The following is a 72,089-nucleotide window of genomic DNA, read 5'->3' as shown; positions in this document are numbered from 1 at the left end:
AAATGAAGAATATTTCAAGCGCGTACCATTGTGTTCTAGTCACAGGACATTTTAAAGCACTTACAGGTCAGAGTTACAGTGTTTACAAATTGAACCCACCCCTTAAAAAGTGATGTAAAATTTTCTAAACATATGGAATATTATTTTACCAAAGATGTCTAAAAGTGTTGATTGGCACAAAAATAAAATCTAAATCAGGTTTACTAAAGACGTCTTAACGTGTGTATTGGCACAAAAATGACCCTTATTTCTAGTTTATAAAAGACGTCATAAAGTGTTGATTGGCACATAAATGATCCCTAATTCTAGTTTATCAAAGACGTCATAAAGTGTTAATTGGCACATAAATGATCCCTAATTCTAGTTTATCAAAGACGCATTAAAGTGTTGATTTGCACATAAATATCCCTAATTCTAGTTTATCAAAGAAGTCTAAAGTGTTGATTGGCACATAAATGATCCCTATTTCTAGTTTACTAAAGACGCATTAAAGTGTTGATTGGCACAGAAATGACCCCCAACTCCAGTTTACAAAAGACGTCTTAAAGTGTTGATTGGCACAAAAATGATCCCTAATTCTAGTTTATCAAAGACTTCTTAAAGTGTTGATTGGCACATAAATGATCCCTAATTCTAGTTTACTAAAGACATCCAAAGTGTTGCTTGGCACATGAATGATTCCTAATTCTAGTTTATCAAAGACTTCTTAAAGTGTTGATTGGCACATACATTATCCCTAATTCATGTTTAAAAAAGACGTCTTAAAGTTTTGATTGGTACAGAAATGATCCCTAAATCCAGTTTACTAAAGACGTCATAAAGTGTTGTTTGGCACAAAAATGATCCCTAATTCTAGTTTATGAAAGACGTCTTAAATGGTCGATTGGCACATACACTATCCCTAATTCATGTTTACAAATGACGTCTTAAAGTGTTGATTGTCACATACATTATCCCTAATTCATGTTTACGAAAGACGTCTTAGTGTTGATTGGCACAGAAATGATACCAAATTCTAGTTTACTAAAGACGTCTTTGTATTGATTAAATGATCCATAATTCTAGTTTATGAAAGACGTCTAAAAGTGTTGATTGGCACAAAATGATCCCTAATTCTAGTTCACCAAAGCTGTTTTAAACTGTTGATTGGCACATACATTATCCATAATTCATATTTACAAAAGACGTCTTAAAGTGTTGATTGGCACTTAAGTGACCCCTCACTTAGGTAATCTAAGTATGATTTAAAGTGTTGATTGGCACATTATTATCCCTCCGTTAGGTTATCTAATTATGTCTTAAAGTGTTGATTGGCACATACATTATCCCTAATTCTCGTTTGCAATAGACGTCTTATAGTGTTGATTGGCACATAAGTGACCCCCTCACTTAGGTAATCTAAGTATGATTTAAGGTGTTGATTGGCACATTATTATCCCTCCCTTAGGTTATCTAATTATGTCATAAAATGTTCATTGGCACATACATAATCCGTAATTCTTGTTTATCAAAGACGCCTTAAAGTGTTGATTGGCACATACATTATTCCTCACCTAGTTTATCTAATGTTGTCGAAAAATGTGATTGGTACAATAATGACCCCTAATAATAGATTGGCACACGAATGACCCCTAATTCTAGTTTACTAAACACGTCTTAATGTAGTTGATTGGCACATACATTATCCCAATTTCCTGTTTACAAAAGACGTCTTAAAGTGTTGATTGGCACATAAATGATCCCTAGTTCTAGTTTATGAAAGACGTCTTAAAGTGTTGATTGGCACAGAAATGACCCTAATTCTAGTTTACAAAAGACGTCTTAAAGTGGTGATTGGCACATACATTATCCCTAATTCATGTTTACAAAAGACGTCTTAAAGTGTTGATTGGCACATGAATGATCACTAATTAAGGATATAAAAGACGTCTTGAAGTGTTGATTGGCACATAAATAACCTCTAGTTGACAATTACGTTTTTGCAATAATAATTACATTTTACCTACATATTTTCATTTGGATAAGGCAATCTTTGAAACAATATTTCATATGTTTAGATTTTAATAAACCTTTTAAAATAATTGAATAGAACACCCCCTCCACTGTAACCTGGCCGACTAGTGGTTCAGATCGTCACTTCAAATGTCTTATGTGCAATGACTAACATGGTTACAAAATGAAGAATATTTCAAGCGCGTACCATTGTGTTCTAGTCACAGGACATTTTAAAGCACTTACAGGTCAGAGTTACAGTGTTTACAAATTGAACCCACCCCTTAAAAAGTGATGTAAAATTTTCTAAACATATGGAATATTATTTTACCAAAGATGTCTAAAAGTGTTGATTGGCACAAAAATAAAATCTAAATCAGGTTTACTAAAGATGTCTAAAAGTGTTGATTGGCACAAAAATGACCCTTATTTCTAGTATATCAAAGACGTCATAAAGTGTTGATTGGCACATAAATGATCCCTAATTCTAGTTTATCAAAGACGTCATAAAGTGTTAATTGGCACATAAATGATCCCTAATTCTAGTTTTTCAAAGACGTCTAAAGTGTTGATTGGCACATAAATGATCCCTATTTCTAGTTTACTAAAGACGCATTAAAGTGTTGATTGGCACAGAAATGACCCCTAACTCCAGTTTACAAAAGACGTCTTAAAGTGTTGATTGGCACATAAATGATCCCTAATTCTAGTTTACTAAAGACGTCTAAAGTGTTGATTGGCACATGAATTATTCGTAATTCTAGTTTATCAAAGACATCTTAAAGTGTTGATTGGCACATAAATGATCCCTAATTCCATTTTACTAAAGACGTCTTAAAGTGTTGATTGGCACATAAATGATCCCTAATTCTATTTTATCAAAGACCTCCAAAGTGTTGATTGGCACAAAAATAATCCCTAATTCTTGTTTATCAAAGATGTCTTAAATGGTCGATTGGCACATACATTATCCCTAATTCATGTTTACGAAAGACGTCTTAAAGTGTTGATTGGCACAGAAATGATACCAAAGTCTAGTTTACTAAAGACGTCTTTGTATTGATTAAATGATCCCTAATTCTAGTTTATCAAAGATGCATTAAAGTGTTGATTGGCACATAAATGATCCCTAATTCATGTTTACTAAAGACGTCATAAAGTGTTGATTGGCACATTAATGATCCCTAATTCTAGTTTATCAAAGACGTCTTAAATGGTCGATTGGCACATAAATGATCTCTAGTTCTAGTTTATGAAAGACGTCTTAAAGTGTTGATTGGCACAGAAATGACCCTAATTCTAGTTTACAAAAAGACGTTTTAAAGTGGTGATTGGCACATACATTATCCCTAATTCATGTTTACAAAAGACGTCTTAAAGTGTTGATTGGCACAAAAATAATCCCTAATTCTTGTTTATCAAAGATGTCTTAAATGGTCGATTGGCACATACATTATCCCTAATTCATGTTTACGAAAGACGTCTTAAAGTGTTGATTGGCACAGAAATGATACCAAAGTCTAGTTTACTAAAGACGTCTTTGTATTGATTAAATGATCCCTAATTCTAGTTTATCAAAGATGCATTAAAGTGTTGATTGGCACATAAATGATCCCTAATTCATGTTTACTAAAGACGTCATAAAGTGTTGATTGGCACATTAATGATCCCTAATTCTAGTTTATCAAAGACGTCTTAAATGGTCGATTGGCACATAAATGATCTCTAGTTCTAGTTTATGAAAGACGTCTTAAAGTGTTGATTGGCACAGAAATGACCCTAATTCTAGTTTACAAAAAGACGTCTTAAAGTGGTGATTGGCACATACATTATCCCTAATTCATGTTTACAAAAGACGTCTTAAAGTGTTGATTGGCACATAAATGATCCCTATTTCTAGTTTACTAAAGACGCATTAAAGTGTTGATTGGCACAGAAATGACCCCTAACTCCAGTTTACAAAAGACGTCTTAAAGTGTTGATTGGTACATAAATGATCCCTAATTCTAGTTTACTAAAGACGTCTAAAGTGTTGATTGGCACATAAATTATCCCTAATTCTAGTTTATCAAAGACGTCTTAAAGTGTTGATTGGCACATAAATGATCCCTAATTCTATTTTATCAAAGACCTCCAAAGTGTTGATTGGCACAAAAATAATCCCTAATTCTAGTTTATCAAACATGTCTTAAATGGTCGATTGGCACATACAATATCCAAAATTCATGTTTACGAAAGACGTCTTAAAGTGTTGATTGGCACAGAAATGATACCAAATTCTAGTTTACTAAAGACATCTTTGTATTGATTAAATGATCCCTAATTCTAGTTTATGAAAGACGTCTAAAAGTGTTGATTGGCACAAAATGATCCCTAATTCTAGTTCATCAAAGCTGTCTTAAACTGTTGATTGGCACATACATTATCCATAATTCATATTTACAAAAGACGTCTTAAAGTGTTGATTGGCACATAAGTGACCCCTCACTTAGGTAATCTAAGTATGATTTAAAGTGTTGATTGGCACATTATTATCCCTCCGTTAGGTTATCTAATTATGTCTTAAAGTGTTGATTGGCACATACATTATCCCTAATTCTCGTTTGCAATAGACGTCTTATAGTGTTGATTGGCACATAAGTGACCCCCTCACTTAGGTAATCTAAGTATGATTTAAGGTGTTGATTGGCACATTATTATCCCTCCCTTAGGTTATCTAATTATGTCATAAAATGTTCATTGGCACATACATAATCCGTAATTCTTGTTTATCAAACACGCCTTAAAGTGTTGTTTGGCACATACATTATTCCTCACTTAGTTTATGTAATGATGTCGAAAAATGTGATTGGTACAATAATGACCCCTAATAATAGATTGGCACACGAATGACACCTAATTCTAGTTTACTAAACACGTCTTAATGTAGTGGATTGGCACATACATTATCCCAATTTCCTGTTTACAAAAGACGTCTTAAAGTGTTGATTGGCACAGAAATGATACCAAATTCTAGTTTACTAAAGACGTCTTTGTATTGATTAAATGATCCCTAATTCTAGTTTACTAAAGACGTCTTAAAGTGTTGATTGGCACAAAATGATCCCTAATTCTAGTTCATCAAAGCTGTCTTAAACTGTTGATTGGCACATACATTATCCATAATTCATATTTACAAAAGACGTCTTAAAGTGTTGATTGGCACATAAGTGACCCCTCACTTAGGTAATCTAAGTATGATTTAAAGTGTTGATTGGCACATTATTATCCCTCCGTTAGGTTATCTAATTATGTCATAAAATGTTGACTGGCACATACATAATCCGTAATTCTTGTTTATCAAACACGCCTTAAAGTGTTGTTTGGCACATACATTATTCCTCACTTAGTTTATGTAATGATGTCGAAAAATGTGATTGGTACAATAATGACCCCTAATAATAGATTGGCACACGAATGACCACTAATTCTAGTTTACTAAACACGTCTTAATGTAGTGGATTGGCACAGAAATGACCCCTAATTCTAGTTTACAAAAGACGTCTTAAAGTGTTGATTGGCACATGAATGATCACTAGTTTAGGATATAAAAGACGTCTTGAAGTGTTGATTGGCACATAAATAACCTCTAGTTGACAATTACGTTTTTGCAATAATAATTACATTTTACCTACATATTTTCATTTGGATAAGGCAATCTTTGAAACAATATTTCATATGTTTAGATTTTAATAAACCTTTTAAAATAATTGAATAGAACACCCCCTCCACTGTAACCTGGCCGACTAGTGGTTCAGATCGTCACTTCAAATGTCTTATGTGCAATGACTAACATGGTTACAAAATGAAGAATATTTCAAGCGCGTACCATTGTGTTCTAGTCACAGGACATTTTAAAGCACTTACAGGTCAGAGTTACAGTGTTTACAAATTGAACCCACCCCTTAAAAAGTGATGTAAAATTTTCTAAACATATGGAATATTATTTTACCAAAGATGTCTAAAAGTGTTGATTGGCACAAAAATAAAATCTAAATCAGGTTTACTAAAGATGTCTTAACGTGTGTATTGGCACAAAAATGACCCTTATTTCTAGTATATCAAAGACGTCATAAAGTGTTGATTGGCACATAAATGATCCCTAATTCTAATTTATCAAAGACGTCATAAAGTGCTAATTGGCACATAAATGATCCCTAATTCTAGTTTTTCAAAGACGTCTAAAGTGTTGATTGGCACATAAATGATCCCTATTTCTAGTTTACTAAAGACGCATTAAAGTGTTGATTGGCACAGAAATGACCCCTAACTCCAGTTTACAAAAGACGTCTTAAAGTGTTGATTGGCACATAAATGATCCCTAATTCTAGTTTACTAAAGACGTCTAAAGTGTTGATTGGCACATGAATTATTCGTAATTCTAGTTTATCAAAGACATCTTAAAGTGTTGATTGGCACATAAATGATCCCTAATTCCATTTTACTAAAGACGTCTTAAAGTGTTGATTGGCACATAAATGATCCCTAATTCTATTTTATCAAAGACCTCCAAAGTGTTGATTGACACAAAAATAATCCCTAATTCTTGTTTATCAAAGATGTCTTAAATGGTCGATTGGCACATACATTATCCCTAATTCATGTTTACGAAAGACGTCTTAAAGTGTTGATTGGCACAGAAATGATACCAAAGTCTAGTTTACTAAAGACGTCTTTGTATTGATTAAATGATCCCTAATTCTAGTTTATCAAAGATGCATTAAAGTGTTGATTGGCACATAAATGATCCCTAATTCATGTTTACTAAAGACGTCATAAAGTGTTGATTGGCACATTAATGATCCCTAATTCTAGTTTATCAAAGACGTCTTAAATGGTCGATTGGCACATAAATGATCTCTAGTTCTAGTTTATGAAAGACGTCTTAAAGTGTTGATTGGCACAGAAATGACCCTAATTCTAGTTTACAAAAAGACGTTTTAAAGTGGTGATTGGCACATACATTATCCCTAATTCATGTTTACAAAAGACGTCTTAAAGTGTTGATTGGCACAAAAATAATCCCTAATTCTTGTTTATCAAAGATGTCTTAAATGGTCGATTGGCACATACATTATCCCTAATTCATGTTTACGAAAGACGTCTTAAAGTGTTGATTGGCACAGAAATGATACCAAAGTCTAGTTTACTAAAGACGTCTTTGTATTGATTAAATGATCCCTAATTCTAGTTTATCAAAGATGCATTAAAGTGTTGATTGGCACATAAATGATCCCTAATTCATGTTTACTAAAGACGTCATAAAGTGTTGATTGGCACATTAATGATCCCTAATTCTAGTTTATCAAAGACGTCTTAAATGGTCGATTGGCACATAAATGATCTCTAGTTCTAGTTTATGAAAGACGTCTTAAAGTGTTGATTGGCACAGAAATGACCCTAATTCTAGTTTACAAAAAGACGTCTTAAAGTGGTGATTGGCACATACATTATCCCTAATTCATGTTTACAAAAGACGTCTTAAAGTGTTGATTGGCACATAAATGATCCCTATTTCTAGTTTACTAAAGACGCATTAAAGTGTTGATTGGCACAGAAATGACCCCTAACTCCAGTTTACAAAAGACGTCTTAAAGTGTTGATTGGTACATAAATGATCCCTAATTCTAGTTTACTAAAGACGTCTAAAGTGTTGATTGGCACATAAATGATCCCTAATTCTAGTTTATCAAAGACGTCTTAAAGTGTTGATTGGCACATAAATGATCCCTAATTCTATTTTATCAAAGACCTCCAAAGTGTTGATTGGCACAAAAATAATCCCTAATTCTAGTTTATCAAACATGTCTTAAATGGTCGATTGGCACATACAATATCCAAAATTCATGTTTACGAAAGACGTCTTAAAGTGTTGATTGGCACAGAAATGATACCAAATTCTAGTTTACTAAAGACATCTTTGTATTGATTAAATGATCCCTAATTCTAGTTTATGAAAGACGTCTAAAAGTGTTGATTGGCACAAAATGATCCCTAATTCTAGTTCATCAAAGCTGTCTTAAACTGTTGATTGGCACATACATTATCCATAATTCATATTTACAAAAGACGTCTTAAAGTGTTGATTGGCACATAAGTGACCCCTCACTTAGGTAATCTAAGTATGATTTAAAGTGTTGATTGGCACATTATTATCCCTCCCTTAGGTTATCTAATTATGTCTTAAAGTGTTGATTGGCACATACATTATCCCTAATTCTCGTTTACAATAGACGTCTTATAGTGTTGATTGGCACATAAGTGACCCCTCACTTAGGTAATCTAAGTATGATTTAAAGTGTTGATTGGCACATTATTATCCCTCCGTTAGGTTATCTAATTATGTCATAAAATGTTGATTGGCACATACATAATCCGTAATTCTTGTTTATCAAACACGCCTTAAAGTGTTGTTTGGCACATACATTATTCCTCACTTAGTTTATGTAATGATGTCGAAAAATGTGATTGGTACAATAATGACCCCTAATAATAGATTGGCACACGAATGACACCTAATTCTAGTTTACTAAACACGTCTTAATGTAGTGGATTGGCACATACATTATCCCAATTTCCTGTTTACAAAAGACGTCTTAAAGTGTTGATTGGCACAGAAATGATACCAAATTCTAGTTTACTAAAGACGTCTTTGTATTGATTAAATGATCCCTAATTCTAGTTTATGAAAGACGTCTAAAAGTGTTGATTGGCACATAAATGACCCCTAACTCTAGTTTACTAAAGACGTCTTAAAGTGTTGATTGGCACAAAATGATCCCTAATTCTAGTTCATCAAAGCTGTCTTAAACTGTTGATTGGCACATACATTATCCATAATTCATATTTACAAAAGACGTCTTAAAGTGTTGATTGGCACATAAGTGACCCCTCACTTAGGTAATCTAAGTATGATTTAAAGTGTTGATTGGCACATTATTATCCCTCCCTTAGGTTATCTAATTATGTCTTAAAGTGTTGATTGGCACATACATTATCCCTAATTCTCGTTTACAATAGACGTCTTATAGTGTTGATTGGCACATAAGTGACCCCTCACTTAGGTAATCTAAGTATGATTTAAAGTGTTGATTGGCACATTATTATCCCTCCGTTAGGTTATCTAATTATGTCATAAAATGTTGACTGGCACATACATAATCCGTAATTCTTGTTTATCAAACACGCCTTAAAGTGTTGTTTGGCACATACATTATTCCTCACTTAGTTTATGTAATGATGTCGAAAAATGTGATTGGTACAATAATGACCCCTAATAATAGATTGGCACACGAATGACCACTAATTCTAGTTTACTAAACACGTCTTAATGTAGTGGATTGGCACAGAAATGACCCCTAATTCTAGTTTACAAAAGACGTCTTAAAGTGTTGATTGGCACATGAATGATCACTAGTTAAGGATATAAAAGACGTCTTGAAGTGTTGATTGGCACATAAATAACCTCTAGTTGACAATTACGTTTTTGCAATAATAATTACATTTTACCTACATATTTTCATTTGGATAAGGCAATCTTTGAAACAATATTTCATATGTTTAGATTGTAATAAACCTTTTAAAATAATTGAATAGAACACCCCCCTCCACTGTAACCTTGTCGACTAGTGGTTCAGATCGTCACTTCAAATGTCTTATGTGCAATGACTAACATGGTTACAAAATGAAGAATATTTCAAGCGCGTACCATTGTGTTCTAGTCACAGGACATTTTAAAGCACTTACAGGTCAAAGTTAGTGTTTACAAATTGAACCCACCCCTTAAAAAGTGATGTAAAATTTTCTAAACATTTGAAATATTATTTTACCAAAGATGTCTAAAAGTGTTGATTGGCACAAAAATAAAATCTAAATCAGGTTTGCTAAAGACGTCTTAACGTGTGTATTGGCACAAAAATGACCCCTATTTCTAGTTTATCAAAGACGTCATAAAGTATTGATTGGCACATAAATGACCCCTAACTCCAGTTTACTAAAGACGTCTTATGGTGTTGATTGGCACATACGTTATTCCTCTCTTAGGTAATCTAATTATGATTTAAAGTGTTGATTGGCACATACATTATTCCTTACTTAGGTTATCTAATAATGTCTTAAAGTATTGATTGGCACAATAATGACTCCAAATTATAGACTGCCAGTGAAGTCTCAAAGTGTTGATTGTCACATTAATGACCCCTAACTCATGTTTTCAAAAAATGTCTTAGTGTTCATTGGCACATTCATGACATTTAGGTAATGTTTACCTAATACGCAGTGTAGAATTTATTAGCACATTCATGACCACTAATTGTTTTTAAAAAGACTTGTTATACTTTTATTTTACACATTATTGAGCGATAAATTACCTGTAATGGTGCATTAGTTTGTAACATAATTTATTTACTTGTCATCCTTGAGTTTGTCGGCCTGTTTTTAAAATCGGGTAACATAACATTTTAACATGCTGTTCTCCTAATTAGATTAATATGTGTACAATTAATCTATCAGTAATTTAATCTAAATAATCTTAATTTTTTTTTTACGATTTTGAAGACGTTACTTTTTGTGTGCTGTTATTGGATAATGGATTACTATATTTGATAATGATTTTCACAGCGTTTACTCAAACTATGTTAACTTGAAATAAATGTTTTGTATCAGTGAACGAACAAAACGATGTAGCAGTGAACAAAACCTACAAGTTTTGTTTTTAGGTTCAATAAAAATGGTGTAACAATTCAAATAATTTCTGTCTTTATTTAGCAAAATAATTAAAAAAAAAATAAACCGGTAGTGATCTCCCCTAAACTTTCTCGAATATTCTTATATAAAACAACAGGGGATGGTAACTGGGGATATAGTTATGATTTTTAATCCATTTTAAATACTTAAACTTTTAAAAATAGAATAGAATCTCATAGAAAAAAAGAATTGGAAATTACTCAAAAAATTTAACAGAAGGTAGAGAATTAGATCTTTTACTTACATGTGAAATTTCATTTATCTATCTGAAAATCCGATCCTGAATAACACACGTGTGTCTTGATCGCCACCGAAAACCTGGGTTTCGATCGAACCCAGGTTAAGAACCACTGATGTAGACCTAAATTAGTTTACGACAGGAAATCCCATTCCCCCCCCCCCCCATTATTATTTGGGAAACGACCAAAAATGTTGGATCCTACATATGGGGTAGTCACACCCACTCTGCCAGAAATTAACTGTGTGCGTCTTTGCGTGTCCATGACTTAGTGTGTCAAGCACTTTCCGACTCAATTCACATGTGCGTAATTTTTACTTTCTCGTATATACGTAGTATAGAGAAAGTATTGTAATCGTGCAAAAAAAAAATCGAGATTTTTACAAATCTCGACGTTTTACACCTCACTGATACGGAAAAACATAATTTTGCAATCTTGTCCGTATGTCTGTGTGTGTGTGTGTCTGTGTGTCTGTCTGTCCGTGTGTAAACACGATAACTTGAGTACCGTTACAGCTAGGTTGATGAAATTTCATATATAAGTATTTTATCAAAATCGTAGATCCGTATCAACTTTTGAGCGATTTCCGATAACCGGAATAGGTACTTTTTCTACTTTGAATTTTTCAAAAGCCTATAACTTGAGCACTATTTCAGATAGATAAATGAAATTTCACATTTAAGTAAAAGATCTAATTTTCTACCTTCTGTCAAATTTTGAGTAATTTCCGTTAACCGGAAGTACTAATTTACGCTATTTCCGATTTCTCAAAAAACGCATGAAAATTTATAAAGTACTAATAATATTGCGCACTATTATGCACATTTTTTGTGTGTTCGCTTGGTGCGCAATTCTTTTTTTCTATGAGATTCTATTCTATTTTTAAAAGTTTAAGTAATTAAAAATCATGTCTATATTCCAAGTTATATAAGAATATTCGAGAAAGTTTAGGGGAGATCACTCCCGGTTTATTTTTTTATTATTTTTACGGTCCTAAATCTAAAAAAGCACACTTTTATTCCATGTCAACAACATTACGGAAGGATTCTTGTCAACTCGCTGGTGTCCATTGGAGCATGAAATCTAGATGCGGGCATTTGTGTGCCGTGTCCTACATTTTGCTTAGTGTGATGCCCTACACTTTGTTTAATGTTGTGCCCTTAACTGTATAGGACCTATAGGACTGTATAGTCGTATAGTTAGTCGTGTATTGGACCTATAGTTTAGGTCTAACCAGTGGCGTAGTGAGGTCGGGTGTCACCCGGTGCGGCACTTAATGGTGTCACCCCTCCCCCCCCCCCCAGAGGCATAGAGACCCTTCCCAGGGACAAACTTTCAAATTTTCGATTTGCACCCCCCCCCCCCTCAAACTTTCGATTTGCACCCCCCCTCGAGTTTTTCTCTATATATTTTGCTATTTTTTGCCTTGGTGTCACCCCCCTAAATGGTGTCACCCGGTGCGGTCCGCACCCCCCGCCCCCCCCCCCCCCCCCCCTCGCTACGCCCCTGGGTCTAACGTTGGGTGTTATCTACGTCCCAGTTCAGCAGTAGAAAAAGGGTGTTCTGTATAACGGCGCACATATTTTCTGGCACTGTCGCACCGATTTTCACGACGCGAAAGCGGATTTGGTTGTCCCGAGGTGAAACAGGAAGGAGGAAGTGGTTTGTTTTGTCATGTAGCATTTTGCTTTCGTTCTTAAGGTAATGTGTTGTATACGTTTTCTATATTCATTTATACTATGGTGTAGATTTAAAACGTTTAAGTTAAATTATTCAGGTAGTATAAGTCTTAAAAAAAAACACTCAATGATTGACAATTACTTTGATTAAATTAATGTGAGGTTCGTACTAATTACATTTAACATTAGCTTTATGTTTATGACTAGACTAGATCTAGTTTCTAAATCTTAGTTTCTGTTCGTGTGGGTGTTGGTATTGATGGATTGTAGAATTTTTTATCCCAAGGGCACATTAGGGACGGTCAAGGACTCTAAATTTTGATCTTTCGATTTGATCTATATATATATATATATATATATATATATATATATATATATATATATATATATATATATATATATATATATATACATGTATGATATCTTTCCTTCTCCAGCTGTTAAAATGCAGCCCCATCAGGTGGTTATGATGGGCACGGCCTCACCCCCCAACGTCTCATACGGTCAGCCGGGATTTGGACACGCACAGGTGTCTCCATACCCGCCCCCACCTCCCGGGCCTGGCTACTACCCCTCGGGCCAATACTATTCTCAGCCGTCATCTCCGGGGTACCAGTACCCGCCCCCACCCCCGGGGCCTGGACAATACTACCAGTCCCCACCAGTCTACATGTCACCACAGCCAGCCACTGTGGTCTATGCCCAGCCCATGCAGCAGACGTACGCCACCCAGCCCATGCAGCAGACGTATGTTACCGCCCAGCCCATGTACGGTCAGGTCATGGCTTCTCCTATGCAACAAAGTAAAAATTCCAACATGTTTTGGTAAACTTGTCAGGGTACACTGGGTTGTCTCTTATTGTTGGGGTGGGGCTTGAGTTAAGTACCTTGATAAGCTGATACCGATTCAATGTATTAGAGATAATCATTTTAAAAAAAGTTTTGGGAATTATTTAAAAAAAAAGTCTTCTTCAACACACACGACAAATGAGTTTTAATATTGATGAGATATTACATTCACAGTGTGAGGATGAATGGTGACCGTGTTTCGATTGGTCCCCAATGGTGACTTTAGGACGTTTGCTTTGTCTCCTAATGGTGACTTTAGGACGGTTGCTTTGTCTCCTAATGGTGACTTTAGGACGTTTGCTTTGTCTCCTAATGGTGACTTTAGGACTTGTCTGATTTGTCTCCTAATGATGACTTTAGGACGTGTCTGATTTGTCCCCAATGGTGACTTTAGGACGTGTCTGATTTGTCCCCAATGGTGACTTTAGGACGTGTCTGATTTGTCCCCAATAGTGACTTTAGGACGTTTGCTTTGTCTCCTAATGGTGACTTTAGGACGTGTCTGATTTGTCCCCAATGGTGACTTTAGGACGTGTCTGATTTGTCGCCAATGGTGACTTTAGGACGTGTCTGATTTGTCCCCAATGGTAACTTTAGGACAAGTTTGATCAGACTGCGATGTTGTCGATAATAAACAAGCGCTTGGAAAAGGTTGCAAGAGTGGAAATGATAGTAAATGTTTTAGGGTTTCCCAACCAGCTCGAGAGTGTAGTTTAGCAACAAACGTTAGTTTGTCCTGTCCTTCCATCAGTTGTGTGGATGCCGCCTATTGGTCCTATCGAGAATTGTCCGAGAGGACTTGAGTATTTGACGAAAATTGACCAACTCATCATTAAACAGGAGGCAGAAATTTTAGAAGGTAAGTCTAAACACCGACAACAGGTTTAGTGCAATGTGTTGTGCAAGTTCGCGGAGTGGTTGGATGGGAACACGACTTTAACATGGGATAGGACTACAGCACATACCTGGACACACACACCACTGACACCTTAGACACACACCACTGATAGTTAGACACACACCACTGATAGTTGGACACACACCACTGATAGTTGGACACACACCACTGATAGTAAGACACACCACTGATAGTTGGACACACACACCACTGATAGATAGACACACACCACTGATAGTTGGACACACACCACTGATAGTTGGACACACACACCACTGACACCTTAGACACACACCACTGATAGTTGGACACACACCACTGACACCTTAGACACACACCACTGATAGTTGGACACACACACCACTGATAGATAGACACACACCACTGATAGTTGGACACACACCACTGATAGTTGGACACACACACCACTGACACCTTAGACACACACCACTGATAGTTGGACACACACCACTGACACCTTAGACACACACCACTGATAGTTGGACACACACACACCACTGACACCTTAGACACATACCACTGATAGTTGGACACACACCACTGATAGTAAGACACACCACTGATAGTTGGACACACACCACTGATAGTTGGACACACACAACTGATAGTTGGACACACACCACTGACACCTTAGACACACACCACTGATAGTTGGAAACACACACCACTGACACCTTAGACACACACCACTGACACCTTAGACACACACCACTGACACCTTAGACACACACCACTGACACCTTAGACATACATTAACCATATCGGACCTCTAATCACGTGGTACTGATTGATCTTTACTTTTTCCCAGCTGTCCTCGGCATCGAAACCAGCAACAAGTACCGCATATTCAACAGTCTCTACCAGCAATGTTACTATGCCTTTGAAAGTAAATCTAAGCCTTATCACTAAGGAGCTGTGTTATCATATTCATTGTTTCTCTGCTTGACTAGATCTAGTAGTTCCAGTTTTAAACAAATCTGTTTGCCAATGATTTTCTAGTAACAAACAAATCTGTTTGCGAATGATTTGCTAGTAACAAACAAATCTGTTTGCGAATGATTTGCTAGTAAAAAAAAATCTGTTAATCAATAATTTGCTAGTAAAAAACAAATCTGTTAGTCAATGATTTGCTAGTAACAAACAAATCTGTTTGCCAATGATTTGCTAGTAACAAACAAATCTGTTAGTCAATGATTTGCTAGTAACAAACAAAGCTATTAGTTAATGATTTGCTAGTAACAAACAAATCTGTTAGTCAATGATTTGCTAGTAAAAAACAAATATGTTTGCCAATGATTTGCTAGTAACAAACAAATCTGTTAGTCAATGATTTGCTAGTAACAAACAAATCTGTTTGCCAATGATTTGCTAGTAACAAACAAATCTGTTAGTCAATGATTTGCTAGTAACAAACAAATCTGTTAGTCAATGATTTGCTAGTAACAAACAAATCTGTTTGTCAATGATTTGCTAGTAAAAAACAAATATGTTAGTCAATGATTTGCTAGTAACAAACAAATCTGTTAGTCAATGATTTGCTAGTAACAAACAAATCTGTTAGTCAATGATTTGCTAGTAACAAACAAATCTGTTAGGCAATGATTTGCTAGTAGCAAACAAATCTGTTAGTTAATGATTTGCTAGTAACAAACAAATCTGTTAGTCAATGATTTGCTAGTAACAAATAAAGCTATTAGTTAATGATTTGCTAGTAGCAAACAAATCTGTTAGTTAATGATTTGCTAGTAACAAACAAATCTGTTAGTCAATGATTTGCTAGTAACAAATAAAGCTATTAGTTAATGATTTGCTAGTAACAAACAAATCTGTTAGTCAATGATTTGCTAGTAAAAAACAAATATGTTTGCCAATGATTTGCTAGTAACAAACAAATCTGTTAGTCAATGATTTGCTAGTAACAAACAAATCTGTTTGCCAATGATTTGCTAGTAACAAACAAATCTGTTAGTCAATGATTTGCTAGTAGCAAACAAATCTGTTAGTTAATGATTTGCTAGTAACAAACAAATCTGTTAGTCAATGATTTGCTAGTAACAAACAAATCTGTTAGACAATGATTTGCTAGTAACAAACAAATCTGTTTGTCAATGATTTGCTAGTAGCAAACAAATCTGTTAGTTAATGATTTGCTAGTAACAAACAAATCTGTTACTCAATGATTTGCTAGTAACAAACAAATCTGTTAGTCAATGATTTGCTAGTAACAAACAAATATGTTAGTCAATGATTTGCTAGTAGCAAACAAATCTGTTAGTTAATGATTTGCTAGTAACAAACACATCTGTTAGTTAATGATTTGCTAGTAACAAACAAATCTGTTAGTCAATGATTTGCTAGTAACAAACACTTCTGTTAGTTAATGATTTGCTAGTAACAAACAAAACTTTACCATCAGGCTCGAACTTCTGCTCAAAGCAGTGCTGTTCTGAAAATCGTGGCTTCACCATGTACATTCAAAATAACCTTAATGAGGTGAAATCTTGTTTTAATTTGACTATCTCCACATTTTATTTGACTCGCTCCTATTGTATTTGACTATCTCCACATTTTATTTGACTCGCTCCTATTGTATTTGACTATCTCCACATTTTATTTGACTCGCTCCTATTGTATTTGACTATCTCTACATTTTATTTGACTCGCTCCTATTGTATTTGACTATCTCTACATTTTATTTGACTATCTCCACATTTAATTTGATTCTCTCACTATTTAAAAACAATGGATTTAAAAAAGATAGTAGTATACGAAAATAAAATGACAAAATTTGGCGTCATTGTTTTCAGTAGTGTCTCTGATTGCGTGCACACATTATTTCATACAGGTTGTGTTTACAATAGATAGACCATTCAATTGCTGTAAAGATAATATTAATGTTATTGCAAAAGATGGAACACTTTTAGGAAAAGTACACCGGAAGTAAGTTTTCACATTCTATTTTTATAACTACCACGTTCTGTTGTTGTATAATACAACAATTATTTTATTTGAAACACACAAGCACATCTGCTATTGTTGTATAATACAACAGTTATTTTATTTGAAACACACAGGTACCTCTGCTGTTGTTGTATATTACAACAATTATTTTATTTGAAACACACAGGTGCATCTGCTGTTGTTGTATAATGCAACAATGATTTTATTTGAAACACACAGGTACATCTGCTGTTGTTGTATAATACAACAATTATTTTATTTGAAACACACAGGTACAATTTTTGCTGCTGTAGCCCACAGTTTCTAATCTATGATCATAATTCGAATCCCTGTTATAAAATCAAAGGACCTTGCTGTAAATGCACTCTATGTGACCGACAAATAGAGTTTCCGGTGGGTCTTCTAAAATAGTTGTTTAGCGCGTGTTAACCTTCAAACAGTAATTCCAAACATATGTTTTGTTTTTACTACCAAATGTCATGTGTAAGGCACTTCACACACTACCAAATGTCATGTGTTATGTACTTCACACAATACCAAATGTCACGTGTTATGCACTTCACACACTACCAAATGATATGTGTTAGACATTTCACACACTGCCAAATGTCATGTGTTAGACAATTCACACACACTACCAAATGTCATATGTTATGCACTTCACACACTACCAAATGACATTTGTTAGACAATTCACACACTACCAAATGACATGTGTTAGACATTTCACACACTATCAAATGTCATGTGTTAAGCACTTCACACACTACCAAATGTCATGTGTTAGACATCGGTTTTTCTCTCCAGATTCACAAGCTTGGTTCTGACATCATTATTGGCAGTATCTCTAAGAAATGGTCCGGGATGGTTAAAGAAATGTTCACTGATGCAGATACCTTCGGCGTTACCTGTAAGTACCAGCATCAAACAACTGCTGCCTTGTAGTGTGTTGTTGGATGGAGACAGCCTGTTGGAGCAAATCCAAAAAGAGAAGCAGGCTGAAATCAGAGTCAATGGCTAATAACAGGCTGACAAGTAATACTTAATTGTGTTGGATGAAATATCGTCCAACATTAAAATGAAGATCGAAGAAGAAAAAAATACAGTTGGATGTGTTACGTCACACTTTTGCATTATTTTAGCCTGTTATTTCGCGTTTTAGAAAACGATTTTAAATAAGATGTAAATAAGAATTGATTAAAATACTCTATGTTGACTGAGTTCAGACAAGATTTAAAAAAAAATATCGATGTTTTAAGAAAAATTCACTTGCAATTTTTAAGGGGGGGGGGGGGGGGGGGCGGCGTTGTAGGCTGAGGTGTAAGTGAGGAAAACATAATTTTAAAAAGGCGTGACGTCATTTATGGATGTTCCCCCTTGAAGACAGACTATCTATATATATAATTCTCCTCTGGGAGCCGTTAGAAAACAAGCTGCAAGCGCGCCTTGCAGTCCCCTCTCTTCCTCTCTATCGCTAAAGCAAATATTCTCAGTGGCAGCATTGGTACTGTCGAATTCACAAATTATGAATTACTGAAAAGTAGAAAAAACAACTAAATAGCGGCGTATGATACACCGCGGGTCGGCTCGTCGTATATAATTAAAGACAGACAACATATTATTTCAGTTCCCATTGAGCTTGACGCTCGAATGAAAGCCACTATAATCGGAGCCGTCTTTCTTATCGTAAGTAAAAGATTGGAGAGTTGCAGAAGTATTAATGTTACCTCCATGCTTATTTATTTTTAATTTAGCGTATACAATTTAAAAAATATATTAATGTTTCAAGACATCAAAAACGCAACTCGTGTGTTTAGAAACTACTTCCTTGATTCTCATCGTGTATGTAGATTAAGTGTTTTTTTTATAGATGAAAACCATTTTTACAAGCTTTTATTTAACTCATTTCCTCGTCAGTCTGTCTGTTCAACATGTTACACATTTCAAATATTGTGTATCATAATATGTGTTGCTACACTATATTGTCTTATAATAATAAGTATTTAAACAAGCGGCCCACGCTTTTATTTATAGTGATATAAATAATAGTGCATTAATATATTTAAAGAAAGTAATTTTTTTTTATATTTAAAGTAACCGCAGATTTATCATATTTTTAAAAACTATTTTATATTTAATTAAAGTTGTATTATTTTCTTCTTTTTAGTGCATTTATAAAAGCTTGTAATTATGATACTTACTTTCCTTTTGAGTTTTAAGAATTAAGAATTTTTTTTTCTCAAACAGGATTTTATGTACTTTGAAAGCGGTTGAAGGTGAAAAATTCAAATAGCTGCATCACCGGATGGGCTGATCAATCACTCTATCAAAACTACCACCAACCTTTAGCTAAGGTGTTTTTGTATCGCAAAGACTAGGACAATGTAGGGCTTTAGTGAATGAAGATCTGCGGGGTGCTAAATGGGCCAGGGGTTCTCAAATGTTTGCTTTCACCTAACCATTGACTACACATCTCATTTATAAATTAGTTCACTCTCCTTAGCTTCTGCAGCTATTTGATCAACAGTGTTTTTTGTTTGTTGAGATTTATGATGTGGTTAGGAAAGCTCAAATAGATACAGAGATTTTATAAATATATTATATACAATGTATATATACACAATTCAAATATATACAATTGTAAATAATATATACTTATACATATACAATATATCCATTTAAATATATACATATAAACACACCTATAATATATATATATATTCGTATTTTCTAAGATTATTTTATACAATCCAAGAAAACGACTTAAAAAATGAATACCTGCTAATGTGGTTGATAAAATTACTTCAGTGTTGTGCCGATCTTTTCAATAAATACTGTACAATTTAGAAATGGGATTATTGTATTTATTACGATATTATTATTTTGGTTTTATTCAAAAACGATTTATTCAGAAAAAACAAACTATACGATTAAAATACATTTAAAAAATAACCGTGAACTGTAATTGTGAATTGTGGCTGCACATAGCTCTATGAAGTCATGTACTTATTGGGGGAAGTAGAGTCTGTCGACCATTTAAGTACTTGATTTAGGTCCGGCAGTCATGAGACCACCCGGCTCTGATGGGTACCTGACTCACGTCAGGGAACGTAAAAGGCGACTGGGTGTAGTCTCACCACAATGTACCTACGTATGCCTAGGTCACATGAACAGATTGACTCTACTTCATCTGCTCCATAGACGGCCAGGTGGTAAAGTATAATTTGTTTTACCCTAGAAGTTACATTTGTCTTTATGTTTACACTTGTTTTACCCTAGAATTTACTTTTGTCTTTTTGTTTACACTTGTTTTACCCCAGAAGTTACTTTTGTCTTTATGTTTACATTTGTTTTACCCAAGAAGTTACTTTTGTCTTTTTGTTTACACTTGTTTTACCCCAGAAGTTACTTTTGTCTATGTTTTCATTTGTTTTACCCCAGAAGTTACATGTGTCTGTATGTTTACACTGGTTTTACCGGGACAGTTACATTTGTCTTTATGTTTACATTTGTTTTACCCCCACACACTGCAGGCAGTACATTTGTCTGAATGCACAAGAAACACCCAAAATAGCATGGAGCCTACTTAGAATTTTGACCATTTTGTTGATTATATCATAATCAAAAACCTACAGTTTTCGACTGTTTTCATGTGCCATATTTGAATTCTTGAACTCTCATTGGGTGCTGTCGACGATTTAAAATAGGCATAGTCAGATGTTTTATTTGACGATGTGATGTTGACAAATTAAAATAGACATAGTCAAATTTATTATTTGACGGTGTGATGTCGACGACTTAAAATAGGCATAGTCAGATGTTTTATTTGACGGTGTGATGTCGACGACTTAAAATAGGCATAGTCAGATGTTTTATTTGACGGTGTGATGTCGATGACTTAAAATAGGCATAGTCAGATGTTTTATTTGACGGTGTGATGTCGATGACTTAAAATAGGCATAGTCAGATGTTTTATTTGACGGTGTGATGTCGATGACTTAAAATAGGCATAGTCAGATGTTTTATTTGACGGTGTGATGTCGATGACTTAAAATAGGCATAGTCAGATGTTTTATTTGACGGTGTGATGTCGATGACTTAAAATAGGCATAGTCAGGTGTTTTATTTGACGGTGTGATGTCGATGACTTAAAATAGGCATAGTCAGATGTTTCATTTGACGGTGTGATGTCGACGACTTAAAAAATACACAGGTGGTGGTCACTCGCTCTCAGTGTTCCGATCGAGGCTGGGGCGTAAACTCGATGACGACAGTTTTCCAGGTGAAGCGAGATGTTAAGAAAAACTAAGTGTCTGCTGGTGTTGAAACCTTTAAGTGCAGCATATTCTGTCAAACACATGCGGGTATAGAGATGAACCCCCTTCTCACTCTGTCAAACAAACGTTCTTTCAAACAAGCAGATATTTGATGCGGATATAGAGATGAACCCCCTCTCTCTTTATCAAACTAATGTACTTTTCAAATTGTTCAGTTCTTTCAAACTGGCAGATCTTCGATGCGAATTTTGAGATTACCCCCCCCCCCCTCCAACAAAGTGGATGAAAAGTTTGGGAAAAGAGTAAAACTATCAAAAGTTAAAAATTCTTTGCCAATTTTAATTTTCATATCGGCCTTATGTTTAATTTAAAAAAAAAATGTATTGTTCGTAGTGTTATTTAATGCATATTTGTATAGCTAAATTTGGGCCTTGGGAGGCACATAAATCCTTAGCTCCCCAGCATATGTAGGCCTATTTATAAATATTTTGCTCGACCCCTAAAAACCGAAAGGATAGATCCACTTATGCCTTGAAATTTCAGTGGAGTTATAACTACACACATTTAACCTTAACCAAGCGTTTCCTTTGAAAATAGCAACAAAACATTCATCATCTAGAGTAGGGGTCTCCAAACTTTTCAGCCCGAGGGCCGCATTAACTATCAAATATCAATTCGGGGACCAGTTTCTTCCAGGCATCTCTTTGGGGTGGCGAACGCCCCCTTCCCCCCAACGAAATATAATGTATATATAAATATATACACATTTCAAGTACCCCCCCCCCCCCCGAGAAAAAGTTCTGAAAGAAACATTGTCGGGGGGGGGGGGGGGGGCGACAACACACTCCAAATTCGCTCTAAAATTGTTCTTCACAAATTTCATTGAAAATGCTTGTTCACACTGGTATGTTGTTCCAAAATTTGAAAGGTACCTGGATGCAAATGTTTTAATATTAGGAAAGTCTTCCATGGGCAAACTCTTTTTTTTAAAACCCACCCGTCCTTCTTTGAATTTGTCTCTAAGAAGGTCATTTGCATGCAATTCAATGACCTGTAGCTGCAGTTCATCTGGGCAACTGGCCACATTTGCTTCAAATGTGTTTTGCAGCAGTCTTATTTCTTCTACCTTTGAATCCAAGGCAGAAAACCGCTACTTAAATTGCAGCTGGAGGTCTTTGTTGATCTCGCATGAAAATGACGTGGAGAACTCAGTGTTGCTTCAGCCGTAAAGACCTTGCACTGCTGGAAATGCGTCAAGTTGTTGGCTTGTACGTGTCCAAAAACACGACAAGTTTGGATCTGAAGGCCTTGAAGTGGGTGTATAGATCAAAAACTAAATTTCCATCTCTTGTAGTTTTAGATTCAGAAAATTAAAATGACTAGTAATGTCTGCAGCAGAGGCTAATTTCTATACCCACTCTTCATAAGAATTAATGGCTGTGGTTAGCCTTTACTTTCCAGGAAGTAACCTATTTCCTTTCTTAACTTGAATACTCTGCTCAGAACTTTATCACAACTTAGCCATCCTACTGCTGTGTTATAGGGTAAATCTTGCGATTTTGTGTTTGCTTATTTCGACATGATTGCCTCTGAACTGTCTATGGTTGTTGAACCTACATGGCCTTGTTGAATTCATCATCTTCCCCACTGCTAGTGTTCACATATTTGCACACAAAGCTTGCTGGTAAATAACACAGTGCAGGAACATTGGTTGTAGAATGTTTTTTTCTCATTCGCTTGTCCAACCAAGCCTTTCTTTATGCCACTCATGTACTATTCTTCATCAACAGTCAGGTAAAAGGTTAGTCCAGTCCAAGTTATAATCAGCGTTTTTTTAACATTGAATATCACTCTCCGGTAACAGTGTCATAAATGCCAGTTCTTGTGTTATGTTCATGTCTTCATCCACACCTCTAATGAACACAAGAAGTTAAGAGGTGGAACAGCTGTCCAGGGACTCATCCATTGCAATTGAAAAATGGCGAAACTTACTTGTATTTTTCGTTTTCGAGTCACGATGTTTTGAGAACCAACTTGGACCTGCAGATATTTAATAATAATATAATTTTTACAAATGTAAAATAGCTCAAGCATTACAACAAATATTATTTGCAAAACACTCAATAAACTCATCATCTACATACAATTTCATAAAAGCTGCCAAAATTTTAAAAAATATTTTGATACAAAAATAAATTATAACATCAAATGAATACTACTTAAAATCAATCTAGGAATTAGAATATTTTTTATAACAGCGTATATGGTTTTCACAAGCAACATTATTAAAGCAGAATACATAATATAATTGTTTTTTAAAATAGTAACTAATATTTCCTCAAGCGTTTCCTCTACAAACAAAAAAAATATTTCGCTTTGGATTTTATACAATGACAAAAAAATGTGCTTTATTTAGCAGCAATAAAAAAACAACAACAGAAAAGTTACAATATTAATGTTTTTTTCTAGTATATTTTATAAAATATTTAAATAAAAAGTGTTAATTTAGAAAAAAAAACAATAATACTTAAATTTGCAACTTATATATAAATCAATTAAAAATAAAGCAAAATATAAAGATATATATTCTTGACAGTTTTTATGTCTTGATACAAATGATAATTTAATTCTATTCTGTTATGTGTAATAATTTAATAAAATAAAATAGAAAAATAACATAAAAATGTTAGATGAAAATGATTACAGGATTTCTCAGATCCACAATACCTACTCATTTCTACATGTGAAAATGCTGTCTGGATGATTTCAATAGAGTGACTGAAGTTTTACAAACAGAGATGGATGTGGATTGTTTAGCACATTTTATTCTTTATAACTATAGCAAAGTTGAAAAGTATTAGAAAACTAATCTGATCTGAATAGCAGTGCTATCTGTTTTTACAATAGAGTTTTTATTAAAGTTGGCAAAGAACAAATATTGTAAACATTCGGTCTGATTTATGGAAGTTTCATCATCAGAGTTGTAATCAAATTTAAAGTTGAGTTAAGACAAAATTGAAGACTGTTGAGTTTATCGTCACCAGGCTGTGTTATCACTTTTATAACAGAACATATCAGGGTTATCAACAGGTTACCATACTGAGCATTTCTTCTGTGGGTTCATGTTGGAACCAAGGGGGCAGTTGAATGCTTCAGAAAATTCCTTGGAATTTTGGACACTTCCAATAACTCTGTGAAAGGTAAAGAACTTATTACATTTTAAATCTTTTTTCATTAAATTTTATTTAACATTAAACATAATTTACATAAAGGTCAGTAGACGTTAGGGGTCATCCATAAATGACGTCACACTCGTAGGGGGGAGGGGGGGGGGTCCGTAATTTTGTGACGATGTGTGATGAGGGGGAGGGGGGGGGGCTCAGATGTTGCGACGTCACATTTTTGCATTACAAAAAAGGAATGTTAGAAAACGAAATTTAGACGTTATTTCGCGTTTTAGATAACTGTTGTAATAAATTGTAATAGTTTAGACAAGATTTTGGAAAAATATCGATGTTTTAAAAAAATTCAACTGCAATTTTGAGGGGGGTTGTAGGTTGAGGTGTGACGTCATTTTAGGGGGGGGGGGTCTGGCTTTTTGTGACGACGTGTGACGGAGGGGAGGGGGGAGGTAAAAATCGTCAAAAAAAGCGTGACGTCATTTATGGATGACCCCTTATCTTTAATGAAAATATTATGTAGGATCAAAAGAATTTTTTTTGCCACTGACCTGAATTCACCTGGACTGTGAACTCCTACTTTAATTGTTTTAAGTGCATTTTCTTTTGTCATTAAATTGCACCACAACTGCAAAAGTTATCATCTCATAATGTTCATTTAAAAAAAATCATATTGCTATTGCTAAAAATAAACTTTGATAAACAGAGTTTAAACTTACGTTAAAATAAAGAAAAGTAATGAGAACTTAGGATTAGGACATATGTACTACTTTGAAATTGAAATAAAAACCTTTATCATTACTTTTATTAACTATCACAAACTTTATTATATTTTAAAACTTACTTGAGCAAAATTGATAAAGAACAGCTGATTATGGGTGAAATTCAAACCAGGCAACCTTTGCTCCTCTTTCCCTTGTTTGTCAACCCAGTTTCTGTATGCCTTTATTTGGAAAAGAAACATACTGTTAAAATGGTTACATAGCAAACATTTGAACCACATTAAAGACGTTGTGAGTATTTGTTAGAAGAAAGTACATCTGTTAATTTCGGAAGTTAAGCTGCCATCTTACCCTAAATGACTGCTTTAAGCCACCATTATCTGCTATGTTTTCTGCTTGTGTATTGATTCCATTTAGCTGTGAAAAATAATAGCAACAGTTTGAGTACATCAGTTAAAAAAGTTCATAAATGTTCAAATCGTCTAAGATGTTGTTTAGGTAGTAGGGTCTTGTTTTATCTTTTATGTCTAAAAGATTTTAATTCATGAACTAATCTTGTTGTATTTTAACATTTTTTGACAAACCTGCTGTTTTATTTTAACACATGTTAAAGGCAGTTATTAAAATATCTTTTAACAAAAATATAATTAAAATACTTCAATATTGCATATTCTTTGATGGCAGATTGTAAATTTATATTCAACGTAAACTACCCATTTGTAAATGAATGCAATAATTAAATTTTAGATCAACAGGCATTAAGCTACCAAACTACATTTTTTAAAAACATTTTAAAGACCATCTACATTTTTAACAAAAAAAAATATTTTATTAAAAATGTAGATGTCATTTGAAATGTTTTTTAATGAATACATTAAAGTTTATATAAGTAGGCTAATTTTAAAATGCAAAAATGAAATAATTGTTTTTACATGTCAAAATTCAAGCTAGAGTTTATGAAAGAAAAAAATATTTTTGAAACTTACTTTTTCTTTTGTCAGCTGTTCAGTAAAGTTGCCATATTGTTCTATTATGCAGCTAACTTTGCCCTTGAACTTATCTATAGCAGATGAGGACCACCAGTCTACTAAATTTCCATTTTTATCATATTGCCGTCCTGTAAATAATATAGAACAAAAATTAATATTCATTTGTATATGTAAACTTAATGTTAAAATATTTTTTATTTAAAAAAATTCTATCAATCAGCTTTATGGGTATAGAACAACTTTAACATATTAATATTAATTAAAATAGACAAATTAGGTCTATTAATAATACATATTATAAGCAGACTCATTATTTTAATAACAGTAGACCTAATAGTTATATTTATAAATATATCATAAGAAATAATTTCTTTTAAATTGATACTATCACTGAGAGTTTTTAAGCCTATTGTAACTGTTAAAGCTGACTTCTCTGATGGCTGAGAAATTATACATTTTAACCAAGTATGCTTCCACTTAATAATTAAAACAGATGCAGAACGATAAGAATTTTCACACAGAAGTTCTGAATAACAGAGTTGGTAGTTGTTGACAGATAGATAATAATTTAGAGGCTGTAGCAAAAACAGTTAGCATTTTAAAGAAAAGAGGATATTTTCTACATTTTTTAATATTTCTATTAATCAAAAACTTTATACATAGATCTCGATATATAATTTCATTATAAATACAGATTTTGAAAAAAAATAAGACATTAAATAATTTATTTTTTAAAACAATCTTTGTTTACATACAATTATGATGCATAGTTATATAATGGATTTAAGACGGTATGGTAATCTAATTACTTTGATTAAATTTTATCATTTTTATATTGTAAATGTAATATTTGTTAATCTATTTTTTGTTAACTACATAACACAAATAAAGAGATTTAAGTTATCACAAGGTTAGCATACTAAAAAAAGGTAGCTTAACATAGAGAAATAAAAAATAGTATACAAGCAGAACTATTTGTTCTAACTGATGCTAACAGAAATGAAGAGGTCTAGCACAAACATGCAGGAAATATAAGTTTGATGTATTAGTTAAGAGTGTGGCAAAAGTAAGAAGAAAAACAGCAATCAATACAAAGATAGCCACATTTAGAGTGTGGCAAAAGTAAGAAGAAATCCAGCAATCAATACAAAGGTTACCACATTAAGAGTGTGGCAAAAGTAAGAAGAAAACCAGCAATCAATACAAAGGTTACCACATTAAGAGTGTGGCAAAAGTAAGAAGAAAACCAGGAATCAATACAAAAGTTACCACTGTCATCATAGGCATGTGAGATTTCATGGCCTATAAAATAGCCAATTCCTCCATAGTTGAGAGAACTAGTTATACATATTCAAAGAGATGATTTAGTTATAGAATTTTTTTTTAAAAGATTGTCTTCAGATCTGATGATTGCAAATTGAAGATACAGTAGAGTTAATCTGTTTTTGAGATGGTATAATAATTATGACACGACAATGATCAGACAGAGTTAATTTTCTTACTCCTGAATACAATTACCCATCACAACCAAAATAGCGCAAAGTTTAACAAAATTTCAAGTAGATTTTTAATATTAAACAGATTTTATTTTTAATAAAAGACAACCTTTTCCTTAGTCACATCCTATTTAATAAATGGCAAAAATTGCAGTGTTTCTATTGTCTTAGAAACATTTTAAAATACAATAAAATGCATAAAAACATTTTGTTATGAATTTAAATTGATTTGAACATAAGAATAATGGTACAAGATATATTTTAGCAAACAGTTTTATAGGAGTCAGTTAAAATGTGTTGCTTTTCATTTATCAAGTTTAATACAATTTAATGTTATGCTACTTTTAAAATAAAATAATAAATACCAAACTACAATCACAGACATGTAGTTCACTTAGATAAGCAAATGTTTGTTAGTAAGTAATGTGTTATCAAACAAGCAGCTCAATCAAAATGAAATCGAAAGTGGAATTTAATTGGGGTATTAGCTACACATAGTACATTTAAATTGTTATATACAAGAAGATAAGTAAAAACTAAACTGGCTAAAATTAATAAATAATGACCTTATAATTTTTTTATTTATATCACAGAATATCAGCAGCTCACAAAAACTGTGTAATGAAAAACTATTGCCCGTGAAAGAAAATGAAAACCAATGTCATTTTTATTACAGTTGATGAGTACCATGTACCATACTGCTTAGCATGAGAAAGAGAAGGGGCCAAAACAAATAGAAACATGAAACCAACAGTATTGATACGGTCTAAAATATAATACCCTAAATCTAAACCCTACCCTAAATCTAAACCCTACCCTAAATCTAAACTATTCCCTAGATCTTAACCCTACAGTAAATTAAAACCCAATGCTCAGCTAAACCCTGGCTCTGTTTCAAGGTAAGAAGGATAATACTATGTGATTACATACACATTACAAATTTATGTGCAAAATGTAAAACATTGAGTGAAAATGAAGCAGGGTATAATGTTGATACATGTTATACACACCACCTCCTAGGCCAGCTAATAATTAGTGCATGCAGCTGGGGATTCCCATTTTATTAAAGGATTTTTTGACCTCTCACCTCTGTCGTCAAAGCCATGAGTTATTTCATGACCAATAACCATCCCTATACCTCCATAGTTCATTGACCTGGAATAGTGGCAAACGGTATAACTATCTCAGCTAACAAACCTTTAAAACTCCCCTGATGAAAGTTACACTACACACCATGATATCTAGAGAAGAAACATTAAACCACCCCCTCCACTAACCAATCATATAGCTAAATACACTACCCCTGCACCACAGCATACCAACCATGGCAAGACCTTTTTGCCATCAGCATCTTCAAGAACAATCACTCCATCTCTAACTTGTGTTACATTTTTTTCAAATGAAACTAACCATTTCTCCTTACCTCTTCTAAATATCTTGAAACAGAATGAAATATTACGTTCCTTATATCCAAAAATATTTTAGATATAATGTCCCTTATATCTAAATTAATTTCCACAATTACAAAATTGAAAATCATTGAAAGCAGTACAGTTTTAAATTAACAGCAAATAAAATTTAAAGACATCAGAAGAACAATAAAAAATGTTCGTTTGTAGACCTATTACATTTTTAGAAACTCAAAGAGTATTTTAATTGTCACAGTCAATAACCATATTATGTAATTAGGTATTTTTTGCTGTTTATGTTTCTTGCTTAATAATATTTTAAAATTGTGCAACTTATGTCAGTTTCAGAAAGATTATTTAATGAATTTAAATATATTTAATCAACTTGAATGAGGACTATGTTTCAACAGCTCATTAGAGTAGTACAAAAAATTAGATCATTAATCATGAGTCATATCTAAAACTACCCTAAACATAATAAATGTTGTTTATCCTTTAAATGCACAAGTAAGTTAAGTGGTGTTGTTTGGTTTACTAATTAAGTCAACTTGGATGACTAAGAGTAGAATTAAATTTTGAGACTAGAGGGAAGGTTAACTGTCTTTTACATCCTAATTCTCAAACTTTGTTGATGCAGTTGATTAAATTAAATTGTTGTTACAAATACAAACAAGTTGAGTGCATGTAACTTACATTGGAAAATTCTTGCTAAAAAATGGTGGTTGAAGGATGCCTGCAGGAAACACTGCAAGAAGAATAATTCAAAGAATTTTGTTCACATTTACACACACAAGAAACTTTTATTAAAGAAGCTTCTAAATACAATTAAATAAAGGGAATACTGCTTGAAAACATAAAAGTTAGCAACTTACTGATCTGGTTTTTTAATGAGCTGTAGTAGGCATTTATAGTTGATGGTGCTTTGGCCCATCTGTTTGTTAAAAATGTATGGTTTTAGGACTACAAGTAACTAAAAACATTTATTTAAGGCAAAAATGGCCAGGATTTAAACAGAACCAAACAGGCAACACAAAAATTAGACAAGTTAATATTATGTTATAGTTATCTAAAATGTAGGACCTGTGTGACAAAACATTTTTTTATTTATAAATACAAAATATTTACTTTTCTTTATCAACCTTCTTCCTCAGCTGTCGAAAACATTCAAAGAAATGTTCTCTTTTGTTAGTCAGGATATTATTGAAAAAATGTTTAACATCATATGTTAGCTGTGAACAGAGATGTTTGATAATAGAACACATTTATGAATTTTATGAAACTTACACAAAACTAGGTATTTTGTAGCGAGATTGATATGATAATTTATGACAAAGAGATTTCCATGATTATTTTACATAGAAATAAGCAAAAACATAATTGCCATACATTAAGAAAACTTTTTCAAAATTAACAAAATAATTAATATAATAAACTTAAATGCTTACATTTTTATATGCTTCTTCTAGGTAAGTATTATTGAGGACCTCCTTAGGATAACCAATCTTTGGTAATATAAACGCATTCTAAGAAAACAAAAATTTAACTTTTGTTAATCAGATTGTAAGTAGCTTTAAAATTTAAATGGTGTAAAAACAACTATTAATTAAGCTAAAAAAAATTTGTCTTATCATTATTTATTTTAAGTAGCTTAAACCTAAACTATGTAGAAGGTTTACGTATTTAATTTAATGGTGTAAAAACTATTTAAAACATAGGTCAAAAAATTAAATATCACTTCAAAACAGTTCAAAAAATTCAAACAGTTACCTTTTCCTTGGCTACCAATTTAGTGTCTTCATCCATCCAGTCCACATAAGCCAGAAGTTCATTAAAGGAAGCTTGGAGTCGTGTTATCATATCAGATGCCTGCACAGGGGAAGTAATATTTTACAGTCAAACAGTTTACATTATGATTCAGATTTACATGGCTTATTGAACTATATTTATACCAAAAGTCCTTCAAAGATCTGTTCCCATACCTACAACTTTACATAGTTCAATACTTATAAGCAGAAACTAACTTTAAAATAATTTTTCTTTCAAATTTTTAAAGTCCTTACAATATTCTTTGCTTGAACATCAAAGTTGTCTTTTATATAAAGTTGTGCAACCGGAAGGGAGAGAACTGAGGTTGTGTAGGAACCACAAATCTTGTACCTTGGTTTTCTAGCAGTAGTGCCATAAACGACCTGTTGTTTGTTAAAATAAATGTTATTAAAATCATATTGTATATAATCAAAATAACATTAAGAGGTTGGTGGTCATAATAATTATTTCAGTCCACTTTTAAATGTGCACTGTAAACCTGCACTGCTGTGAGTTAGAATCTGCTTTTTTTTAAATCATAGAGGGCATCAGTTGTTTTCTTTTAAAACTAAAATATAATTTAATTCATTAAAAACATTAAGTATATTTCTGATAATTTTTAAAATAAACGATTAGAGATTTAAAACAAATTAACAGCAATGTGATTTACATAATATACACAGGTAGATTTCAGTGTCAGTCTTTAAGTATTTTTAATTCCGATTTTATGATTTATATGATGAAACACTTTGGGAATCAGAAAAATAATCCTAGATAAATAACAGGATAACCATAAAAAGTCCATAATGTGATTTTGAACTCACGTTTTAGGATTTTAAATGAAATATTTAGTTAATTTTTTGTAAGGATTTTAAAACCTTCCACCACAAATAGGTTTACATATGTTTAAGATAAAGAAATAACTAAAATGCCTAAATGTAGATCCTAAACACTTTCTTCATATTTTTGGCTCTATCTTAAAACTACCCTGATGTCTAGCAGCTTATTTTATTGTGTAGGGTCATAATGTCAGTGTCCTTGCCTTATCATACACAGCCTGCACTGCCAGGTATTTGTCTCCCATAGCATCAAAGTGTTGCTTGATCAGACGCCACATCAGGAAGTTAGCTATCGTCCTTAAAAAGTTGAGTTTTATAGTTAACTATTGTCCTTAGACTTGGTGGTTATTTTAAATTTCAAACATCTCTAATACATGTATCTAGATGTAAGCCCTGCTAGGGGTATAACTATACTATGTCCCTAGGCTTATCTAATTAACTGTCCGGTCAGTGCAACCGTGGTAAAAGCCACGGTGGTTAAATCCTAACCGTAGACTAGATAAAAACACTAAAATACTTTAGAAATTTAATAAAATTTAGTTTACAAAAATGGAACCAATCTTTTAAGAAAAGATATAGATCTATCTAGATTGTGAATAAAATAAAAAAAAAAACTAGAAACACAACACACAACGTTCGACGGAACATTATGTACCTTCAATGCCTCGGATAGTCTAGTATCTGAACACACAGACAACCTTCCTATCTATCCCCTACGGCAATCGAAACGCCATCTAATATTCGCACCAAAAACACATGTCATATAAACAAAACAACAAACAAAACAATACTTACCAAACTATATCTACAAAACACCCAGCCAAGTTGAAAAAGCAACCTTACTTCACGCACGAAGTGCGCCAAGAGCCCACAGAGAAACTGACCAGACCTACATTCTCGACTCAGGTCAAAAGAAAGAAAGATCCGAGCGCTCAGTCGGTTTATATACTCGCTTCGGCCAGAAGAGGAAACCCCGTAGCCGCTGACCAGTTGGCCATTCACGCACATATTCGCACGCCATAAAATATAATACAAAATAAATCCTCCATTCACCCGCTTACATAGAGATGAATATTTTGAATATTTTAAATTTCAACCTTTTTGGTGTGGCTTCTAGCACCTTTGATAAACGCTCATAGTACAAGGGAGACAAGTTGATCAAAATTTCATCACCAGTCACATCTGTAAGGCCGATCTCGGGACTTGAGAAGATTTGATTGAAAAAACTTGTCCAATTGAATTGCTGAGAAAAATATGAATATAAACGTGGGCTTTTTATTATCTTTCATTTATCTCTCATAATAAAATAAATCGTATGATGTGTATTATCAGATGTGTCTTATTTAATGTGTTTTGTCTTATGTGTGGGTTTTATTCTGTGTTTTTTCTTGTATGTTTTGTGTGTTTGTTCTGATGTGTTTTGTGATGTGTTTTATCTGATGTGTTTTATTTTATGTGTTTTGTGATGTGTTGCATCTGTATCTTGTATATAGCGTTTAATCTTGGACTTCCTGTTTTATATGTTGCATCCATAAAACAATCAAATTTCAAAGTGCACGCAATGTTTATGCAGTAAAATTCAAGCAGAAGCATCCATCTTGTAACTAACAATCTGCCCCATATTTCACGAGCCAACAGATAGGTTTAACTAGGAGCAGGTGTCACAATCTTCAGGTTAGCAAGAGGTAAGAGTTCTCTTGTGTGCCTGACATCCACCCAATGTTACATGGAACAACAAATAATAACACAGTTTTCACCCCTGTTTCAACTAAAAGTTTGTGCAGTTGATGCAGTTTTAAGACAGACTAGTTTAATGTTGATACCAGCCACGTTCGAGGGTTTCTTTCAGACATTGTTTTTCCAGGGGATTATTTGATAAAAGTATATATATTTTCTACATACATTTTTTTCTGTTTTGTCCAGGAGGGGTGTGGGGGATACCTTTACTTTTCCCGGAGAAATGGCTGAAAGAGCCTGTACCACTTACTTGACTGTAGTTCCCAATAATTTCTCTCAGCGTCATGGGGTTGTATAATGTTTTGCTGTCTCTTCGTTGTTCATCAGGGACTGATATCTGCAGGAAAATATTTACCCAAAATAATTAATAGACAATAAAGTCAAAATTTAGGCTTTGAAACTTCAAACGTTATAGAACATAAAAGTGTTAGTAGTATCTAGGTAGTCTATACTTGTTTATAAAAATATTAAGCAAGCAACGTACATTTGCCAGCTGAATCTCAAAGTCGACAATATCTTTGATATCCTGAGCTGCAATGCTAGCATTAGCGAAACCCATGAGGTTACCCACAGCGTAAATAAATTCTTCATAAGCTTTTAGCATTGTGTCGTTTCTCTCCACCAGGTAATACTTCTGTCCTGGCAGGCCGAATGACGACGGCTGGTCTATCTGAAAAACAAATAAGGTCCACTATCTACAGATGTATTAGAGAGTTTTAAAACATACATCTTATCCTCAGGGGCGGAACTACAGTGCCCCGACCCCGCAATGCGGGGGGGGGGGGGTGGTAGGCCGTTTAGTGGCCCACAGCCGAGCATAATCTATAAAAAAATAATGTTCATGCATTTTTGACTTGATGGCTGTTTTATAAAAGAATACTGTAGCTGCGGTTGGATTATCTTTATTTTATTGACACCATCCGGAGTCCTCTTTCTCCTACAACCAAACACACGCTGTTGTCGGCAAAATTCTTTTGAAAATAAATCAAAGTCCATTGCGCGAGAGGCGGCTATATATTAAGACGACTTTTGCTTCTTTAAAGCGTTGATTAGGGGCCCACAATCCATTGTGATTTTATAATGTAAAATGTTCGTTTGTTGTATTGGTAGAACTACTATTCTGTACTATCCTGTATTCTACAAATATGTATAAAGAATATAATTACAATAATTTCGGTTTTATGTACATTTTTCTTCTATTTGTTTTTACAAAATATACGATAGTAAACGTGTATAATTTGAATTCTCTCCTTTGAGTGTTTTACTATAAGCTTTATGAAAAGTAGTTGAGACCATCCCAGCTTTGTTACTGATGGACAGAAGCACATCGGCGCTTTGTTTTCCCTTTTAAGTTCCTTTCTCAGACCCCCTACTCCTCTCTGCTCTTAGCATTAAAAGTAGCGAATAGATAAATGAATCGCTTGCGAACTTGCTAGCTTTCTCACATTGTATCTGACACTAGTCAGCGGATATTACTTTACTAGCATGTTATTAATTAGTTTGATGAATCGTATTCATAAAACAAGGAAGCAAGTCATTTTTTAAAATCTTACTAGAAAATGAATTTATTGAAATTTATAATCAATTAATATTAATAAATGACGCCATTTAGGAATAAAGGTCTAGCCTTTTGTGAGTCGTCAAAAAAGCATGACGTCATTTATGGATGTCCCTTAAATCAGAAGGTTTTCCTCCGCGTGAGATGGGCACATACAGCTGCACATATGAACATCGTGTGTCTGTCTTTTATGAATTACTACACCCTTCATGCTACCGCAATGAAAATTTGGGAAGTTTTTGAGTACTCATAGTCCTAACATTTGTTTAATATGTGTAGTTGAATGCCCCGAGATCCCCAGTGGCTATCTAAGCACCTGGGGTCCGTTAATTGGGTGTCCTGCACAGGGGGATAGGTTTACTACTTGAATCACCGGTCTCGCTGCATTAGGGGCCTCTGCCGGGGGGGGGGGGGGGGGGGTGGGGGCTGTGTCCCGAGAGCCCGGTGACGCCTCTGACACCAAGGCCATCGCCGAGCGGTGTTTCTTTCACCATCAGCGTAAACCGGGGCGTGTTTGTGGTAGTGTGTACAAACTAACGCCCCAAGAACTAAGCTTTTTATAATTCCGCCACTGGCACCTTGATAGTAGTTTTGTAAAAAAAAAAAACAATATATATATATATATATATATATATATATATATATATATATATATATATATATATATATATATATATATATATATATATATATATATATATATGGGGCCAAAAATATGCTGGGTGGCCCTGTTTTTTGTAGTTCTGCCACTTGTTATCCTCAGTAGGAGCACCACTGTGTCAACGAATTTAGTCCAATTCAAATTTTCCTTTTCAAACCAGATGGGGCAAGTGAAGTAGAGTTCACCTGTTTCTGTGACCGCGGCATTTGAAGAGATAGTGTGGTGAGCACTATACCCAGCTGGCTTTACTCTAAACGCTGGCTTTAGTCTCTAGCATGAGTTAAGTACCCATCAGAGCTGGGTAGACTCAGAAAAGTTCTACTAACTTGAACCCGGATTCCAGATCGAGACTTTCTGATAAGCAGTCTAGCGCTCTACTGCTAGGCCACGCCGCCCCCCTTAGTGTAGTTGTCCCCCCCCCTTCCTTTTAAATTCTAAATTAACTATAGTACTTATAAAGTCCAAAATAAACACATATTTGTATAAGATATGGTGTCACCCCCCTCCACCAACAAATAAGCCTATGTATGATGTATTAAACTGATAAGGGTCACCCTACCCCCGATAGTTTCACCCTCTTGAGCAGCAAATAAGCCTATGTGTGATGTATTAACATTATAGGTAACTAGATTTTGTTTTGGTGTCACCCTATAGGATCGAGTCACCCGGTGCGTCTGCAACCCGCCCCCCCCCAATCCCCCCATTGTGAAGCAAATAGTCACGTCAATCAATAGTATACAAGCAGAACTATTTGTTCTAATTGATGCTAACAGAAATGAAGAGGTTTAGCACAAACATGTAATATTGATGTATTAGTTAAGAGTGTGGCAAAAGTAAGAAGAAAACCAGGAATCAATACAAAAGTTACCACATTGTGGCAAAAGTAAGAAGAAAACAGCAATCAATACAAAGGTTACCACATTGTGGCAAAAGTAAGAAGAAAACAGCAATCAATACAAAGGTTACCACATTAAGAGTGTGGCAAAAGTAAGAAGAAAATCAGGAATCAATACAAAAGTTACCACTGTCATCATAGGCATGTGAGATTTCATGGCCTATAAAATAGCCAATTCCTCCATAGTTGAGAGACCTAGTTATACATATTCAAAGAGATGATTTAGTTATAGAAATTTTTTTTAAAAGATTGTCTTCAGATCTGATGATTGCAAATTGAAGATACAGTAGAGGTAATCTTTTTTTGAGATGGTATAATAATTTTAACATGACAATGATTTGTGCGTTCGTTTTATGCATTTGTTAACACAATTCGATGATGTCACCTGTTAACAATACAACTTTAATTATGAACTCTGACAGTTAAATTACCTGCATGATGTATCTGGAAGAGTTCATGTTGTCTGAGGAGACGTACAGCGTAATTATTATGTAGAGCTCGTTTCGATGAAGGTTAGCAATCGTCGTGGCCAAATCAAAACTACCCTCGTCCCAAGAGCTGTTTGTCAACGGCCAACCGCCGTAAGTGTCGGCCAGATATTGCTTGATTGGGCCATCTCCCAGCTTGTTGATTTGGTCTGAAGTAGATAAAAATCTGGGCTAGAAAACAGCTTTTTATTTTTATCGTCAGAGGGAGAGGCCTTTATATTTTATAATTTTATTACTGCTGCATTTGCAAAAATGGAGTGTTAATTTATATACATTTAAGCGCGTACGAGCGCGCGCGCACACACACACTAATTGTTTAAGGAAGTAGTTACCCATGTTCATGCATGATGCATACAAATCCTTGGCTTTCTTAATGCTTGGAATGTCTTGCTTATCTGGTTGCTCCAACAAATCTAGAGAGAAATAACATCTTAGTTAGATGTTTTAAACTGTTTTTTTTGTATACACGGATAGGCTCGATTGAATTGCTCTATAGCAGTGGTTCCCAACCTTTTACGAGTGGCGACCCCCTTTTATAAAAATTAAGTGACCCGCGACCCCCATAGAATTAAAAAGCCGAAATTAGTATGAAAATTAATAAGCACTAAAATAAGATTTTCTATTAGACTTTCAATATGAACTACTCTTGATAACTATTTTAAAAGCATGAGTAAAATTGCATACTATTCACTAAACCTTCGTGGTTAAGTTTTTAATTAACAACCATTTTTGTTAACGCCAACCTATGTCATTATAATTATCTTAATTTTGTTTTTAATCAAAGAATAGTGTTGAAAATATATTCTCGAAAAGTCAATCAATTTTACGTTTGGGTATGAATGGTGAATACTACACCGAAATTGTGTATACAGTTTTTCATTTTACGCGGAATCATTCTGTAAATCAGATAATAATAATCTTGTAATTCATCGGGAATGCTGGCAACATCAAGGGAAGAAGAGAATGGGTAATGCGTCAATGTAGATTCTTCTTTTTTCAGCTCAGAGAAATAGCGATGCAGTTCGTTTTCAAGAGATTCAAGATGCCCAGAAATCGCTTCTTTCAAAATTTTAATTATCCCACAATCAGATTCATCTACCACACCGCAGAGTTTCTCAAATTTACAATATTTCCAAGATTTATTTTCTTTACCGATTTTACAGCTTTGATAAAAATGCCCCGAGATTATCATGGAAAGTTATAATATTCGTTCATTTTCCCTAAAGCTTCAGGTTAAGCTTATCTTGATGTTCGAACACATCTGCTAGGTATGAAACTCTCTCCAATCACTCTATGTCGTTTTAAGTATACCAAAAAGTCTTGTTTCCTTTGCACTTCCAAGAACAATTTGATTTCAGATTTCGTTTGACAGCCAGCGTACTGCAGTGTAGAAGAGCAGAACCTCGTGATCTATATCAATGTTTTTGCTCAGTTCTTTGAAGGCTCCAGATTTTATATAATTTACGACTTATACTAGCAATGGACTATTGGTGTCGATTGGTTAGGGCAGTGGTTAGGGAGCTAAATCTTTTCTGCTTTCTGAAAGCCCGATTTTGAGCTAAACATAGATGGCGCACCATCCGTACAAACCCACATAGCCGTTCTAAGCCATTTTAATCATCCAGTTTCAAAAATGGTATTTATTTTCACCATGCTATCTTCAATAAAGAGCAACTCTTCTTTGCTATCATCCGCATGAATATAGACATAGACCAGCAACTGCAAACACGAACTCACGTCTGTTGATTTATCAACTTGAAAAGCAAACAATGGTGAAAGCTTAATTTCGATAAAAATGTGTTATTTAACATTTAAGTACATGCAGCGTTTGGTGAGATTTTCCCTTATTGTTTTTTTTTGCTTGGCATTTTCTATCGCGACTTCATTTGATGCTTGCACTAATGTTGGTGAAAACTTCCAGTTCGATCAAGTCTCTGGCGACGAAAGAACTCCATATGTTTTTGGTGTGTTCCGAATGACTCGTCTCAAATGGAGTTTTAGTTTTGAAGATTTCATAGATTCGTGACTGAGAACAACTTTGTACAGTGCGCTTTGTTTCTTCTCTATTACATTTCCAGTGATGTTAATGAAGCCGAATTTTAAAAAATCTTCTAAATATTTATGTTTTGTTTCAAATTACTAAGGTTTAGTATACCAGTTGGCGACCCCCCAGAAAGACCTTCGCGACCCCCAGGGGGGTCGCGACCCCCAGGTTGGGAACCCGTGCTCTATAGCATGGGCAGCTGCAGGCAAACTTCAAGATGTCAGCTGTTAAATTTAGACTCCATTAGAAGATGTTCAATAAGCAAAGTCATGATCTATCAAATCTGATTAGTAAGTCACGATGGACAATAATCTTTTCTTTACAATTATCGCCATTCGAATCGTATCTAGCGATAAAAAAAATAAGAATATATTCTACACGAAATACAAATGTGTCGTCTACCAATGATACTGGGTAATACCGAGTGTCAAAATGTCTGGATCTACAAAGAGATTCAATGACTGAATATACAAAGATATTCTAAGGCAGGGGTCGGCAACCTGCGGCTCGCGAGCCGCATGCGGCTCTTTTGATGTCGAGATGCGGCTCTTCAGCTATGTGCACAAATATTAATAATTATTTTATTTACACAATTCATCAAATAATGTTCTGCAACAATCGGTAATGAACAATAAAATAATAAGCATAAAAAATAAATACTCGCTATTCTATTAGAATATTTAGTTACTCCCTATTTCAATGCACTTCCTATTAAATTGTCAATCCCAAATTGAAACATTCAACTTCATATTGGATATCACAAATAAAAAAAAGAGCTAAATGTAAAACTGAAAGGAAATTAAAACCCAGCCTATGCCTTGCTTGAAGAAGATTGTTTCGACAAAAAAAATTACTTCGTTTTGTTGAAGACACGGAAAGCGGTAATATACTTTATTTCGAAAAAAATGTAGAACAAATGTGATAAAACCAATGCTACTATTAGCATAAATCACTTCAGCATTACTATAAACAAAATGAAGAATGGATTAACTGAGAGATTTGAGCAATTCAAAACAAATGCAAGAACTCTAACCTTCATAGTAGATTTTCTCAACACAAAAACAAATGTGATTAACTTTGGGCTATGTTGAATTGATGCTGGTTCTCCACAAATCAAATTGCTCGATTTGAAATCCAAACATATGTGGAGTGGTAAGTTTACTGATCTCAAGAGCAAGTTAGGACATTTGGAGGTGCAGAAAACCATGCACGTTTCGCTGCACAACTGGACTCATATTTGACCCATGGAATAGTCTTCCAGGATGCTACAGTGAGGTGAAGAAGTCATTTGGGGTGCAGAAGATCTTCGGGACAACATATTCATGCGAGTAAGCGTTTTCTTGCATGCATATAATATAAAAGATAAGTAAGAAGCCAAATAACAGATAAAAATCTATAGGCGTGTTTGAAACTGAAAACAACAGGATATGAGCCAGGTTTAAACAAACTTTCAAAAGGCACGCAAGGCCAAACTATTGTAAATAGTATTGAATAATTAAAATTATATAATTTGATTACTGATTTTATTAATCTAGCAGAGCTAGATAAAATACTTTAATATTTTTCTGCGAAACGTGTGTATGCTTTTAAATGGATAAAAATTATTTGATATTTAAAGATATATATATATATATATATATATATATATATATATATATATATATATATATATATATATATATATATATATATATATATATATATAATCCTAATCAAATATGATATTATATTGGAATAAAATGTTAGTGGTTCTTTAAAAACTGGGAAATTTGGTAAATTGTGACTTTTGGCTCTTCCGTCTCAAAAGGTTGCCGAATCCTGTTCTAAGGGGAAAAAATTGACGAACCAAAGCAAAACGTTCACTCTATAACAGCAGTTTATCACAGCCAATATATATAATACATAAATATGGGTTAGACGTGATATAAACTGACCACTAGCGACCATTTTCCAGCGTTTAATGGGTGAATCTCTTGACGTTCATACCTTTTAAAATTATGTTCACTTTATCTTTCAAGACTCGAAACATGTTGAATCTGGACTGGTCATCTGGGATGACGTTTTCCTTGAGCCACTGACCACAGGAGAACTGATAGAAGTTATCACACGGGTCAGTTTTTAAGTCCATTTTGCTGGCCACACTAGCAGCTGGTAGAGGACAATTAGTTTGGTTTACATACAACTTTTATGTCAAGCGGGGTTATGGTTAGTGTTTTGGTTTACATACAACTTTTATGTCAAGCGGGGTTATGGTTAGAGTTTTGGTTTGCATAAAACTTCTGTGTGAACCGGAGTTATGGTTAGAGTTTTGATTTACGTACAACTTTCATGTCAAGCGGGGTTATAGTTAGTGTTTTGGTTTACATAAAACTTTCATGTCAAGCGGGGTTAGGGTTAGAGTTTTGGTTTGCATACAACTCTTATGTCAAGCTATGACAATAAACATTGCTTTTTAGACCTAGAGATCCATTGAAGTAGAGTTCATATGTTTCTTGACCTCGGCATTTAAAGGGATGGTGTGGTCAGTCTTTATTTTCCCCAACATAGGTCAGGTACCGATCAGAGCTGGGCGGACTCAGGGACTTCCTACAGTCACAGGTTCGAACTTGAGACCTTTGCGCTAGCAGCCAAAGCGATTAAACTATTCAGTAACGGAAATTGCCTAAAATCATAAAGAAGGCATAGAATTAAATATTTTAATTATACATGAAATTTCGTTTATCTATCTAAAGCAGTGCTCAAGTTATAGGCTTTTAAAAAACTAAAAGTAGAATAAGTTCCACTGTCGTTTATCGGAAATTGCAGAAAAATTGATACAGAACTACAAATTTGATATAATATTTATATATGATATTTCATCAACCTAGCTGTAACGGTACGCAAGTTATTGTGTTGACAGACAGAAAGACACAAACATCCACATACACACACAGACATACAGACACAATTGTAAAACTGTGTTTTTTCGACTCAGGGAAGCGTAAAACAGCGAGATTTATGAAAATCTCGATTTCGAGTTTTTTTTGCATGATTACAATACTTCCAATTCTTTGAATACGAGCAAGCTATCTATGTCTGTATAACTTATACAGTTAATTTCTAGTGTATTGTAAAATGAAAATTTCGCTCGTTTGATTTAAAAGTGTTTTAAATAGCCTATATACACACACAAACACACACACACACACACACACATACATATATATATATATATATATATATATATATATATATATTTATATATATATAAGTTTTTAAATAACAAATGTGCAGTGCAGATGTTTTTGACAGGGAAATTAAAATGTAATTGGCACTTACATGTCTTGACACATTCTTGAGACATGCAGACATCTGTGGATTACAAGCAATGGGTTATAATGTCAGAAATTATTGCTGGGAAAACAACACCATTTGGATTGTGTCCCCTGTATTACATTGTGTATGACTAAGTCTGTTTGACAACATTATCTACGTTAGGTTTCACACCCACGCTAGGTTGTCACACGTTTAAGTAAATGGAGTGTTATACGTTTTATAATGTTTTATAAAAATACGATATTTTTTTCTCCTTCCTCTATACGTGAAAAAAACATTAAATGTCATTTCTAGTGATAACAACCAATTAATTTTTATACGATTTATATAACCCACCATCTACCAATGTGACAAAATTTTGTTCTACAAAATAGGGACTATGCCCATACACACTATGACACCTGACCCACCGCCAATGCCCCTAGTTGTGAAACAATATTAGCACGACATACGTTATGAGAGGACAGAAATAATCACCTGACGCCGCTATTGCAGGAGACACCTGGGCGCTGCTCGGGGATTTATTTTTCTCCACGATTAAGACGATGACAACAGCAATAAGGGCGGCAACCACTGCCAGCAACAGCAGCAGCAGAACTTTTTCTAGCAACGTCATCCGTGTGCATGGCCCGCCCTGGGTGAAGCTGGGGGGAAAACATTTGGGTTATGTCCCCTGTATTAGATTGTGTATGAGTGAGTCTGTTTAAACATTAGCTAACCCATTCTGTGAACGGAAGTAAGCGCAACGGAAAACAAAACTGCGCACAAAAAAGTGCACAAGGGCATTTTTGTTTCCTTAAATTGAGCATTTATAGACATTAGTAAGAATTACCACATGTAGCCTACATTGTAGCATAATTAAACATACGAGCCGACCCGCAGCGTAGCATACGCCGCTATTTAATTCTTTTATTTTTTACTTTTCAGTAATTCACAATTTGTTAACTCGACACTACACCCCCCCCCCCAACGGCCCGTCAAAGCAGTCGTCCAGTTTACAGACGACAATGAAAATATCAAGCAGAAATTGTTACCTCTCCATAGTTTCAAATCCTTTAAATACTAAATTTTCTGCCCCTAATAGCAGTCACTAAATCGACCCGGCTCTACTATTGTAAACATTCGTCGTGAACCATAGCTCACCAGACAGGTAGGGGTTGAGGGTGGTAGCGATATGCCTAGAGAGCTGGGAAGTAACGACGTGCATTTACGTGGTGTCTCGCATGGTCCCCATGAAGAGAATATTATATATATATATATATATATATATATATATATATATATATATATATATATATATATATATATATATATATATATTTTCACGAAATATGACAAAATTAAAGTGTATTGGTATGTTTTTTGTTTGCGCTTTTTTCCGATTGCGCATTTGTCTTTGCTACATTGACCTGAATTGTTTTCTATGTGACTGGGCGTGTTTGGTGTAACAGGGAGAAGAATGTGTGTACTTAAGTTGTAGGTAATGGTGTGGGTAGGAGTGATTTGTGCACGTAATGCAATGAGTATGCGTGGGGGTACTGGAAAGTCACGTAGTAGTGTGTACTTATTATAAACTTAACTGTATTAGATTATTTCCGTATGTCTAATACATTAAAAGGTTTAATATATTTAATAAATAAATTCTAAGAAACCACATAATTAGAAGGGGTGATGGGAAATTGCGAGACGCGGAAAGCGAAATGGCGAGGTGGTAATCTGCGAGAAGAAAATGCGAGACATACCTTCGGAATCACAGGTAATTAGCGAGACTCAATTAGCAAAAACAAATTTTGTTTCATGTTTTTTTAAAACAATTATAATCTAAAGAAGCTGATATATCACGAATGTTGTGTATTGTTCTTTTTAAAAAATCGAGTTTTTGATTTTTCATATATATATATATATATATATATATATACATATATATATATATATATATATATATATATATATATATATATATATATATATATATATATATATATATATATATATATATATATATATATATATATATGGCTATAAATTTACCAGAGTAAAATAATATGGCCCCCTTTCAAGTATTCAGTGCTCTCCCAACCTCAAAAAACCGGACTACGCCACACTCGCGTGTGCTTTTGTTTGCTAAAATCTAGCCTAATAATACTCGCCCTTCCCCTCCCCACCATTCCTCTTATTAACGGTCTGAAGTATACCACTGTGTGCGATATGATTGAAATCGATTGAAACTTACACTGCAACAGCTTATGTTATTGTGTAACAGAGTTCAGTGTAAGACTAATTGAATAATTGAACTGCATTGAATAATACCAAGATAAAAAATCTGAACATAGCAATTTGTAATAATATATATATATATATATATATATATATATATATATATATATATATATATATATATATATATATATATATATATATATATATATATATATATATATATATATATATATATATATATTAAAAAATCTTAACATCCTATGACCGCCGTTCACTTTTTCTTGTCAGCGGAATAATAATCCCGTTTTTATAGACGGGTCATTGTGAGTTCATAGAGAATATTGATAAGATATATAGATATGGATAGGGCTCTATCCATGGGGGGGGGGTGCAAAAATGAAGGCATTATTAAATGGTAATATTTAATAACTCTGTTATATAAACTATAGACATGTTAATATATAAAGGCGCAGCGAGCTATTTCATTACCCTGGACGAAATATCAATTTTGCGCTCCGGGGGGGAGGGGATGGGAGTTGTAAAATGTTTTGCCTAGGGCGCTAAATAACCTGGCCTCGGCACTGATTATTTTAGACAATATTTTTAAAATCTATTTCTAGATATTCAAAATTCTTAACATTGTCGTCCGCTTCTCGCCCGCTAACGTTTTCTGCGCGAGAAAAAAACGTCGTTTGAGTGGTCGGTATACATATCGAACCGTCCCTCTTTTACTCATTAAGTCTACAACGTGACTTAATAAGCGCGACCTTAAATATTATTCTGCCTTTTTTTAGAGGAAAAAGTATACCCGAATGCCGCAACGTCATTCAAGGTCAATACCTCGGTGAATTATTTTTCGTTCGGTTTCAATGAGGATATTGCACTCCCCCGTCTTCTCCACCGCATTAAAAAAAGTCTTATGTGCTCGAGGTTAAAAGTGTAACGTTTGATTCAAGAAAGAGAACGGGTGGTATTGTAGTAACGCATCTGTTCCTTTAATAATAAAAATAAATTATATAGGAAATCTGTAATCTCATTAACTAACCACGCATAGATGAGACAAAATGTATACACCCCTTTGTAAAAGAAAATAACTTCTGACGTATAAACAGGTATTACCATGTGCTCAATAAATTGTATGGAGAAAAGTATCATTAGTGCCTATATTATCCACCAAACTCTTATTGGATTTTACAATATCGAACTACATTTCTTTTCAAAATGTGCAATTAATAGGGTAAGAAAAATTGTATTTTAAACACACTTTTTTTCATTAAGTGTATTATTTTTTTTTAAATGGTCAAAGTATCCAAAAGTACAAGAAACCCATCATGACGAAAAACCTGGAATTTGGTGATTTTTGTAAGGAGCATATCCCCTTAGAGGGGGGGGGGGGGTGGGGTGGAGAGCGATGATGGTTTGGACGTTTATCGCAATCACAGTATGTGCAAAATGGGGGTGGGTTGGCTTTGAAAGGTTAACATCATAGGGTTATAATTTAAAATTTAGTATGTTATTATAAGCAATATAAAGGACCGATTCTTACTATCACCTATAATACACATGCTACTATAATTTTAAAAAAAATGTATTTAAAGCTTTACTTACCAAAAGGAAGTGGAAAACATTTCAAAATGTTGCTGGTTGTTTCTAAAAACAAGGCGGCTGAGAGTAATACTGACCACACTATCCTCTTGAAATAAATGGCCACGAAATGTATCCAGAAACCAAAACTATCAGATGTACTAATTTCACGTATTACGCTTTAAAATCAATAATCGGTAAAGATGTCCTCGCATACACTCCATGAATTGCTCAATGCAAACTCACACACACTAAAAACTAATAGAAATGACATTTAAACAAAATTCTAAATGCGTTTCGTGGGTATACTATTAACCCTTCAAATATGTGAATTTAGGATTCGTTATACTATCAACTAAAAGTGGTTTGAATTGTGTTAGATTCGAATTGATCATCCCTCTCCAGCCCCCCTGCCCTAATCCTAACAGCAGACCGCAACGTAGTTACAAAAGTGGCTAGGTCAATGTGTATTTTTTAAAATAAAAATAAAGTGGTGGCCCTTCTATGGCGAAGAAATAAGACGGGGTTGAAGTGGGGTGGAGTATTTTTTTTTACGATTCTAGTTCATAATTGATATAAATATGAAATGTAAAACAAAAAATAGTTATATTTTAGGTCATGTCACAATCAGCGCATTGTAAATTTCTTTTACCAAGCAGGTTGCTTTGCTATAAGAATGTACAATCTAAACGAGTTTTTTATTGTTGAAATCATACTGGCTTCAAAGGAAATAATAGGTAACGTTTTCCCTCACATTAACTATATGAAATACCCAACCCCGAATTCCACCCATTCTCACCGCCTTCATACACATTCACACACAGATGATACATTTCAGTCGTTGCTACATTATTTACCAATCCAGTGTGTAGAAATAGATTTCAGGTGGGGGGAGGGGGGCTGCGAAGCATTTTATATATGTTGAAGAATCATCTTACAGCGGTTTTTTTTATTTTGTTTGATTCCACTGTATCATAACTCCACCCCACCTCACCAAACCGCATTGTTTGTCTAAACGAGTCTTGGTCAATGTGTTGTATTTTAATCAAACTACGTTAGCGGCCCACTTTGGTGTAAAATACACAGTGAACGAAAAAAAAGTCACAGGAAAAAAAATACAGAAAAAGTCACAGAATAAAAGTTACAAAAATATTCTAAGAAATATTTTCGTTTAATAGTTAATAATTAATTGTAAAATTTTGGTTTTTTATTAATTTGCTCGGTAATTTTTTCGGTAGTGTATTCGTAAACTTCAAAAGCATTAAGGTTTATAACAATAATAAGTTAAAACACTGTAAGATAATGTATTTTGTTAAATACACTGTGGAAAATTATTATGAAATAAATTTAGGCTCATCATTGTGTTTACATATGATTTTGCCGTAGGCCCTATCTTGGTCGGCTTCTCCTCATTCGGCTTTGTCCGTCCATATTGTGTGCTGATTACGTTTTGCGTCAATCACAGTCTTTCATGATTGAGGTTTAGCGGCAAAAAGTGAGAAACGGGTCTATATTATAGAAGTAGGGTCTATCTATGATCTACAAAAGCGACCAGTGTTTCTTGTAGACTTTTTCCGGACAGGGAGGTGTGTGTGTGTGTGTGGGGGGGGGGGGGGGGTGGAGACTTTAAATTTTTAGGGGTGTGTGTGGACTTAATTTTCTGGGGAGGGGGCGAACACCGATAAAAGTATATTTTCTATATAAATACTATTTCGTTGAATACGCCGGTAGACTTATTTCAGGATGAGGGGTGGGGGAGGGGGGGGGGGGGAGCTTCGCACCCAACTCTCCCCATGTACTGTAAAGGCGCTTGTAAGAAACTCTAAAATGCGACTTTTGTAGTAACTACGTGTAAATCAGGTTAAAATGCCGATTTTTTGATAAAAATCCGTTTTCAATAACATTTTTCGTTTCAGGTTAAATTTTAAGGTAATTTGGTGATTTTGGTTTGGTTTCGGTTTAGAGAAAAAGACAACACTATCAACCTAGCGCCGGTTGTATTTCTCCCTCAACATCCACACCACACTACACTACATCAACAGCACAGAACACGCCACTCATATCAACACCACACAGCACGTCATCAGCATCATATAACACTTCATGCACATCACATCTAAACCACACTGCCCGTTATTAACAGCCACCTGTTACACATGAACCCTTTGCCCCTCAACATTGTCTTTGTCTAAAATATTCTAAAACAATCTGGCGCTCTTTGAAATTTAAAACTGTCACACTGCATTAGTTATTTAACAATTAGCATTACGTAAACCAGTAAACCACTAGCCGTCGGTACCCGTTACACGTGAATTATAGGCCTATATATTTTTGATGTTATACGTATTTGGAAAAAATAATTTATAAAATAGTTATTGGTCAAAACGCAACACTACCCGTTGAGATATTAGTGACAAAGCAAAGAAATAACCTAATAGCTAAAAAATCCGGCACATTTAAAATCAAAGAAATAACTAAAAAGCTAAATACTAGTATATTTAAAATAACAAAGGCTACCAGTAATTATTAGAAAAACTAAATTCTATACATTATTAGTCAACACAGCACCATATTAAATGCAAACACTGATCAAGACACTTAAATTATTCTGTTAAAAACCCGGCTGTTCAATGGTATTTATGTTGTTTTTTAAAGTAGTTTGTATGACTTTTGGTCTAGAAATTGTATACGTTTCATAGCGTACGTCTTGATAAGTAGATCTATAGATCTAAATCAAATTTGAATGAAATAGTTTTCTTCTTCATATTCTAAAATCGGAAGATGACGCCATTAGTTTTGTATACTTTCTGTAGTTAAAACATGTGGCATGTGACGTCATTGTTTATTGCGTTCTTTTCACAACAATAAACGCTTTTCCGGTTGCATAATTAAAATTGTGTTTCTACACTGAAAAATACCTTTATTTTTATTTTCCTTCTTTAAATAAAATTTAGTTTGTACATTTAGGACATCATTCATATTATTCTAAACAAAAATCCGTATCTTCAAGTTCTCCATATATCGTTGAACATACTGATCACATCGCCTAAAAAACTTGCAAACAGAGAGAGTGAGAGAGAGAAAGAGAGAGAAGTGCGCACTTGGGCTTCTGTATATTAGGATAGATAAACATATGGTAACCTTACTTTAAACTTATCTACTGTGGCATCCATCTGATGTAATGAAGCATGATGTAAACCAGTGAACCCGTGAACCCGTGAACATCTACATCACACTACTCTTTATTCACAACCACCTGTTACATCTTTGCCACTCAACGTCGTCGTTATCCAAATTATTTTTAAACAATCTACCGCACTTTGACCGTCCTTTGAAATGTACAGGAAGCACACTGCTTTAGTTATTAAACCCTTAGCACGCTCTGTAGATAGAGCAGGTAGGTAGAGCAGGTAGATAGAGCAGGTAGATAGACCAGGTAGAGGAGATAGAGCAGGTAGATAAAGCAGATAGAGCAGGTAGATAGAGCAGGTAGAGCAGGTAGATAGAGCAGGTAGATAGACCAGGTAGATAGACCAGGTAGAGGAGATAGAGCAGGTAGATAAAGCAGATAGAGCAGGTAGATAGAGCAGGTAGAGCAGGTAGATAGAGTAGGTAGATAGACCAGGTAGATAGACCAGGTAGAGGAGATAGAGCAGGTAGAGCAGGTAGATAGAGCAAGTAGATAGTGCAGGTAGAGCAGGTAGATAGAGCAGGTAGATAGAGCAGGTAGATAGAGCAGGTAGATAGACTAGGTAGAGGAGATAGAGCAGGTAGATAAAGCAGATAGAGCAGGTAGATAGAGCAGGTAGAGCAGGTAGATAGAGCAGGTAGATAGAGCAGGTAGATAGACCACGTAGAGGAGATAGAGCAGGTACAGCAGGTAGATAGAGCAAGTAGATAGTGCAGGTAGAGCAGGTAGATAGAGCAGGTAGATAGAGCAGGTAGATAGTGCAGGTAGAGCAGGTAGATAGAGCAGGTAGATAAAGCAGATATAGTGTATGTGTGGTGCCATTACGTTTGACGGTGTGATGTCGATGACTTAAAAAAATACACTGGTGGTGGTCACTCGCTGTCAGTGTTCCGATCGAGGCTGGGGCGTAAACTCGATGACGACAGTTTTCCAGGTCAAGCGAGATGTTAAGAAAAACTAAGTGTCTGCTGGTGTTGAAAAACACAAACATTTTAGTGAAGCATATTCTGTGTCAAACACATGCGGGTATAGAGATGAACCCCCTCTCTCTTTATCAAACTAACGTTCTTTCAAACAGGCAGATATTTGATGCGGGTATAGAGATGAACTCCCTCTCACTGTGTCAAACTGTCAAACAAACGTTCTTTCAAACAGGCAGATATTTGATGCGGATATAGAGAGATACCCCTACCCCCTCCACCAAAATGGAGGAAGAGTTTGGAAAAAGAGTAAAGCTATCAAAAGTTTAAATATCCTTTGACAAAATGTAATTTTCATATAGGCCCGATTTTTATTTTTATTTACAAAATGTATTGTTACCAGTTTTATTTAATGCATATTTTTATAGCTAAAACTGGGTGTTGGAAGGGACATAAATGCTTAGCTCCCCAACATATGTAGGCCTATTTATAAATATTTTGCACTACCCCGAAAAACCCATAAGGATAGATCCACTTATGCCTTGAAATTTCAGAGGAGTTATACCTACACACATTTACCTCAACCAACCGTTTCCTTTGAAATAAGCAACAAAACATTCGTCATCTAGAGTAAAGTTTTTTTTTAACAATCAGAAAAATAAAATCCTGGTACTGGGGTATTTAAATAGCACAAAAGGATATCCAAATTGATCTTTTTGATTAATTTTTAAAAATTAATTACATAATAAAAACAAAGACTAAACTGTATCATTAAAATATGAAATAATAACTTATATTATGTTCATATAATTAACGATCCATTAGATTATAGAGAATAATTTGTTTTAGATATATCGAACACTTACAGTATTATAAAAAATATCTGACATTCAATATATACATTAACATTTGTGTACAAGTAAGTAAATTGATATATGAACACATTATACTATAACATGATTATTAGAAATGATGGAAACGTTTTTTTATGAAAATAAAAAAATGTATTGGTTTACATGATATACGGTAACCTAAAGCAGAGTTTTTCATTGTTTGAAATTTTTTGAAGATTCCATGGTAATAAGTCTTTGAAAAATTATTTTATTTTCCTTGTTTAACATAAAATATGTGACATCTGAATAATTACTTTTACCGGCAGATCTTAAATAATAATATAATTTTTACAAATGTAAAAAAGCTTAAGCATTACAATAAATATTATTTGCAAAACACTCAATAAACTGATCATCTACATACAATTTCATAAAAGCTGCCAAAATTTTAAAAATTATTTTGATACAAAAATAAATTATAACATCAAATGAATACTACTTAAAATCAATCTAGGAATTAGAATATTTATTATAACAGCGAATATGGTTTTCACAAGCAACATTATTAAAGCAGAATACATAATATAATTGTTTTTAATAGTCACTAACATTTCCTCAAGCGTTTTCTACAAACCAAAAAAAAAATTCTTTTTGGATTTTATACAATGAAGAAAAATTGTGCTTTATTTAGCAGCAATAAAAGAACAACAACAGAAAGGTTACAATATTAATTTTTTTTCTAGTATATTTTATAAAATACTTAAATAAAAAGTGTTAATTTAGAAAAAAACAATAATACTTAAATTTGCAACTTATAAATAAATCAATTGAAAATAAAGCAAAATATAAAGATATATATTCTTGACAGTTTTTATGTCTTGATACAAATGATAACTTAATTCTATTCTGTTATGTGTAATAATTTAATAAAATAAAATACAAAAATAACATAAAAATGTTAGAGGAAAATGATTACAGGATTTCTCAGATCCACAATACCTACTCATTTCTACATGTGAAAATGCTGTCTGGATGATTTCAATAGAACGACTGAAGTTTTACAAACAGAGATGGATGTGGATTGTTTAGTACATTTTGTTTTTCTTTATAACTATAGCAAAATTGAAAAGTATTAGAAAACTAATCTGATGTGAATAGAAGAGCCATCTGTTTTTACAATAGAGTTTTTATTAAAGTTGGCAAAGAACAGATATTGTAAACATTCAGTCTGATTTATGGAAGTTTCATCATCAGAGTTGTAATGAAATTTAAAATTGAGTTAAGACAAAAGTGAAGACTGCTGAGGTTATCGTCACCAGGCTGTGTTATCACTTTTATAACATAACATATCAGGGCTAACAACAGGTTACCATACTGAGCATTTCTTCTGTGGGTTCATGTTGGAACCAAGGGGACAGTTGAATGCTTCAGAAAATTCCTTGGAATTTTGGACACTTCCAATAACTCTGTGAAAGGAAAAGAACTTTTTATATTTTTAATTTTTTTGAATTAAATTTTACGTATCATTACACATCAGGGGCGTAGCGAGGGGGGGGGGGGCGGGGGTGCGGACCGCACAGGGTGACACCATTTAGGGGGGTGACACCAAGGCAAAAAAATAGCAAAATATATAGAGAAAAACTTGAGGGGGGTGCAAATCGAAAGTTTGAGGGGGGGTGCAAATAAAAAGTTTGAGGGGGGGGGGGGGGCTGGAAATCAAAAAACTTAAAGGGGGGGGGTGCAAATTGACAGTTTGAGGGGGGGGGGGCAAATCGAAAACTTGAAAGTTTGTCCCCGGGAAGGGGTGCTACGCCTCTGAGGGGGTGACACCATTAAGTGCCGCACCGGGTGACACCCGACCTCGCTATGCCACTGTTACACATAATTTACAAAGAGGTTAGAAAACGTTATCTTAAATGAAAATATTATGTAGGATCAAAAGACATTTTTTGGCCACTGACCTGAATTCACCTGGACTGTGAACTCCTACTTTAATTCTGCTAAGTGCGTCTTCTTTTGTCATTAAATTGCACCACAACTGAAAAAGTTATCATCTCATAATGTTCATTTAAAAAAAAATCATATTGCTATTGCTAAAAATAAACTTTGATTAACAGAGTTTAAACTTAAAGAAAGGTATCATTAAAAGCTTCTATCAGTTTGCAGAACAACCTATATTGTAAAGACTGTGCAAGTTTCACTGTATTCTGTAAGACAGTTTTTAATATTTCTTCTTTAGAAAATTTGGAGTAGGCCAAAAAGTGTCAATGCTTATTTTTGTAAAAAATAAAATGTTATCAAAACTAGGCATCTATAAACACTAAAATAAGTATTTCAACACATTTTTTGAGTACAGTAGATTAGTTCAAGTAATTGATGGGATGTTAGAGTTGCATTAGACTATTAAATATACATAAGCAAAAAGATAATGAAAATGCGATTTTTAAGTACTGGTCCCCCCTTAAATCTAAATTATTTTGCACAATTACAGAATTGAAAATCATTGATAGCAGTACAGTTTTGAATGAACAGCAAATAACATTTAAAGACATCAGAAGAACAATAAAATATGTTCTTTTATTAACCAATTACATTTTTAGAAACTCAAAGACTATTTTAGCTTCACAGTCAATAACCATATTATGGTAATGAGGTTTTTTTAAACTGTTTATGTTTCTTGCTTTATACTATTTTAAATTGTGCAGCTTATGTCAGTTTCAGAAAGATTATTTAATGAGTTTAAATGTATTTAATCAACTTGAGCGAGGGCTATGTGAATGTTTCAACAGCTCATAAGAGTTGTTATCATAAATTAGATCATTGATATCTAAAACTACCCTAAACATAATAAATGTTGTTTATCCTTTAAATGCACAAGTAAGTTAAGTGGTGTTGTTTGGTTTACTAATTAAGTCAACTTGGATGACTAAGAGTAGAATTAAAGTTTGATACTAGAGGGAAGTTTAACTGTCTTTTACATCCCATTTCTCAAACTTTGTTGATGCAGTTGATTAAAAAAAATTGTTGTTACAAATACAAACAAGTTGAGTGCACGTAACTTACATTGGAAAATTCTTACTAAAAAATGGTGGTTGAAGGATGCCTGCAGGAAACACTGCAAGAAGAATAATTCAAAGAATTTTGTTCACATTTACACACACAGGAAACTTTTATTAAAGAAGCTTCTAAATACAATTAAATAAAGGGAATACTACTTGAAAACATAAAAAATAGCAACTTACTGATCTGGTTTTTTAATGAGTTGTAGTAGGCATTTATCGTTGATGGTGCTATAGCCCATCTGTTTGTTAAAATGTATGGTTTTAGGATTATAAGTAACTAAGAAACATTTCAAAAAGACAAAAATGGCCAGGATTTAAACAAAATTTGACACCAAACAGGCAACACAAAAATTAGACAAGTTAATATGTTAGAGTTATCTAAAATGTAGGACATGTGTGACAAAGCATTCTTTATTTAAAAATACAAAATATTTACTTTTCTTTATCAACCTCCTTCCTCAGCTGTCGAAAACTTTCAAAGAAATCTTCTCTTTTGTTAATCAGGATATTGTTGAAAAAATGTTTAACATCATATGTTAGCTGTGAACAGAGATGTTTGATAATAGAACATAATTATGGATTTTATGAAGCCTACACAAAACTAGGTTAGAAGAAAAGGTAAAATGGCAGGAGTGGTTTTAGGGGCCTTAACTGTTAAATTATTTTGTAGCAAATTTGATATAATAATTCATGACAAAGAGATTTCCATGATTATTTAACATAGAAATAAGCAAAAAAGTAATAGCCATATAATTAAGAAAACTTTTTCAAAATTAACAAATATAATTAATTTAATTATCTTAAATGCTTACATTTTTATATGCTTCTTCTAGGTAAGTATTATTGAGGACCTCCTTAGGATAACCAATCTTTGGTGATAAAAAAGCATTCTAAGAAAAGAAAAAAAAATTACATTGTTAATCAGCTTTTAAGTAGCTTTAAAATTTAAATGTTGAAAAAACCTGTTAATTACACTAAAATATTATGTTTTCATTATTAATTATTTTAATTTAATTTAATGTTGTCAAAAACTATTTAAAAGATCAGCCAAAACATGAAACATAACCTCAGAACAAAATTTGAACAGTTACCTTTTCCTTGGCTACTAATTTAGTGTCTTCATCCATCCAGTCCACATAAGCCAGAAGTTCATTAAAGGAAGCTTGGAGTCGTGTTATCATATCAGATGCCTGCACAGGGGAAGTAATATTTTACAGTCAATCAGTTTACATTATGGTTCACATTTACATGGCTTATTGAACTATATTTATACCAAAAGTCCTTCAAAGATCTGTTCCCATGCCTTCAACTTTACATAGTTCAATACTTATAAACAGAAGCTAACTTTAAAATAACTTTTCTTTCAAATTTTTAAAGTCCTTACAATATTCTTTGCTTGAACATCAAAGTTGTCTTTGATAAAAAGTTGTCCAACAGGAAGGGAGAGAACTGAGGTTGTGTAGGAACCACAAATCTTGTACCTTGGTTTTCTAGCAGTGGTGCCATAAACGACCTGTTGTTTGTTAAAAAAATGTTATTAAAATCATATTGTATGTAATCAAAATAACATTAAGAGGTTTGTGGTCATAAAAATTATTTAAGTCCACTTTTAAGTGTGTACTGTAAACCTGCACGGCTGTGAGTTAGAATCTGCTTTTTTTTTAAATCATAGAGGGCATCAGTTGTTTTCTTTTAAAACTAAAATATAATTTCATTCAATAAAAAAAAATAAAGAAAATTTCAGATCAATTATCTAATAAATTATTAGAAATCTAAAACAAATTAAAAGCAATGTGATTTACATAATATACACAGGTAGATTTCAGTGTCAGTCTTTAAGTGTGTTGAATTCTGATTTTATGATTTATATGATGAAACACTTTGGGAATAAGAAAAATAATCCTAGATAAATAAAATGATTACTATAAATAGATCTAGTCCATAATGTGATTTTGAACTCACGTTTTAGGATTTTAAATGAAACATTTAGTTAATTTTTTGTAAGGATTTTAAAAACCTTCCACCAAATTCAAATGTATTCAAATTTATTCAAAAAAACGGTTACAATTGTAGGCACAAAGGCCTTTTTTCACATTAAATTAACCATTTAAAGAAATAAAACAATTCAATAACATAGCACTAAAAATGTGGAATAAAGAAACAATGTTACATAGTTATGATACAAAATGAGATAAAAAAGAGAATATAATAGATGAATGAGAAATGTTACAATGAGTCAGTTAGGACATTAAATAATTTTAGCTTTAGTTTAGATTTGAATATATTTTTAGATCTAGATAGCTTTATTTTATTAGGAAGATTGTTCCACAAATTAGAACCAGAGTAGGCTATGTTTTTTGGAAAAAAAGTTGAATATGGGAATGGTAAATTAAGACGACGATTTAATTTTATGTTAGTGGAATATTTTATATAAGAAAATTGATTTAGTATATATTGTCTTTTTATTTAATGGAAGTATTTTAGTTGTAAGAAAAGAATCCAGACTACTAGACAAGCCAGTAACCAGTTTTATAGCCCTTTTTTGTAAAGATAGAAGAGGGCGCTGCTTAGTTATGAAGCTGCCGCTCCACACTACAGAAGCATAATCCAACCTAGATTCACATATGTTTAAGATAAAGAAATAACTAAAATGTCAAAAAATAGATCCTAAACACTGTCTTCATATTTTGACTCTATCTTAAAACTACCCTGATGTCTAGCAACTTATTTTATTGTGTAGGGCCATAATGTCAGTGTCCTTGCGGGGTCGGCGTGGTCAAATCGGTAAAGCTCATGGTTGCTAAACCGAAAAGTCTCGAGTTCGAACGCTCGGGCAGATGAGGCTCGTTAGCTGGGGACAAACAACTGCTGCCTTATAGTTTGTCCTTGGTTGGACATAGGCTATCGAACCAAATCCAAAAAGAAAAGCAGGCTGAAATCGGAGTCAATGGCCTCAATGGCGCATAACCAGTTGACACGTATCCAGTGTTTCTTCCAGACTTTTTTCTCCAGGGGGGGGGGCACTTGAAATTTTCGGGGGGGGGGGGGGGCGGTAGACTTTCTTCGGGGGGGGGGGGGGTGGACACGGTTAAAAGTATATATTTTCTATATAAGTTATATAAATTTCATTTTGTTCGGGGGCGGTAAAAATTTTTCGGCCCCCCCCCCCCGAAGAGATGCCTTGAAGAAACTCTGCACGTATCCTTAATTGTGATGGAGGCGTGGTCGAGTCGGCAAAAGCTCATGGTTGTTAAATTAGAAAAAATCTTGAGTTCAACCCTCTGGCAGATAAGTCTCGATCCCTTCCAACACTAAAAATTAAGAACGAAGAAGAAGAAGAAGAAGTGTCCTTGCCTTATCATACACAGCCTTTGCAGCCAGATATTTGTCTCCCATAGCTTCAAAGTGTTGCTTGATCAGACGCCACATCAGGAAGTTAGCTATCGTCCTGAAAAAGTTAAGTTTTATTGTCGTTAGATTTAGAATGTGGTTATTTTAAATTTCAAACATCTACTATATTATTGCAGTTCTATCTTGAGATTAATATTTTGAATATTTTAAATTTCAACCTTTTTTGTGTGGCTTCTAGCACCTTTGATAAACGCTCATAGTACAAGGGAGACAAGTTGATCAAAATTTCATCACCAGTCACATCTGTAAGGCCGATCTCGGGACTTGAGAAAATTTGATTGAAAAAACTTGTCCAATTGAATTGCTGAGAAAAATATGAATATAAACGTGGGCTTTTTTTATTATCTTTCATTTATCTCTCATAATAAAATAAATCGTATGATGTGTATTATCAAATGTGTCTTATTTAATGTGTTTTGTGTTTTGTCTTATGTGTGTGTTTTGTGCTGTGTTTTTTCTTGTATGTTTTGTGTGTTTGTTCTGATGTGTTTTGTGATGTGTTTTATCTGATGTGTTTTATTTTATGTGTTTTGTGATGTGTTGTAGCTATATCTTGTATATAGTGTTTAATCTTGGACTTCTTGCTTTATATGTTGCATCTATAAAACAATCAAATTGTAAAGTGCCCGCAATGTTTATGCAGTAAAATTCAAGCAGAAGAATCCATCTTGTAACTAACAATCTGCCTCATGTTTCACAAGCCAACACATAGGTTCAACTAGGAGCAGGTGTCACAATGTTCAGGTAGGCAAAAGGTAAGAGTTCTCTTGTGTGCCTGACATCCACCCAATGTTACATGGAACAACAAACAACAACACAGTTTTCACTACTGTTTCAACTAAAGGGTACTGCAGTTGATGCAGTTGTAAGAAAGACCCGTTTAATGTTGATACCAGCCACGTTTGAGGGTTTCTTTCAGACATTGTTTTTTCAGGGGATTATTTGTTTAAAGTATATATATGTTCTACATACATTTTTGTCTGTTTTGTCTTGGAGTAGTGTGGGGGATACCCTTACTTTTCCCGGAGAAATGCCTGAAAGAATCTCTACCACTTACTTGACTGTAGTTTCCAATAATTTCTCTCAGCGTCATGGGGTTGTATAATTTTTTGCTGTCTCTTCGTTGTTCATCAGGGACTGATATCTACAGGAAAATATTTACCCAATAATCAACGGACAATATTAAAGACTTTGAAACTTCAAACGTTATAGAACATAGAATTGTTAGTATTATCTAGGTAGTCTATACTTGTTAATACAAATATTAAGCAAGCAACATACATTTGCCAGCTGAATCTCAAAGTCGACAATATCCTTGATATCCTGAGCTGCAGTGCTAGCATTAGCGAATCCCATGAGGTGACCCACAGCGTAAATAAATTCTTCATAAGCTTTTAGCATTGTGTCGTTTCTCTCCACCAGGTAATACTTCTGTCCTGGCAGGCCGAATGACGACGGCTGGTCTATCTAAAAAACAAATGAGCTCCACTATCTACAGATGTATTAGAGAGTTTTTAAAACATACATTGTATCCTCTGTGGGAGCACCAAAGTTCCCTTTTCAAACATGATGGTGTTCACCTGTTTCTGTGACGGCGGCATATGAAGAGATAGTGTGGTGAGCACTATACCCAGCTGGCTTTACTCTTTACGCTGGCTTTAGTCTCTAGCATGAGTTAAGTACCCATTAGAGCTGGGTAGACTCAGAAAAGTTCTACTAACTTGAACCCGGATTCAAGATCGAGACTTTCTGATAAGCAGTCTAGCGCTCTACTGCTAGGCCACGCCGCCCCCCTTAGTGTAGTTGTCCCCCTCCCTTTAAATCCTAAATTACCTATAAACTTAAAAAGTCCAAAATAAACACATATTTGTATAAGATATACACTAACAAAGCAACTGAATAGTGGCTGTCACAAATTTTATAACGTCACGTTCAGTGGCGTCACTAGGTCGGGTGACACCCGGTGCGGTACCCTATGGTGTCACCCTACTCCACCAACAAATAAACCTATGTATGATGTATTAAAATGATAAGGGTCACCCTACCCCCGATAGTGTCACCCTCTCGAGCAGCAAATAACCCTATGTGTGATGTATTAACATTATAGGTAACTAGATTTTGTTTTGGTGTCACCCTATAGGATCGAGTCACCCGGTGCGGTCTGCAACCACCCTCCCACTCCCCTCATTGTGACGCAAATAGCCACGTCAATCAATTGAATAACCTTCGCCTTTTTACCTTTTGAAATTTTTTTTAGAATTGTAGACTGAGACAAATTCGAAATTGTAATAAGATCTTTATTTTACTGCGCGATATAGGAGTAAGACATATAGGAGCCTTATTTTTAGCACGGTCATAGATTCGTGTAGCTAAAACAGGTTTGTCGCTGTTTTTGTTTTAATGACTTTGGATTTAATTAAAAACCATTTTTGTGCGTTCGTTTTCTGCATTTGTTAACACGATTCGATGATGTCACCTGTTAACAATACAACTTTAATTATGAACTCTGACAGTTAAATTACCTGCATGATGTATCTGGAAGAGTTCATGTTGTCTGAGGAGACGTACAACGTAATTATTATGTAGAGCTCGTTTCGATGAAGGTTAGCAATCGTCGTGGCCAAATCAAAACTACCCTCGTCCCAAGAGCTGTTTGTCAACGGCCAGCCGCCGTAAGTGTCGGCCAGATATTGCTTGATTGGGCCATCTCCCAGCTTGTTGATTTGGTCTGAAGTAGATAAAAATCTGGGCTAGAAAACAGCTTTTTATTTTTATCGGCAGAGGGAGGGGCTTTCATGTTTTATAATTTTACGAGCCGCTATTTAGTTGTTTTATTTTTTACTTTTCAGTAATTCATACTTTGTGAATTCGACTGTAACAATGCTGCCACTGAAAATATTTGCTTTAAAACACTAAAACCCCTTTTTCCCCCTACCCCTCCACCCCCCCCCCCGTGAAAGCAGCCTCCTTTTAGTTACCTCCCCTAATTTTAAATAGCCGTCACTAAACCCGACTCTACGATTGTAAACATTTAGCGTGAACCACAGCTCACCAGACCATGTGGGGGTGGGGGTGGTAGCGATATGCCTAGAGAGGAAGAGAGGGGGCTGCTTGGCGCGCTTACAGCTTGGTGTTTTCTAGGGTCCCCAAGAAGAGAATTATATATATATATTACTGCTGCATTTGCAAAAATGGAGTGTTAAGTTATATAAACTTATAAATTAGTGTCACGTAATCACGCACATACGCACTTACGAGCGCGCGCGCGCACACACAAACACACACACACACACAAATTATTTAAGGAAGTAGTTACCCATGTTCATGCATGATGCATACAAATCCTTGGCTTTCTTAATGCTTGGAATGTCTTGCTTATCTGGTTGCTCCAACAAATCTAGAGAGAAATAACATCTTAGTTTGATATTTTTAAACTGTTATTTTGTATACACGGATAGGCTCGATTGAATTGCTCCATAGTTGTGTGCATGGATAGCTGTAGGCAAACTTCATGATGGCAGCTGTTAAATTTAGACTCCAAAAGAAGATGTTCAATTTAGACTCCAACAGAAGATGTTCAATAAGCAGAGTCATGATCTATCAAAGATGATTAATAAGTCACGATGGACAACAATCTTTTCTTTACAATTATTGCCATTCGAATCGTATCTAGCGATTACAAAAATAAGAATATATTCTACACGAAATACAAATTTGTCGTCTACCAATGGTACTGGGTGGTACCGAGTGTCAAAATGTCTGGATCTACAAAGAGATTCAATGACTGGATCTACAAAGATATTCTAAATTCTAAGGGGGAAAAAATTGACGAACCAAAGCAAAACGTTCACTCTATAACAGCAGTTTATCACAGCTATTACAGGTGCTTTTTTGTCAATATAATATATAAATATGGGTTAGACGTGATAGAAACTGACCAATAGCGACCATTTTCCAGCGTTAAATGAATGAATCTCTTAACGTTCATACCTTTTAAAATGATGTCCACTTTATCTTTCAAGACTCGAAACATGTTGAATCTGGACTGGTCATCTGGGATGACGTTTTCCTTGAGCCACTGACCACAGGAGAACTGATAGAAGTTATCACACGGGTCAGTTTTTAAGTCCATTTTGCTGGCCACACTAGTAGCTGGTAGAGGACAATTAATTTGGTTTACATACAACTTTTATGTCAAGCGGGGTTATGGTTAGAGTTTTGGTTTGGATAAAACTTCTATGTGAACCGGAGTTATGGTTAGAGTTTTGATTTACGTACAACTTTCATGTCAAGCGGGGTTATAGTTAGTGTTTTGGTTTACATAAAACGTTCATGTCAAGCGGGGTTATGTTAGAGTTTTGGTTTGTATACAACTTTTATGTCAAGCTATGACAATAAACATTGCTTTTTAGACCTAGAGATCCATTGAAGTAGAGGTCATATGTTTCTTGACCTCGGCATATAAAGGGATGGTGTGGTCAGTCTTTATTTTCCCCAACATAAGTCAGGTACCAATCAGAGCTGGGTAGACTCAGGGACTTTCTACAGTCACAGGTCCTAACTTGAGACCTACGCGCTAGCAGCCAAAGCGATTAAATTATTTAGTAACGGAAATTGCTCAAAATTATAAAGAAGGCATAGAATTAAATATTTTAATTATACATGAAATTTCGTTTATCTATCTGAAGCAGTACTCAAGTTATAGGCTTTTGAAAAACTAAAAGTAGAATAAGTTCCACTGACGTTATCGGAAATTGCAGAAAAATTGATACAGAACTACAACTTTGATATAATATTTATATATGACATTTCATCAACCTAGCTGTAACGGTACGCAAGTTATCGTGTTGAAAGACAGAAAGACACAAACATCCACATACACACATAGACATACAGACACAATTGTAAAACTGTGTTTTTTCGACTCAGGGAAGCGTAAAACAGCGAGATTTATGAAAATCTCGATTTCGAGTTTTTTGCATGATTACAATACTTCCAATACTTTGAATACGAGCAAGCTATCTATGTCTGTATAAGTTATACAGTTAATTCTTAGTGTATTGTAAAATTAAAATTTCGCTCGTTTGATTTAAAAGTGTTTTAAATAGCCTATACACACACACACACACACACACACACACACACACACACACACACACACACACACACACACACACACACACACACACACACACACACACACACACATATATATATATATATATATATATATATATATATATATATATATATATATATATATATATATATACAGGAACCATTTAATGAAAACGCCAATGAACATGTTGAACTTCAAGAAGTTTTTAAATAACAAATGTGCAGTGTAGATGTTTTTGACAGGGAAATTAAAATGTAATTGGCACTTACATGTCTTGACACATTCTTGAGACATGCAGATATCTGTGGATTACAAGCAATAGGTTATGCTGTCAGAAATTATTGCTGGGAAAACAACACCATTTGGATTATGTCCCCTGTGTTACATTGTGTATGACTGGGTCTGTTTGACAACATTATCTACGTTAGGTTTCACACCCATGCTAAGTTGTTACACGTTTAAGTAAGTTGCGTGTTACACGTTTAAGTAAATGGCGTGTTACACGTTTAAGTAAATGGCGTGTTACACGTTTAAGTAAATGGCGCGTTACACGTTTAAGTAAATGGCGTGTTACACGTTTAAGTAAATGGCATGTCACACGTTTAAGTAAATGGCGTGTTACACGTTTAAGTAAATGGAGTGTTACACGTTTAAGTAAATGGCGTGTTACACGTTTAAGTAAATGGCGTGCTACGCGTTTCAGAAAATGGAGTGTTATAACTTTTATAATTTTTTATAAAAATGTGACATTTTTTCCCTTCCTCTATACGTGATATAACATTAAATGTCATTTCTATCGATAACAACCCATTAATTTATTTACGATTTATATAACCCACGATCTACCAATGTGACAAAATTTTGTTCTACAAAATAGGGACTATGCTCATACACACAATGATATATGACACACCGCCAATGCCCCTAGTTGTGAAACAATATTAGCACGACATACGTTATGAGAGGACAGAAATAATCACCTGACACACCGCCAATGCCTCTAGTTGTGAAACAATATTAGCACGACATACGTTATGAGAGGACAGAAAAAATCACCTGACGCCGCTATGGCAGGAGACACCTGGGCGCTGCTCGGGGATTTATTTTTCTCCACGATTAAGACGATGACAACAGCAATAAGGGCGGCAACCACCGCCAGCAACAGCAGCAGCAGAATTTTTTCTAGCAACGTCCGCCGTGTGCATGGTCCGCCCTGGGTGAAGCTGGTGGAACAACATTTGGGTTACGTCCCCTGTATTACATTGTGTATGAGTGGGTCTGTTTAAACATTAGCTAACCCATTCTGTGAACGGGAGTGAGCGCAATGGAAAACAAAACTGCGCACAAAAAAGTGCACAAGGGCATTTTTGTTTCCTTAAATCGAGCATTTATAGACATTAGAAAGAATTACCACATGTACATTGTAGCATAATTAAACATACGAGCCGACCCGCAGCGTAGCATACGCCGCTATTTAATTGTTTGATTTTCTACTTTTCAGTAATTCACAATTTGTTAACTCGACACTACACCCCCCCCCCCAACGGCCCGCCAAAGCAGCCGTCCGTGATAATAGTTTACAGACGACAATGAAAATATCAAGCAGAAATTGTTACCTCCCCATAGTTTCAAATCCTTTAAATACTAAATTTTCTGTCCCTAATAGCAGTCACTAATTCGACCTGGCTCTACCATTGTAGACATTCGTCGTGAACCATAGCTCACCAGACAGGTGGGGGTTGAGGGTGGTAGCGATATGCCTAGAGAGCTGGGAAGTAACGACGTGCATTTACGTGGTGTCTCGCATGGTCCCCATGAAGAGAATTATATATATATATATATATATATATATATATATATATATATATATATATATATATATATATATATATATATATATATATATATATATATATTTTCACGAAATATGACAAAATTAAAGTGTATTGGTATGTTTTTTGTTTGCGCATTTTTCCGATTGCGCATTTGTCTTTGCTACATTGACCTGAATTGTTTTCTATGTGACTGGGCGTGTTTGGTGAAACAGGGAGAAGAATGTGTGTACTTAAGTTGTAGGTAATGGTCTGGGTAGGAGTGATTTGTGCACGTAATGCAATGAGTATGCGTGGGGGTACTGGAAAGTCACGTAGTAGTGTGTACTTATTATAAACTTAACTGTATTAGATTATTTCCGTATGTCTAATACATTAAAAGGTTTAATATATTTAATAAATAAATTCTAAGAAACCACATAATTAGAAGGGGTGATGGGAAATTGCGAGACGCGGAAAGCAAAATGGCGAGGTGGTAATCTGCGAGAAGAAAATGCGAGACATACCTGCGGAATCACAGGTAATTAGCGAGACTCAATTAGCAAAAACAAATTTTGTTTCATGTTTTTTTAAAACAATTATAATCTAAAGAAGCTGATATATCACGAATGTTGTGTATTGTTCTTTTTAAAAAATCGAGTTTTTGATTTTTCATATATATATATATATATATATATATATATATATATATATATATATATATATATATATATATATATATATATATATATATATGGCTATAAATTTACCAGAGTAAAATAATATGGCCCCCTTTCAAGTATTCAGTGCTCTCCCAACCTCAAAAAACCGGACTACGCCACACTCGCGTGTGCTTTTGTTTGCTAAAATCTAGCCTAATAATACTCGCCCTTCCCCTCCCCACCATTCCTCTTATTAACGGTCTGAAGTATACCACTGTGTGCGATATGATTGAAATCGATTGAAACTTACACTGCAACAGCTTATGTTATTGTGTAACAGAGTTCAGTGTAAGACTAATTGAATAATTGAACTGCATTGAATAATACCAAGATAAAAAATCTAAACATAGCAATTTGTAATAATATATATATATATATATATATATATATATATATATATATATATATATATATATATATATATATATATATATATATATATATTAAAAAATCTTAACATCCTATGACCGCCGTTCTCTTTTTCTTGTCAGCGGAATAATAATCCCGTTTTTATAGACGGGTCATTGTGAGTTCATAGAGAATATTGATAAGATATATAGATATGGATAGGGCTCTATCCATGGGGGGGGGGGTGCAAAAATGAAGGCATTATTAAATGGTAATATTTAATAACTCTGTTATATAAACTATAGACATGTTAATATATAAAGGCGCAGCGAGCTATTTCATTACCCTGGACGAAATATCAATTTTGCGCTCCGGGGGGGAGGGGATGGGAGTTGTAAAATGTTTTGCCTAGGGCGCTAAATAACCTGGCCTCGGCACTGATTATTTTAGACAATATTTTTAAAATCTATTTCTAGATATTCAAAATTCTTAACATTGTCGTCCGCTTCTCGCCCGCTAACGTTTTCTGCGCGAGAAAAAAACGTCGTTTGAGTGGTCGGTATACATATCGAACCGTCCCTCTTTTACTCATTAAGTCTACAACGTGACTTAATAAGCGCGACCTTAAATATTATTCTGCCTTTTTTTAGAGGAAAAAGTATACCCGAATGCCGCAACGTCATTCAAGGTCAATATCTCGGTGAATTATTTTTCGTTCGGTTTCAATGAGGATATTGCACTCCCCCGTCTTCTCCACCGCATTAAAAAAAGTCTTATGTGCTCGGGGTTAAAAGTGTAACGTTTGATTCAAGAAAGAGAACGGGTGGTATTGTAGTAACGCATCTGTTCCTTTAATAATAAAAATAAATTATATAGGAAATCTGTAATCTCATTACCTAACCACGCATAGATATGACAAAATGTATACACCCCTTTGTAAAAGAAAATAACTTCTGACGTATAAACAGGTATTACCATGTGCTCAATAAATTGTATGGAGAAAAGTATCATTAGTGCCTATATTATCCACCAAACTCTTATTGGATTTTACAATATCGAACTACATTTCTTTTCAAAATGTGCAATTAATAGGGTAAGAAAAATTGTATTTTAAACACACTTTTTTTCATTAAGTGTATTATTTTTTTTTTAAATGGTCAAAGTATCCAAAAGTACAAGAAACCCATCATGACGAAAAACCTGGAATTTGGTGATTTTTGTAAGGAGCATATCCCCTTAGAGGGGGGGGGGGGGGTGGGGTGGAGAGCGATGATGGTTTGGACGTTTATCGCAATATGTGCAAAATGGGGGTGGGTTGGCTTTGAAAGGTTAACATCATAGGGTTATAATTTAAAATTTAGTATGTTATTATAAGCAATATAAAGGACCGATTCTTACTATCACCTATAATACACATGCTACTATAATTTAAAAAAAATGTATTTAAAGCTTTACTTACCAAAAGGAAGTGGAAAACATTTCAAAATGTTGCTGGTTGTTTCTAAAAACAAGGCGGCTGAGAGTAATACTGACCACACTATCCTCTTGAAATAAATGGCCACGAAATGTATCCAGAAACCAAAACTATCAGATGTACTAATTTCACGTATTACGCTTTAAAATCAATAATCGGTAAAGATGTCCTCGCATACACTCCATGAATTGCTCAATGCAAACTCACACACACTAAAAACTAATAGAAATGACATTTAAACAAAATTCTAAATGCGTTTCGTGGGTATACTATTAACCCTTCAAATATGTGAATTTAGGATTCGTTATACTATCAACTAAAAGTGGTTTGAATTGTATTAGATTCGAATTGATCATCCCTCTCCAGCCCCCCTCCCCTAATCCTAACAGCAGACCGCAACGTAGTTACAAAAGTGGCTAGGTCAATGTGTATTTTTTAAAATAAAAATAAAGTGGTGGCCCTTCTATGGCGAAGAAATAAGACGGGGTTGAAGTGGGGTGGAGTATTTTTTTTTACGATTCTAGTTCATAATTGATATAAATATGAAATGTAAAACAAAAAATAGTTATATTTTAGGTCATGTCACAATCAGCGCATTGTAAATTTCTTTTACCAAGCAGGTTGCTTTGCTATGAGAATGTACAATCTAAACGAGTTTTTTATTGTTGAAATCATACTGGCTTCAAAGGAAATAATAGGTAACGTTTTCCCTCACATTAACTATATGAAATACCCAACCCCGAATTCCACCCATTCTCACCGCCTTCATACACATTCACACACAGATGATACATTTCAGTCGTTGCTACATTATTTACCAATCCAGTGTGTAGAAATAGATTTCAGGTGGGGGGAGGGGGGCTGCGAAGCATTTTATATATGTTGAAGAATCATCTTACAGCGGTTTTTTATTTTGTTTGATTCCACTGTATCATAACTCCACCCCACCTCACCAAACCGCATTGTTTGTCTAAACGAGTCTTGGTCAATGTGTTGTATTTTAATCAAACTACCTTGGCGGCCCACTTTGGTGTAAAATACACAGTGAACGAAAAAAAGTCACAGGAAAAAAAATACAGAAAAAGTCACAGAATAAAAGTTACAAAAATATTCTAAGAAATATTTTCGTTTAATAGTTAATAATTAATTGTAAAATTTTGGTTTTTTATTAATTTGCTCGGTAATTTTTTCGGTAGTGTATTCGTAAACTTCAAAAGCATTAAGGTTTATAACAATAATAAGTTAAAATACTGTAAGATAATGTATTTTGTTAAATACACGGTGGAAAATTATTATGAAATAAATTTAGGCTCATCATTGTGTTTACATATGATTTTGCCGTAGGCCCTATCTTGGTCGGCTTCTCCTCATTCGGCTTTGTCCGTCCATATTGTGTGCTGATTACGTTTTGCGTCAATCACAGTCTTTCATGATTGAGGTTTAGCGGCAAAAAGTGAGAAACGGGTCTATATTATAGAAGTAGGGTCTATCTATGATCTACAAAAGCGACCAGTGTTTCTTGTAGACTTTTTCCGGACAGGGAGGTGTGTGTGTGTGGGGGGGGGGGGGGTGGAGACTTGAAATTTTTAGGGGTGTGTGTGGACTTAATTTTCTGGGGAGGGGGCGAACACCGATAAAAGTATATTTTCTATATAAATACTATTTCGTTGAATACGCCGGTAGACTTATTTCAGGATGAGGGGTGGGGGAGGGGGGGGGGAGCTTCGCACCCAACTCTCCCCATGTACTGTAAAGGCGCTTGTAAGAAACTCTAAAATGCGACTTTTGTAGTAACTACGTGTAAATCAGGTTAAAATGCCGATTTTTTTATAAAAATCCGTTTTCAATAACATTTTTCGTTTCAGGTTAAATTTTAAGGTAATTTGGTGATTTTGGTTTGGTTTCGGTTTAGAGAAAAAGACAACACTATCAACCTAGCGCCGGTTGTATTTCTCCCTCAACATCCACACCACACTACACTACATCAACAGCACAGAACACGCCACTCATATCAACACCACACAGCACGTCATCAGCATCATATAACACTTCATGCACATCACATCTAAACCACACTGCCCGTTATTAACAGCCACCTGTTACACATGAACCCTTTGCCCCTCAACATTGTCTTTGTCTAAAATATTCTAAAACAATCTGGCGCTCTTTGAAATTTAAAACTGTCACACTGCATTAGTTATTTAACAATTAGCATTACGTAAACCAGTAAACCACTAGCCGTCGGTACCCGTTACACGTGAATTATAGGCCTATATATTTTTGATGTTATACGTATTTGGAAAAAATAATTTATAAAATAGTTATTGGTCAAAACGCAACACTACCCGTTGAGATATTAGTGACAAAGCAAAGAAATAACCTAATAGCTAAAAAATCCGGCACATTTAAAATCAAAGAAATAACTAAAAAGCTAAATACTAGTATATTTAAAATAACAAAGGCTACCAGTAATTATTAGAAAAACTAAATTCTATACATTATTAGTCAACACAGCACCATATTAAATGCAAACACTGATCAAGACACTTAAATTATTCTGTTAAAAACCCGGCTGTTCAATGGTATTTATGTTGTTTTTTAAAGTAGTTTGTATTACTTTTGGTCTAGAAATTGTATACGTTTCATAGCGTACGTCTTGATAAGTAGATCTATAGATCTAAATCAAATTTGAATGAAATAGTTTTCTTCTTCATATTCTAAAATCGGAAGATGACGCCATTAGTTTTGTATACTTTCTGTAGTTAAAACATGTGGCATGTGACGTCATTGTTTATTGCGTTCTTTTCACAACAATAAACGCTTTTCCGGTTGCATAATTAAAATTGTGTTTCTACACTGAAAAATACCTTTATTTTTATTTTCCTTCTTTAAATAAAATTTAGTTTATACATTTAGGACATCATTCATATTATTCTAAACAAAAATCCGTATCTTTAAGTTCTCCATATATCGTTGAACATACTGATCACATCGCCTAAAAAACTTGCAAACAGAGAGAGAGAGAGAGAGAGAGAAAGAGAGAGAAGTGCGCACTTGGGCTTCTATATATTAGGATAGATAAACATATGGTAACCTTACTTTAAACTTAGCTACTGTGGCATCCATCTGATGTAATGAAGCATGATGTAAACCAGTGAACCTGTGAACATCTACATCACACTGCCCTTTATTCACAGCCACCTGTTACATCTTTACCACTCAACACCGTCGTTATCCAAATTATTTTTAAACAATCTACCGCACTTTGACCGTCCTTTGAAATGTACAGGAAGCACACTGATTTAGTTATTAAACCCTTAGCACGCTCTGTAGATAGAGCAGGTAGATAGAGCAGGTAGATAGAGCAGGTAGATAGACCAGGTAGATAGACCAGGTAGAGGAGATAGAGCAGGTAGATAGAGCAGGTAGATAAAGCGGATAGAGCAGGTAGATAGAGCAGGTAGAGCAGGTAGATAGATCAGGTAGATAAAGCAGATAGAGTGTATGTGTGGTGCCATTACGTTTGACGGTGTGATGTCGATGACTTAAAAAATACACAGGTGGTGGTCACTCGCTGTCAGTGTTCCGATCGAGGCTGGGGCGTAAACTCGATGACGACAGTTTTCCAGGTGAAGCTGCATGTTAAGAAAAACTAAGTGACTGCTGGTGTTGAAAAACACAAACATTTTAGTGCAGCATATTCTGTCAAACACATGCGGGTATAGAGATGAACCCCCTCTCTCTTTATCAAACTAACGTTCTTTCAAACAGGCAGATATTTGATACGGATATAGAGAGATACCCCTACCCCCTCCACCGAAATGGAGAAATAGTTTGGAAAAGAGTAAAGCTATCAAAAGTTTAAAAATCCTTTGACAAAATGTAATTTTCATATAGGCCCGATTTTTATTTTTATTTACAAAATGTATTCTTACCAGTTTTATTTAATGCATATTTTTATAGCTAAAACTGGGTGTTGGAAGGGACTTAAATCCTTAGCTCCCCAACATATGTAGGCCTATTTATAAATATTTTGCACTGCCCCGAAAAACCCGTAAGGATAGATCCACTTATGCCTTGAAATTTCAGTGGAGTTATACCTACACACATTTACCTCAACCAACCGTTTTCTTTGAAATAAGCAACAAAACATTCGTCATCTAGAGTAAAGTTTTTTTTTAACAATCAGAAAAAAAAATCCTGGTACTGGGGTATTTAAATAGCACAAAAGGATATCCAAATTGATCTTTTTGATTAATTTTTAAAAATTAATTAGATAATAAAAACAAAGACTAAACTGTATCATTAAAATATGAAATAATAACTTATATTATGTTCATATAATTAACGATCCATTAGATTATAGAGAATAATTTGTTTTAGATATATCGAACACTTACAGTATTATAAAAAATATCTGACATTCAATATATACATTAACATTTGTGTACAAGTAAGTAAATTGATATATGAACACATTATACTATAACATGATTATTAGAAATGAAGGAAACGTTTTTTATGAAAATAAAAAAATGTATTGGTTTACATGATATA

General features: G+C 34.2%; 3 protein-coding genes across 3 annotated transcripts; 1 reads left to right on the top strand and 2 right to left on the bottom strand.

Moving 5' to 3' along the window:
- The first annotated feature begins 12,641 nt into the window (after nt 1-12,641).
- LOC131939711 (phospholipid scramblase 2) lies at nt 12,642-20,116 on the top strand. The gene is made up of 10 exons (XM_059298178.1): nt 12,642-12,716; nt 13,132-13,497; nt 14,295-14,402; nt 15,271-15,348; nt 16,879-16,955; nt 17,308-17,402; nt 17,696-17,816; nt 18,231-18,333; nt 19,051-19,109; nt 19,671-20,116. The coding sequence occupies exons 2-10, from the start codon at nt 13,140-13,142 to the stop codon at nt 19,695-19,697; spliced, it is 1,026 nt and encodes a 341-aa protein (XP_059154161.1). The 5' UTR covers nt 12,642-12,716; nt 13,132-13,139; the 3' UTR covers nt 19,698-20,116.
- Nucleotides 20,117-24,529: 4,413 nt separating this feature from the next.
- LOC131939700 (neprilysin-1-like) lies at nt 24,530-43,467 on the bottom strand. Its single transcript, XM_059298161.1, has 21 exons — nt 43,316-43,467; nt 42,842-42,874; nt 41,510-41,671; nt 37,812-37,892; nt 37,423-37,628; nt 34,362-34,547; nt 34,128-34,214; nt 33,238-33,383; nt 32,344-32,437; nt 31,556-31,684; nt 31,263-31,361; nt 30,941-31,018; nt 30,621-30,724; nt 30,368-30,426; nt 30,189-30,240; nt 29,174-29,241; nt 26,588-26,718; nt 25,953-26,018; nt 25,724-25,822; nt 25,431-25,507; nt 24,530-24,891 (listed from the first exon to the last, which is right to left on the bottom strand). Exons 1-21 carry the CDS (start codon nt 43,452-43,454, stop codon nt 24,792-24,794), a joined length of 2,196 nt encoding a protein of 731 aa, XP_059154144.1. The 5' UTR covers nt 43,455-43,467; the 3' UTR covers nt 24,530-24,791.
- Nucleotides 43,468-54,338: 10,871 nt separating this feature from the next.
- LOC131939699 (neprilysin-1-like) lies at nt 54,339-62,190 on the bottom strand. The gene is made up of 14 exons (XM_059298160.1): nt 62,049-62,190; nt 61,375-61,455; nt 60,581-60,786; nt 59,340-59,525; nt 59,116-59,202; nt 58,217-58,362; nt 58,002-58,095; nt 56,032-56,160; nt 55,739-55,837; nt 55,460-55,537; nt 55,084-55,187; nt 54,828-54,886; nt 54,649-54,700; nt 54,339-54,423 (listed from the first exon to the last, which is right to left on the bottom strand). Exons 1-14 carry the CDS (start codon nt 62,188-62,190, stop codon nt 54,339-54,341), a joined length of 1,548 nt encoding a protein of 515 aa, XP_059154143.1.
- Between the last annotated feature and the right edge of the window lie 9,899 nt (nt 62,191-72,089).

Source organism: Physella acuta, unplaced genomic scaffold (assembly GCF_028476545.2).
Source record: "Physella acuta isolate Inbredline_101_S28 unplaced genomic scaffold, ASM2847654v3 ptg000290l, whole genome shotgun sequence".
NCBI classification, from domain to species: domain Eukaryota; kingdom Metazoa; phylum Mollusca; class Gastropoda; family Physidae; genus Physella; species Physella acuta.
Note: the sequence above shows the minus strand (reverse complement) of the source record. Positions and strands in the feature narration are given on the sequence as shown.

Bases quoted from the DNA above. Each gene is read 5' to 3' on its own strand.
- LOC131939711 (XM_059298178.1), top strand. From the start codon at position 13,140: ATGCAGCCCCATCAGGTGGTTATGATGGGCACGGCCTCACCCCCCAAC. The intron at 18,334-19,050 runs GTAAGTACCAGC...ATATTATTTCAG, and splicing joins AGATACCTTCGGCGTTACCT to TTCCCATTGAGCTTGACGCT. The intron at 19,110-19,670 runs GTAAGTAAAAGA...TTTCTCAAACAG, and splicing joins TCGGAGCCGTCTTTCTTATC to GATTTTATGTACTTTGAAAG.
- LOC131939700 (XM_059298161.1), bottom strand. From the start codon at position 43,454: ATGACGTTGCTAGAAAAAGTTCTGCTGCTGCTGTTGCTGGCAGTGGTT. The intron at 32,438-33,237 runs GTTGAAATTTAA...CAACTTTTTAAG, and splicing joins CTAGAAGCCACACCAAAAAG to GACGATAGCTAACTTCCTGA. The intron at 24,892-25,430 runs GTCAGTGGCAAA...TACCTTTCACAG, and splicing joins CACAGTCCAGGTGAATTCAG to AGTTATTGGAAGTGTCCAAA.
- LOC131939699 (XM_059298160.1), bottom strand. From the start codon at position 62,190: ATGGACTTAAAAACTGACCCGTGTGATAACTTCTATCAGTTCTCCTGT. The intron at 61,456-62,048 runs GTATGAACGTTA...ATTTCTCTCTAG, and splicing joins AGTGGACATCATTTTAAAAG to ATTTGTTGGAGCAACCAGAT. The intron at 58,363-59,115 runs GTAAGTGGTAGA...TATTTTTCTCAG, and splicing joins TTATTGGAAACTACAGTCAA to CAATTCAATTGGACAAGTTT.